This window comes from Panicum virgatum, chromosome 4K (genome assembly GCF_016808335.1).
Source record: "Panicum virgatum strain AP13 chromosome 4K, P.virgatum_v5, whole genome shotgun sequence".
Lineage (NCBI taxonomy): Eukaryota > Viridiplantae > Streptophyta > Magnoliopsida > Poales > Poaceae > Panicum > Panicum virgatum.
This window is the reverse complement of record NC_053139.1, coordinates 34,557,172-34,627,788: the sequence shown is the minus strand read 5'-3', so window position 1 is coordinate 34,627,788 and position 70,617 is coordinate 34,557,172. Positions and strand designations below refer to the sequence as shown.

General features: G+C 45.8%; 4 protein-coding genes and 2 long non-coding RNA genes across 8 annotated transcripts in view; 1 reads left to right on the top strand and 5 right to left on the bottom strand.

Moving 5' to 3' along the window:
- Window positions 1-17,178: 17,178 nt before the first annotated feature.
- LOC120704866 (abscisic acid receptor PYL9-like) lies at window positions 17,179-18,222 on the bottom strand. Its single transcript, XM_039989401.1, has one exon. It carries the CDS (start codon window positions 18,180-18,182, stop codon window positions 17,589-17,591), a length of 594 nt encoding a protein of 197 aa, XP_039845335.1. The 5' UTR covers window positions 18,183-18,222; the 3' UTR covers window positions 17,179-17,588.
- A 16,778-nt stretch (window positions 18,223-35,000) lies between these two features.
- LOC120704865 lies at window positions 35,001-37,028 on the top strand. 2 transcript variants are annotated; one of them, XR_005687715.1, is made up of 5 exons: window positions 35,001-35,233; window positions 35,386-35,491; window positions 35,809-35,919; window positions 36,037-36,636; window positions 36,709-37,028. It is a non-coding gene; the product is annotated as an uncharacterized LOC120704865 (long non-coding RNA). The 2 variants fall into 2 exon arrangements; XR_005687714.1 differs by having other exon boundaries at window positions 35,006-35,233; window positions 35,809-36,636.
- Window positions 37,029-38,889: 1,861 nt separating this feature from the next.
- Window positions 38,890-45,450, bottom strand: LOC120704864 (ABC transporter C family member 8-like). The gene is made up of 12 exons (XM_039989399.1): window positions 45,112-45,450; window positions 42,972-44,956; window positions 42,568-42,888; window positions 42,395-42,481; window positions 41,687-42,310; window positions 41,410-41,574; window positions 41,021-41,315; window positions 40,721-40,935; window positions 40,337-40,642; window positions 40,035-40,098; window positions 39,698-39,937; window positions 38,890-39,519 (listed from the first exon to the last, which is right to left on the bottom strand). The coding sequence occupies exons 1-12, from the start codon at window positions 45,146-45,148 to the stop codon at window positions 39,410-39,412; spliced, it is 4,449 nt and encodes a 1,482-aa protein (XP_039845333.1). The 5' UTR covers window positions 45,149-45,450; the 3' UTR covers window positions 38,890-39,409.
- A 10,515-nt stretch (window positions 45,451-55,965) lies between these two features.
- Window positions 55,966-56,652, bottom strand: LOC120704863. Its single transcript, XR_005687713.1, has 2 exons — window positions 56,333-56,652; window positions 55,966-56,255 (listed from the first exon to the last, which is right to left on the bottom strand). It is a non-coding gene; the product is annotated as an uncharacterized LOC120704863 (long non-coding RNA).
- Window positions 56,653-60,061: 3,409 nt separating this feature from the next.
- LOC120702163 (spidroin-1-like) lies at window positions 60,062-60,664 on the bottom strand. Its single transcript, XM_039985911.1, has one exon. It carries the CDS (start codon window positions 60,662-60,664, stop codon window positions 60,062-60,064), a length of 603 nt encoding a protein of 200 aa, XP_039841845.1.
- Window positions 60,665-67,029: 6,365 nt separating this feature from the next.
- LOC120704860 (K(+) efflux antiporter 4-like) overlaps window positions 67,030-70,617 on the bottom strand; it is an 8,044-nt gene continuing 4,456 nt past the window's right edge. Inside the window, exons 12-20 of one of the 2 annotated variants that reach the window (XM_039989396.1) lie at window positions 70,437-70,525; window positions 70,070-70,166; window positions 69,890-69,943; window positions 69,343-69,438; window positions 68,973-69,161; window positions 68,818-68,895; window positions 68,360-68,404; window positions 67,638-67,730; window positions 67,030-67,550 (exon numbers count right to left, since the gene is read on the bottom strand). In XM_039989396.1, coding sequence (XP_039845330.1) covers window positions 67,470-67,550; window positions 67,638-67,730; window positions 68,360-68,404; window positions 68,818-68,895; window positions 68,973-69,161; window positions 69,343-69,438; window positions 69,890-69,943; window positions 70,070-70,166; window positions 70,437-70,525 — 822 coding nt within the window. In that variant the 3' untranslated portion in view covers window positions 67,030-67,469. The remainder of the gene's footprint in view (window positions 67,551-67,637; window positions 67,731-68,359; window positions 68,405-68,817; window positions 68,896-68,972; window positions 69,162-69,342; window positions 69,439-69,889; window positions 69,944-70,069; window positions 70,167-70,436; window positions 70,526-70,617) is intronic. The other variant, XM_039989397.1, reaches the window with a different exon arrangement.

Genomic DNA, 70,617 nt, shown 5'->3' with positions numbered 1-70,617 from the left:
GTTCCCGTGGCCGTGGGAACTTAGTAGAGGTGTAGTTATGGAGGAGATACCTATAATGGGTATCGATTGCAGACAGTGTTGACGGGATTCTAACTTTGGACGAAGACGCTCGCCTCAGCTGGATGAAGGACTTGACTTTGTGGCCCTAGTGATGGAACTATGTCAAACGTGCACACCACTTATCCTTTATGAGGGGGGACCCAGCCCGAGCTAGCTATGTGCGGCACCATTACTGCAGGAGGATAGTGTTTCAGTGTCAGGGGGAGAGGGCAGGACCCTATAGCCCTCGATCGCAGGATCCATGGAGATTCCATTCTAGATAGCTTCACAGCCCCGGGCGACCTTCTGCGGGAGGACGCGCCCCAGACCGGGAGTAGGATGGTGCCGTAGCCGTTAGTTTCGTTGACTGGTGCCTCGGAGAAGGTCGGGTGGCTCCTGGCCGGATTCGTGGTGAGTGGGTACAGGTGTACAACCCCTGCAGGATAAAAACTATACGTATAGCCGCGTACTCGGTCATGTACAACTCTGGATCTGACCCCATAAATGTAGTTAGAACCACATATACTTTTCTACCTCCCTCTAGTACCACTTTTTCCTGCTCGAATAGGAGCTGAGGTGCGGGGAGAGGGAGTTCCCGCACCGAAATAGAGTTGAGATACTTGGTAGAGGAAGATAGGAGACCGGGAGTCCGGGAAGCCGGAGCTGCCCGTGTTGAAAGGTGTTTTGGATGACTTATATTGCTTGCATAGGAAACCATAGCCTATCATTGGCATTATCTTTATACTGTTTGCATCCACCAAAAGCTTGCATACAGGTAGTGACGTGAACCTATCCCGTCCTTGGGGATAGCCTGATAGATGCAAGATCCGAGTGGAGGAGTCGACATGATGATAACGGAAGACGACGTGAAGAAAGGCTCGAGCTACTCACCGAGCTACCTGTGGAGAGGATTTGTGAAGATGAAGTCTGCCTAGAAGACTAGATATCGTTTCCGCTTTCTGTTTGTTTTCTTTTAGCCCAAGGGGCTTATACCCTAATATTCGTAATAAAATCCTTCGGATTATGTAATAATTAAAACCATGTGATGTTGTAAATGTGAGTTATGTCTGTGATATTCGATTGAAATGGGTTCTGTATATGATAGCTACTAATCCAGGGACTATCACGACAATACAGCGAGTCGGGTTCGCCTTTCAGGAACCAAGTCTGTTTCAATAAGGACTTACTCTTTGTGGCTTTTCAGCAAAAATAAACCCCCTCAAGCCAAAAGCCTTGCATGTCTAGTTAGAGGACTAAGTATATCCTAGTCGGGTAAGCCTTTCTGAGTATTAGTATACTCAGCCTTGCTTGTGGCTCAATTTGTTTTAGGAGATACTTTTGAGGACATGATTGCCAGTCTGACCTGGCCTTGCACTCTTCCTCCTGGTTGGTCCATGGAGTGGGATACGTCCCCGGCCGGCGATGACAAGAACGAGTGATGTCACGAATTGGGCTTCATCGTGACACACATACCGTCGTTAGATATCGTGTATTGTATCCGCTGCAATAAAGAACTCTGGTGAATTCCTTTTATGTTGGCGCTACAAAAAGTACTTTGTTAAGTGTGGAACTTGGTTTGTAATTCTAATATTATGTTAAGACTCGCCTAAACATTTGGCAGTTAAGAACGGTTAGAATTCGGGTAAACATATATAGGGAGAGACTTAATTTGTGCTATGCCACCGGCGCTAACCCCATAAGTCCAAATCTATTTGGCAGTTGTTTGTTTTGTGAGGACGAATAGGTCGTGCATGTATCATGATCATAAACTGAAAATCAATAAATGTACATGTGGGTAGTGGGGAATATTGAGGTTTGCACCTGAGCACGTGTTATTTTTCACGATTAAGGTCTATCTAGACTCTGTTTTGTCTGCCATGTCTGGATATAGGAAGTTACCGAACTCAGCAAAGGACTTTATCTGCCGAAGTGCTTGAGTAGAATACAAAAGTTGTAGAATGTTAAAATACCCCTCTGCTGTCAAAAGTTGCGAGGATTTGGTTGAATAGAACGTGAGTTGTGATTTTTCTTGTAATGAACAACCTTCTGTCCATGTTGTTATATAATTCATGCGAGTTCTATTTTTCTGCACTTACTCTTTTGTACTTTGGGGAATTGTATACCACTTGCTCACAAAAGAGTTTTTGCATGTTCCAGATGGTGGGATCGACGCGTGGTACTCCGGATGGTTTTGCGAATTCGAGTGGTAGCGGATCGCAGCAGCCGCCACCCCCACCACCAGGCTTCGCGGAAGTCCTGGCCGCCCAAACTGAGTTGCTCCGCCAACTTGTCCAAGGGCATCAGCGAGGTGGACACCACGCCCATCAATCTCAAGCTACTGGTTACCAGGAGTTCTTCGCAACCCAGCCTCCTCTGTTCAACAGGACAGAAGAACCACTGGATGCAGATGCTTGGATTCGCACAATCGAGTTCAAGTTTGCACTACTTCCGGTACCATGCTCGGAGGAAAATAAGGCTCGTTTTGCCGCGCAACAGCTTCGCGGTTCTGCGCGTCTTTGGTGGGATAATTACCATGGCATGCTCCCGGCCGATCACATTATTACTTGGAATGAATTCAAGAATGCATTTAGGGGTCACCATATTCCAGAGGGTCTTATGGAAAGGAAACTGAATGAGTTCCTGGCTCTTACTCAAGGAACTCATACGGTTATCCAATATGCCCAAGCTTTTAATGGTCTCTGTCAGTACGCGGGCTATCATGCTGACACAGATGCTAAGAAGCGTGACCGCTTTCACAGAGGACTTAATACCAAGCTCAAGGAACGTCTGAACCCCACTAAGGTCAGCACATATAATGAGCTGGTTAATCTGGCAATTACACAAGAGGATTGCATTGTGGCTCATCGTGCCGAGAAAAAGCGAAAGGCTCCACCTGGGCCCTTGAGTGTTCAGCCACCGAGGTATCATTTCGTGCAGAATGTTTCTTCTACAATCCCTCAGAAGGTCCTTCCGCCAGGGTGTTGGGTTTTTAGGCCACCATAGTAGCAGGGTGTAATGCGACCCCCTGTTTCTCAGCTAGCAGGCCCCAGGGCAAATGCCCAGCAACCATTTCGTCCCGACAATAATAATCGTTGCTTCAACTGTGGGAGTTCAGCTCATTTCACCCGAAATTGTCCACAGCCCAGGAGACAAAACCAGGGTCAAGGTTCTACTCAAAACTACCAGAGCAAGGGAAGAAGGCAGACTATTCAGGTCAGGCAAGGTCGGGTCAACTTCACTACTCTTGCAGAACTGCCGGAGGGAGCGCCAGTAATGACGGGTACATTTTCTATCCATCACAAGCCTGCAGTGATATTATTTGATTCTGGTGCATCACATAGTTTCATTAGTGCAAAATTTGGTGCAAAAATGGGATTTGATTTCTATCATACAAAGGGGTCATGCATGATATCAACACCCGGTGGTAAAGTTACTTCTAATCAAATGATACGGCTTGTGCCAATCAAGCTAGGTAGTAAAATCATCAACAGTGATCTTATCATCTTAGGACTGGAAGGCCTGGATGTTATTTTGGGAATGGATTGGATGACTCGACATGGAGTAACCCTAGACATTCCTTCCCGAGCCGTTGAAATAAACTCTCCAACCCAAGGAGCCACTACTCTTTATTTACCCTCCCAAGAGTGCACCAATTCTTGTGCATATGCCATGAGCGAATCCAGATTAGAAGAAATCCCAGTGGTATGCGAGTTTGCCAATGTTTTTTCAGATGACTTGCCAGGAATGCCACCGGATAGGGACATAGAGTTTGTTATTGAGTTGCAGCCAGGCACTGCACCTATTTCAAAGAGGCCCTATAGAATGCCATCTAAGGAATTGGCCGAATTAAAAATTCAACTTCAAGAACTTCTTGACAAAGGTTTCATTCGCCCTAGTGCATCACCTTGGGGTTGTCCGGCCCTATTTGTGAAGAAAAAGGATGATAGTTTGAGGTTGTGTGTGGACTACCGGCCTCTCAATGCGGTGACAATCAAAAATAAATATCCCCTTCCAGGCATTGATGTTTTATTTGATCAGCTAGCTGGAGCTAGGGTGTTTTCCAAGTTGGATCTTCGCTCTGGATATCATCAGATCAAAATCTGACCCTGTGATATTCCTAAAACTGCCTTCTCCACACGATATGGACTATATGAATACTTAGTCATGTCCTTTGGCCTCACAAACGCACCTGCCTATTTCATGTATCTCATGAATTCGGTGTTCATGCCTGAGGTTGACAAGTTTGTCGTGGTTTTCATTGACGACATCCTTGTTTATTCCAAGAATAAGGAGGACCATGCCAAACACTTGCACATCGTTCTTCAATGTCTTAGAGATCATCAGTTATATGCTAAGTTTTCCAAATGTGAATTCTGGTTGGATAGGGTGAAATTTTTGGGCCATATTATATCCAGTGAAGGCAAAGCCGTTGATACTAGTAAGGTGCAAGAAGTGATGGACTAGAAACCTCCTGCTTCCGTTCATCAAATTCGTAGTTTTCTTGATTTAGCCGGATACTATCGTCGATTCATTCCAGACTTTTCAAAAATTGCTAAGCCTATGACCGAACTGTTGAAGAAAGGAGTAAAATTTGTGTGGGATGAAAAATGTGAAAAGGCTTTCCATATTCTAAGGGAACTGTTGACTAAGGCCCCCGTCTTAGCTCAACCTGATAATGCCAAGCCATTTGACGTGTATTGTGACGCGTCAGGTACGGGTCTTGGTTGTATGCTCATGCAAGACAATAGAGTCATTACCTATGCTTCACGAGCTCTTCGGCCCCATGAGCAAAATTATCCTACTCATGACCTCGAGTTAGCAGCCGTCATTCATGCCTTAAAGATTTAGAGACACTATCTTATGGGCGCTCATTGCAATATCTACACAAACCATAAGAGTCTCAAATATATCTTCACCCAAGCCGATCTAAATATGAGGCAAAGGAGATGGTTGGAATTAATCAAAGATTACGATCTCGAGGTGTACTATCATCCGGGCAAGGCCAATGTAGTCGCGAATGCACTAAGCCGCAAAACTCATTGTAATTGCCTAGCTGTGGAATCCTATAACCAGACACTGTGTTCTGAAATGAGAAGACTCAATTTGGAAATGATTCCCCAAGGCACTTTAAACCACATTTCCATTGAACCAACCCTCCACGATCAAATTATCATGGCGCAATTACATGATGAAGGTATTAAAATCATCAAGCAAAAGCTCTCCCAAGGAGAAGAAAAATATAAATGTTTCTGCCAAGATCATAAAGGAATTCTGTGGTTCAAAAGCCGTATAGTTGTTCCGAAGAATCATGAACTTCGAAAGCAAATCCTTGATGAGGCACACCTTTCCAAGTTCTCTATTCACCCAGGCAGTAACAAAATGTATCAAGATCTTAGACAAAACTTCTGGTGGACTAGGATGAAAAGGGAAATTGCTAAATATGTTTCTGAATGTGATACCTGTCGGCGAGTAAAAGCCAGCCACTTGAAGGTAGCCGGCCCTCTTCAACCTTTGTCTATCCCATCATGGAAATGGGAAGACATAACTATGGATTTCATTGTTGGATTGCCAAACACATTCCAGAACCACGACTCTATTTGTGTTATCGTGGATAGGCTCACAAAGACGGCGCATTTTATTCCAGTACACAATACCTACACTGCCAAGAAATATGCCGAGATTTATCTCGATCGCATTGTTTGCCTACATGGCGTACCCAAAACGATCATTTCTGATCGTGGTACTCAATTCATAGCACATTTTTGGGAACAATTGCAAGCTTCTCTTGGTACCAAACTGATTCGAAGCTCAGCTTATCATCCTCAAACCGATGGACAAACAGAGAGAATAAACCAAATCCTAGAAGACATGTTGAGGGCTTGTGTCATTCACTTTGACAAGAATTGGGATAAGTGCCTATCACTAGCAGAATTCTCGTACAACAATAGCTATCAAGAGAGTTTGAAAATGGCACCATTTGAGGCCTTGTATGGTCGAAGGTGTCGTACTCCTTTGAGCTGGTCGCAAGTCGGAGAACGAGTGGTATTCGGACCTGATCTTGTAACCGAGGCAAAGAAAAAAGTGAGGGTAATCCAAGCAAATCTTAAAGCGGCACAATCTAGGCAAAAGAGCTATTTCGACAAAAGAAGAGAGCCCTTGCAATTCGAAGTTGGAGATCATGTATACCTTCGGGTTTCCCCAACCAAGGGTGTACAAAGATTTGGAGTGAAAGGAAAACTAGCTCCCCGGTATGTTGGTCCCTATGAAATCATCGAAACTTGTGGACCCGTGGCCTGAGTGAGACTTCCTCCGCAACTATCCAACATACACGACATCTTCCATGTTTCTCAGCTTAAGAAATGTGTCCGAGTTCCCACGGAGATTGTCGAACAAGAGGATATACGGGTAGAACCGGACCTTTCCTATGTGGAATATTCTATCAAATTTCTTGATCGGAAAGAAAGGGTAACAAGAAGAAAAGTAGTTAAAATGTACAAAATCCAGTGGAGTCATCACACTGAAGAAGAAGCCACTTGGGAGACTGAAACCTATCTAAATGAACGTTACCGTGGTTTTCTAGCTTCCCTCCAAGGTACACACACCTTCCACACTTAGCCTAATTACTCGAATCTCGGGTCGAGATTCTTTTTAAGGGGGGTAGGCTGTGACACCCTAGGTGATTAAATTGCTAAATCAACGTCATGCATATAACATTATGCATAATTGTCAGTAAGTTCGAAATAATGCATTCTTGCATATGTATAAGTGTATGTGTATGTGTAGGCATACAACCTTTAAATTTTATGTTTGGTTTTTTAAAATGCTCAACTTGTCGTGAGGTATATAGGATCAAAATGTACCCATAATTAGTGCTAAAATGGTGCACTAAGAATCATGTGTATAATTCAACTTTCAAACAAATGAGAGGTTTGAATTTCAAACACTAGTGAAATAGGTTTGAAAACACTTTTCAAAATACAGTTCAAATGAATATTTTTCTAAAACCAAAGTTGTAGGGAATTAAATTTTGCACAACTTTTAGTTTTGGAGATTTTTAAGTTTCTGTAAGAAATTTTGAGAAAAATTTCAAATTTGAGTCTCTCTCTCTCTTCCCTCTCTCCCCCCCTGCTCTGCGCCGGCCGAGCCGAGGCCGCTGGCCATGCGCCTTCCTCCTCGGCCAAACCCGCCTCCACGCCACCGGGTTCTCCCAAACGGGGGCCCCCCAAACCACTCAGTCTCGCCACGCGGCACTACCTCCTGGGCACACACCAAGGTTGGCCGCCGAAGCGCCACGACGACACTGTGCCGAGACGGCCGACTGCGCCTCGCCCCTTCTCTCGCCCTTGACCGCCTAGAGTCTTCCCTCGAGCTCAGAGACGTCCTCAACCTTCCCTTCATCCCTCCTGAGCTCGAGAGCCAAGCCGCGCGTGCCCCCTTTGCCGGGAGTTCTGCTCAGTATCTATGGGTGATTTTCGGCTGGTAGCTACTTCATGCCATGCTTAGTTTTGTGTAAAAATTTGAGCACCAGTTAACACATGTAACTAGATGAAACCCTAGTCTTGGCTAGATCTAGTAGAATAATATACTTTTTATTTCTGAATGTTCTGTTATAGACATGTGTATGAAAATTTTTCTGTGTACTTAAAATACTAGATGAACACCACTGTCCAAGTTTCGTTATATTTAGATTTGTCTATCTAGCTCTGTGAATTAATCATTAAAAATGGTGCTATATTGTGATAAATAGTTGTTGCATCTAGAAAAATCTAAAAATTTTACCATTGCTTAGTCTTCAGAAGATAAGCTAGCATACAAACTTTTAGAGCCAAAAATACTTTGTAACTCTCTGTACTAATTAGTCTTGTTATATGTGAGTTAAATTTGTCAATTTTATTACTCCTATTCTATGTCTAGAAAAATTCTGATAAATTTAAAGTGTGTTTAGAATCGTATGTAGACTCCTCTGTAAAAATTTGAGATTCAGAAATGTTGTAGTTTAATCTGTGTAAATTCATCTTGATCCTAGCATGTGTTGTTTTTGAGTATGTTTCATGCATCCATGCTTTACTGTTTTTGCCTGAATTTTTCTTTACTGCAAGTTTCTGATCTGATGTACTACCTTGTGTAAATTTTATAGTTGCTGAAACTATTTCTAACTTATGAAGTATTGAACTCAACCCTAGATTCTTTTATGAACTAAAACATATTAGATTTTACTCTATAAACGATTGTCCAGTAAAATATGAATGAAAGTGTTTCACTCTTTAACTTCGGTTCTATTGGGTTACAACTTTTTAGTGAAGAAAATAATAAATTGTTATCATCACACCACTCATGCATTGTGCACAAAAATTACGAGTTGGTGCCCGAGTCCGAGAGTGAACTCAGGAAGCTCAAGTAAATCTAACTGAAGCAACTGAAGACCCGAACCTGATTTCGGAAGAGCCCAGAACTAGCTACGCCCAGGAAGGCAAGCCCCGAAGCATGTCCTTCTATTTTAAATTTATGCAACCTATTATTGTTCCTATCTACTTGTGCATTTAAGCTTACAGGAGTTGATTGGAACCTTAGTTGCATGATCCTAGGTACCGATGCTTGAACACTAGTATGTGTAGGTCGCTAGTTAGCTATGCTAATGGTTCGGTAGAAGTCGAATGATTTCCTGTCACTTGCGAGAAATTATAGGAGTTGGTTGCTTACTAGTTACTACTTGCTACAACTATAAGGTCTACGGGCGGGGTCGTGATACTCGGGATGCCCCGTCTGTTTAGTGAAAAGTGATGAGGCCGCAGTGTGTGGTAGTGGTGGTTAAGCATTTGAACGTACTAATCACATGCCGGGAATATGGTAATCGGTAAGCTTAAGTACTGGATTGAACCGCGGCTGGAATATACTCCCCACCGTCTTGACGTCGTTCTCATCTAGCTAATGACGGGTGCAGAGCCGGGCTCTGTAGTCGAGGGCGGTGGGCCTGTTCCGTGAAGCGGGAATTAAAGGGAAAATTTGCACGTGTGACTCTGGGAGTAATCACATGACGTGTGTTTAGGTCTGCCTAGTCAGGTTAACAAATTCGATTCGAATCATCCGTTTATCACCGGTTATTGAGACTGCTTGATCCTTTTACCACATAGAGTAATAAGTGGAATATATGATGATGAATATTGTTGGATGATGAAAGATAATTGTTTTCCACCATGTATGCTATTGGATAGATGCTAATGTAGAATGGTTAATTGAACTAGAACTTGAAAGTAAAAATCTGAAAATAAGGACTTACTCTTTGTGGCTTTTCAGCAAAAACAAACCCCCTCAAGCCAAAAGTCTTGCATGTCTAGTTAGATAACTAAGTATATCCTAGTCGGGTAAGCCTTGCTGAGTATTAGTATACTCAGCCATGCTTGTGGCTCAATTTGTTTCAGGAGATACTTTTGAGGACATGATTGCCAGTCTAACCTGGCCTTGCACTCTCCCGCCTGGTTGGTCCGTGGAGTGGGATACGTCCCCGGCCGGCGATGACAAGAACGAGTGATGTCACGAATCGGGCTTCATCGTGACACCCATACCGTCGTTAGATATCGTTTATTGTATCCGCTGCAATAAAGAACTATGGTGAATTCCTTTTATGTTGGCGCTACGAAAAGTACTTTGTTAAGTGTGGAACTTGGTTTGTAATTCTAATATTATGTTAAACTCTATGATGTAATATATTGTGAGGTGTTGTAATCTCTAGACTCGCCTTCGCGTGAGTTATGCTGCTTTATTCGATCCAGGTTTAAGTGGTTTCATCGGGATTTTACCCGACGGGCTACCTATGTGCTCTGTCTGCTGTGCGAGTTAAACCTAATTGCCTTTACAACGATGGTTAGCGCACTTAATCCGGTTTATGTCGGGCGGTTCTGCCACAATACAGTAGTCCCTATGTCCTCGAATAGATGGTAGATGAGGAAATCAGTTCGTTCTTGAACTAACTTGTCTTAAACATTATATATTTAAGAACAGAGGTAGTACTAAAAGCAACACTAAGCCAAAAATACATATGAGAGTGCATGTAGCGTGCTTATGTTTATGTTTGTTTTCGTCCAAGCAATACCGGTCCCTGATGCAGAAGATGAATGAGTGGTTGCAGCAGCACCAAGAATCCAACGAACAGGCGGAAAAGACACAGGTGAATCGTGTGCGCTCCCCATTGCTGCTACTGCTTTGTTGTTAGACCTCATCAATTACTTCCTCACAGGATCCAACCCAAGGATACAAATATACTTTTCTGCCTAGGCCGTGTTTGGTTGCGCTCTGTAAATTTTTTGAAAATGCATCATTCTACATTTGAAGTACTAAACATAGACTATTCATAAAAATAATTACAGAACTCGTCTGTAAATCGCGAGCCGAATCTAATAAGCCTAATTAATCCATCATTAGAGGTTGTTTACTGTAGCAATTTAGCATCTAATTACAGTCTAATTAGGTTCATTAGATTCGTCTCGCCATTTACAGACAGCAGTCGCAATGTGTTTTTTATTTCGTCTAGATTTAAGTCTCCATGCAGGTGCCGGAAAAAAAAAATTGGAATTTGGAAGTTTGCAACCAAACACGGGCCTAACTGAACATTCAGAAAAACACCTGCTACATACTAGTATCCTGCAATTAAGCATCTATCACTGAAGCAACATTTCACGCTCTATTTCTATTGTTGTACGTGCAGGCTGCCCGTGGTGGGGAGGAAAGTGCCTCAGTCCTGCTAGCAAGGGCAGCAGAGCTTTCCGACACAATCTGGAGGTTCCAACTAGAGCTAGACGATGATGACTGCGACTGCGAGGCCAGCACCAGTGGGAGTGGCCTGGCCGCTGAGCCGGAGGAGCCCCTTGTGGAACCGAAGCCTGAGGTTCCCTCCGCCGATCCCAAGCCTGAACCTTCGTCCCCTTGAGAAATCATGCATGTGATGCGAGAGCAGCAGGTGTGGAACATGTGGAATAAGCTTGGCAGCGTTCGTCGTCATGTGCTGTCAAACTCTTTCAGCTTCATGTGGAGCTGGTATCGATGATTTTTCTTTTATCTGAACATAAAAATGGATGGGATGTTGCCACCATCAAGTTAATGTTCTACTGTCTGAATAAGTAGTATGTGCCAACAATGTGTGCGGTATCATTTTGTTTCCTAACTTTCTTCAAGCAGGGAGCCGGAGAAGCAGCCGAAAGTGTCTCAATTAAGCGATGCTGCTACTGCAGATCTTATGATGAAGGCACTTTCATTATTGGAGGAGAATCATTACCTTTGATACAACACATCCTCTTATTAGTTAACATTAACCTAATATTAATCTTGCATGACTTAATTCCTTCCTTGTCCTCCTCCTCCATATGAGGTTATCTCCCTTCTGTGAGACTGGCACCGCATTCGGAGTTGCATGCTCTCTCATGCACCGTCTTCCTCCTATATTTCTAGGCAATCCCTACCACCCACCACCAAGACATCTTTATGTGATACTCCCACTTCATCCACCGACCCACCGGCAATCCTCCATATCTATATCCTATTTATTGGTATTTTTACTGCCGGCCTATCTAGGGATACCTTAAGGTAGGAGATTATTTGGGAACAGATCGCCGGATCTGGAACTTGAAGGTAAACGCAAGGACGCAAAACAGAAATTTGGACAGGTTCGGGCCGCCAGAGTAGCGTAATACCCTACATCATGTGTGGTGGTTTGGTATATTGCGCCCTGCGCTCGGTGTTGTGCTCTATTGAGCTTATGTCGATGTAGGTACCCGGTCCTCCTTTATTTACTCCAGGAGTTGGGATACTAGTCGGTTATAAGGTAGGAGTCCTAGTAGGATTACAAGGTAGAGTTTTAGTAGGATTACAGATGAATCCTAGCATTAACTGAGGTGGTTGAAACTTTTGCCCGCCTCTGTGGTGTTTAAAAAAGGTCACGGTAAATTATTTTTTGTAGTAATGAGTTGACAGTCGGATTTTTTATTTAAGGACCATCAACAAATTCTTGTCAAAACACCACCAATATAGGTCAAGTTAGAGGATAAGGATCGACACCTCCAATGGCTTCAAGTTAGAGAGAGTTTGTTAGCTTTACTAGGTCAGTTTGTTACCCCCCCCCCCCCCCCACACACCCACCTGTGGCTATGTTTCAGAGGACCCTACACTTCAGAGACGAAAAATGAAGCTTCCCACCTCGGGTAGGAAGGAACAGGGGCGGAACCAATATGGAGGCAGGGGGCTAGAGCCCCCCCTACCCCCATGAATCCCATGGAGCACCCCAAAGCCCCCCCCCCCCACCCCCACCCCACCCCCACTACCACCAACAACATTTTTCACCTATGAATGATGAAGAGAAAGAAAAAGAAAAGGAGAGGAGGAAGGAAGAAGAAAGGGGAAATAAGCCCCCCCTAAGTTAAACTCTTGGATCCACCACCGGGAAGGAAAGCCGGCCTTTAGACTGGAAAAGAAGGGAGTCTGATCCCACCTATGAAGCCCAAGACAATATATATGAGGGTGCAAAATGTTGTGTTAGTATAGGTGTCTATCTAAACCACGCCTTTAAAAATTAAAAGTCTGGAGACCTAAGCTGGAAGTAAAAAGATCAAAGAGACGATGGTAGAATAGTAAAAAGAATGGTTCCCCTTAGGTCTATCACTATTGCGGAATCCCTCTTCCATTTTTGCCTTTATTAGTCCTGATTGAGGTTGGACCCAGGACTAATGAAGGCATTAGTCACGGATCCAACGGCTAGGTGGCGGGAGAGCTCTTTAGTCCTGGTTGGGGTTACCAACCTGGACTAAAAGGTCCCCCGTATGGCCGTATTTTAGTTTAAATGGAAACCATCCTGTGTAGAGTCACATATGCTATACAGGTGGGATGGTAAGAAAACTATGCGCGAGGCAAGGCCAACTAATTTTTTGGATTGGCAGGCCATTTAGTCGTAGTTGCTGGACCTGGGACTAAAAACTCATAGTCCAGGTTGAGGAACCGGGACTAAAGGCTTTTAAAAACTAGGATTAAAGAACATTTCTGTAGTAGTATATGGAAATATCAGTGTTCGGCTACACAATCTATAAAGGTTACACGGCAGCCGGCTGTGCAGTTTATCCAAAAATGGTGATTACATGTGTAGCCTGTTTAACGGTCAAATTCGATAATACATGGCCTGCACGGTTGACATGACACGGACTCAATATGATTTTCCATGGCAAGTTGAGCAATTACAGGCGGTTTTGCACCTTTGGAGCCAGACACCCTGTCAATCCCCATTGTATCTCCGGTCACCAGATTGAGATCCAACCTCCAATGGGCAGCAAGCAAGAACACAACAAATCAGCAGCACGCTACGAGTTCCAGCAATTAATAAGGTAATACCTCCCCCTCCATTTCTCCTCTGATGTATGCCTACTCTTGAATGTCTTTTCTTTTTAAATTAAATTATTCTGATTGTTTGATATATATGCTCTAGTAATGTCTTTATCCTGTAAATACCAAGTGGAGATTAGAGATTAATCTGAATCTCAGATTACAAGATAGACTTTTGAGAACAAGAGATGACCATGTTCGCTTTGTCCAACACTTTAATTAATACACTTGTGAATCTAATTTTAAAGATTCATAAGAAAAGAAACAAGCTCAATTGTGACTTGTGAGAGAGTCGAGCAAATTGTCTGTGTACGATTCAACAGCCTTCATACAAAGAAAAAAATCTAAAGCCAAGAAGAACAACAAAGTTGATCCCCTTGGTCGCAACAGAAGCAACTTGTGCTCAAAGTTGGATGGTGAGATGATGACAACTCTAATGTTGAGGCTGTTAGGGCCGACATGGCAACAGATTGCAGAGACAAGTGGGGATGAGCATGTCACAAATTGTTGGATATGAGTTCAAGATTGACTCAGCCAAGAGGGATTGAAGAGAATGCCCAATCCGAACTAGAAGAAGTGATAAATGAGGAGGAAGTAATTGAATTTGAGTCTGATCAAGAGAATATATATGGTGACAACTTGTTATGAGCAAGAGGTGGAAGGAGAAGAGAATGATGACTGAGCTTGGTGCATTGACATATTCTTGATGGAACTGCTTATGACTTTATCATTTATCATCATATCATGCATGTTTAAGAACTTTTAGATGTTTATCATTTGTGAGAACTATTATGTATGTTTGTGGTTGTGAGAACTGAGAACTATGTGCTGGTGTGACTTGTGATTGATATAGCATCATTCATTTAATAATTTATTTTGAGAACTATCAAGTGCAGACATGTCCCCTCGTTCCAAATCGAAAGGTTTTGATAATACTCAACGCTGATGTATTCCACAAGTGTACATAAAAATGGTATTAAAGACTTTTCTGGAGATCTCCTCCAAATCACCGATATGACTATCGAAATCGTGAGCATCAACAAAATCGTGAGCATCAACATGTAGGTTCCAGATCCAAGTGGTAGTATCAGGACCCTTCAAAATATCTGACATAATTTTTTTGTTTTCTAGATCAAAAATACATAAAAAGAAATGAGGTATATTTTTTTTGATTTATGGTTAAAGAAGAAAAACAAGAAAATAGGGGTTTCATTGAATTTCAAGTATTCAATTGCATCAATAAGACATGGATACTTGTTTCACATTTGGAATTACACAAAAAAGATTTTTCATCCTAAAGAGGTCTATGAAGACTTTTGGGAAAACATCTAAGTTTGCTGGCTTATTTGGCTAAGAAAAATAGAGTATGATACAAGAAATCAATCAGTTAGTTGGATATTCGGAAGAAGTAATTTAGTTGTTCAAGTTTTTTCTTATTTTATTAGTAGTTTTATAGTATTCTTAGATTTTGCATTTTCATGAGCCTCATTTTGAGTAATTCATGAAGAAAAAAAATAAGAATAAGGATATATATAAGTCTACCGCTTACAAGAAAAGATCTCCTATTTGATCAAATACCTAACGGAAAACTACTATTTTCCTTTCATTAAGGTACGAGGGCTTCTTATTCCACAAGAACCAAAGCACATTTTCATTCTTTCATATACTAAGAGGTTTTTACTTGGAAAAGACAATGTTCAATACTTAAGGCGCAAGAAGAAGGGGCAACCCATATCATCTTGACTTCAATTATATTGCGGCTTGTTAGTGTTAGATAATAATGTTCACCTTCTTATGTTTTTGAGTTGTTATTATAGTTTTTAGATATATATATATACATGTCATTGTAGCTATTTTTATTAATATAGTACAAAAATGTGTAACCGTTTAATTCTGTGCACATGCCGTGTACATAGTCTGCACACTACACGACACTTTGCCAACCGTTTACCATTCAGGCTAACATTGGTAAATGTAAGATCCCAAGGATCTTGTAAGTTGAATCTTTGAATGAAATTTGAGCAACAATTCATTCTCCAATTTGGGCTCTAACTCCACCGCCCCAAACCCATCAAAACACTCTACCTACCTATAAGGGATAGTTTGGAAACTCAAAACCACTTAGGATCCCTGACTTTTCCTAGGATGAGCAATCTATGGGGGATGTTATTTGAATAAGACATTTAGTTTTGGATGGGAGGTTTTCCTTCCCTGGGTTCAGCTTCCCCTTTCTTCCAAATTAGGCCTAAAGGTGGACCAAATATACTTTACTCACATGCATGTATCTAGTACCTACGTATATACCAAACCCACTTTCGTCAGACCATGTAAGTGTGCATCCATGGCTTCTGTTGTGGCACAGCAAGGCAGTTGGCGATTGACTTTTGTGCGTGTGGAAGGGGAACGTTCCATTGGCCACGGACACCGCATGCAGCCGCAGTGTCAACAAACTTTCTTACACCAGGGGATAGATGTGGGGTGCGCCAATCTTCTTATGGAAATGGATGGCAGACATCGTGCGTGCAAAATAATGTCAATGTTTTGACGAATACTCCCTCTGTCTCAAATTATTAGTCGTTTTGAATTTTCTAGATACATATGCATCTAGACATAATGCATAACAAAAATTATGCACCTAGAAAAACTAAAATGACTAATAATTTGGAACGGACGGAGTATATTTTATGGAAAATCAACTTTATAAATTATCTTCACATGGAGAAAGTTTGTCTTGCCTATTGGGTACGAAGCTGCAAAAGGTAGAAAACGGATAAGAATGTATGGTTCTCATCTAATAACCCAAGCAACAATCTGGCATAAGAGCATATTGTATAGAACCCGAACTCATTGACAGTTCAGTTAGTAACCGAGAACCACCAGAGGCATTCCATGCCATCGCATTCTTGTGTTGCCATTGGAAATGGATGCCATTTTTCCTTTCTGCAAAAAAGTGCGAGACCCATGAAGATGAAGGGCCACACAGTGATCCTACCGAGCAGCTGAGCCACCCAATTCAACAATAATTTGTCAGCAAGTCAGCTGCTAACTATTATCTGCTTTTCTTTGTACAGGCTACAGAGTAGCTGCTCACAATATCTGCTCTTTTATAGCAGGATTTGCTTAAAAGAACTGACATGTCCTAACGTCTGCCGCTGGATCATGTTGCCTTTGAAAAAGAAGCAAGTGCTCTGCTTTGGTTGCCGAGCGATGGTGGCCATTGCTTTTGCAATAACTCTTTTTATCAGTTTCATTAGTCAGAGTTCGCTCACCTAAAAAAGATAGAAAAACTTGTCCATACGGTATTTTGGGAATCACCTGAAGAACTTGCAAAGGCGTAACAAATGGCTTTCACATCTCTTTCAACTATAAAGGCAAAGATAAATAAAACTAAGAATACAGAAGGTCCCAAAAAGTTCTTGCTCCTTGGGCTCTACAAGTGAGCTTCTGAAGAAGTTGAGAAGTTTAGGAGCCCCAAAATAGGAGCTTATGTTTTTTTTATTGCTTGAGCAAAAAAAGAGGCCAAGCTAAGCCACACTTCATCAATAATGTAAAAAAAATTGAGTACCTCCATAGTTCCATTCCATCGACCTTATGTCAGACTACAGAATGTTTTCTCTATGTACTATTTCACTTGAAATTTTAATTATGCCCACATACCCGGCCCATTAGGTTACAGAAATTTGGGACAAAATACTACTAATAAGGGACTAAATGATCCATAGATTGTCTGCGATGATAGACATTTGTGATACAAATGTAATGCAAAAAAAGAGAGGCCAGGAGTAAAATGGAACACAACATTCGAAAAACTGGGCTTGTTTTTACAAATTTCAAGCCTATTTATACACGAGAAATCTGTATTTTTTTTCATTCCCAAACAAGACCTTGTGCAGCCTAGATTCGCTGTCAGTGTTAGCAGTCAGTATTCAGGAACTCCGGATTTCAACTTCAGCTGCGAAGAGATTTGAGAGAGATAGCTAGAGGGAGAGAGAAAGGACAAAGATATCTGTTACAGAAGTAGGCTTTCTTGCGCCGCGGCAAAGGCCTTTTTATACACGAGAACGAAGGGCGAGAAAAAGAAGAAGACAAAAACGGAAAAGAGAAAGAAAAAGAACAAAAAAAAAGGACAAACAGAGCAACAACGACGGCGCCGCTCTGGCACGCCGCGCCCACCACGAGCGGAAGAGCGATCAGGATCTGCCGGCGGCGGCGGCCGCGGACTCCTCGGCGACGGCGGCGAGCTTCTGGAGGTTGAGCCTGACGACGGTGTCGGTGAACATGCGCGTGTCCTCCTCGGTGTTGCCCTCGGGCACGTCGACGACGTAGGACTCGACGACGACGCAGTAGGGCGGGCCGGCGGGCTGGCGCTGGAACTCGGTGACGGAGGTGACGGAGCGGTAGTTGCGGAGGCGATGGTCGCCGCCGACGACGCGGAAGCTGAGGATGTGGCGGTCGTCGTCCAGCACCTCGAGGCGCTCGGTGCTGGAGGTGGCCGGGAGGCCCGACACCACGGTGACCTCGCGCACGCTGCCGACGCTGGCGCCGTCGCCGGCGGCGAGCGCGCAGGTGCGCACGAAGTGCTTGTACCGCTGCGGGTTGCCGAAGCTGCGCACGATGGGCCACACCGCGCGCACGGGCGCCAACACGCGCTGCGCCACCAGCGACGTGCACGTCGCGCCGCCGGAGCTCGGGAACGTGTGGTGCTCGCGCACCGTGCCCTCCAGCGCCCGCGCCTCCGCCTCCGTCAGCGTCGCGCGCAGCGCCCGCTCCACGTGCGCCTCCATGCTCGACACCTCGCTGGCTCGCTCGCTCTCTTCTTCCTCTCGCGCGCTTGTGTTCGTTCGATGATGGGTTTGCGTTGGTTATATATATGCTAGCGCCCAGGGCAGAGTGGGGTGGGTGCGGAATAATCATATCACGATTCACGGCTTGCAAGCAAGCCGACGAACATCGCCCTTTTCACCATCGAGCATCAGTACATTGAGTGATTCAAGCTGCAGTAATCCAATTCGTGCTTGGACGTGTCTTCTCCGGCGGCGGGCTTCTTTGGCACAGGGATGATGCTTCTTTGATGTGCAATCCAAGTTAGCTTTGGGTTTTGGGGTTGGGGTTGGGGCTCCGGCAGGCTCCTAAAATCTAGGGATGAAAAACGGTCGGAACCAATCGAAATGATATTCTAAAAATTATGAATATATCAAACCATAGAGCACAACACTAACCATATTAGTTGACACATTTCATACACAAGTATTAATGCACCTCAAATCATACTACTAAAAATTTATATATTAATCTCGCCGTCCATGCATGAAACTATGCATAGTCCTATGAATTTAGATCCCTAGGTTGTGGTTTAGGGTTAGGATAAATGAGTCATGACTCATGACTCTCTAAAAAGTATAGATATTGCATCGTAAAAACATAGATAGTAGGGTGTGTTCGCATTGTACGTGAATATGGTTCTTCTGTCAGTAACATACATAACATACAGTACAATACCGCAAAAATATGATATTTCTTGAAAACAATCGGAAGACGCTCAAATATTTTCTTTTTCACTTTCATTTTTTTTACCATTTTTGCTATTTTCTATAATTTTTTCATTTTTGTTTAGCTTTAAAAGTCGATAAAATCTCGAAATTGGTTCTCAAAATTGGAAACTAACCGTTTTTGTTTTCATCCCTACTACAATCTCAGGCTTAAGGAGAAGTGTAAGGAAAAAAAATACACCCATCTAGATGGATATGCGATTTTGATGATTAATGATAACAAATAGATTGATTGGTCGAACATTTTCTTTTCCTGTTTTAGTAATTTCCTAGTAAGAATGTGAAAGATTAGGTCTCGTGAGTGTCATTAATTTTGATGTGGTCAGATGTTATGGATCTATCTACAATCTTTTTTTTTTTTGCGAGGGATCTATGTACAATCTTGTAAAGTTCCATAGATACCAAGGATCATTAAATACAAAATGTTGAAAAATAAACCCGCACGATAGAGTAGAACACAATACGGATGATTAGGATGAAGGAAGTATATAGGGAGGCCAGCCAGCCATTTAATGAGGAAGGTAGTTGAAACGAACCGGGTTTCCGAACGGAGATTCATATGAAAATAATAATGTATTTGTATTTTGTAAAACTTCTATTTTAAGGAAAACAGGATGTTTTCCTCAAAATGATTTGTCTAATTTTTTGCAACCTTTACAAAGCTTATGAACTTTAACTTCCTCAAATTCTTGCTATCTTTTCAGAGCTCATGAACTAGGCGTCTAGGCCATGCAAGGTTCAAGCTCCCGTTATTACATTTGCTTGCAACCAAACAATGCAAATTAATCTCGCATTCCCTTGGTTTGTAACCCAGCTTTTAACCACACAAAGTTCCATTACTACAGTGCGTTCCATTACCATTACCGTTTACTATGTTTCCATTGTTACTAAACCACAAACATGTTGGCACTCCTCCTGTCGCCGCCGCGCCGCGAAACAGAGGACCGCCGAGGGGGTCAATGGTGAAGTCGGCGATCTCCAGGCAAGAACTTGGCGCGCAGCACACGCACTACTTCACCCTCAAGCTCACCGACCCGCTCGCTTCACGAATTCACAAACACAGAGGACGAATTTGGGCTGGCGAGAGGAAGAAGATGAACAGTAACTCGGGGGAATTTCGCGCACAAACGCATGGCGCCGAACGCCGCTCTCCAATTCCACTCGCAAGGATCATCATCGGAGTACAACGGAGCTTTATAGCCCCAGGGACGCACCCACGACCCACACTACTCACCACGACGCCGCCACCTCCGCCACGGGCGTGCGCGACGCGCTCCAACGCATTCCCGCCGTGCCCGGAGATGCTGCGCCCAATGCGCCCGCTTCCAACGGTCTTCAACGGCCGCCATCATCCGCGCGATCAACACAGATCAAGTCTCCTTCAGTTGCCGCCCGATCGCTCGCACGATCACCTCCACCACGGTTCACACGCGCTCACCCGCGATCACACGCACGCCACGGACTGGCTCGTGCACAGCCATCCGTGCATGACGCATGCACACGCAGCGCACACACGCTGAACAACACATGACACCCGCGCGCACAGCCCACGCGCTTGGCGCGCGCACACACACGAGCTCGCCGCCCGTGCACGCACGTACGCGCACGGCCAGCTCGCCACCACCGCCAGCTGCGACTACCTCGTGCTGGGTTTATTGCTCACAAAACACTTCTACCCAAGGCCAAAGTCTATTTCCAAATCCCAACGCCGGCACGTCGCGGCTGGCCGGGGCCGCGACGACGGCCGCCGATCGCCCGGCCGGTCTCATTACCAGAGCCTCCTCCTTCCCCCGCGCCCGCCGCCAGCTCCAGGTGTGACGCCATCACAAGCTAGCTAAGGCGCCCACGACCACGAGCGATGGCTCCCGGCTGGCGTAGCGCTTGCATCCACGCGCGGAGCGGATAGGCCGCATGCTCTGGCTCCTTGGACGGTCTCCGGGAATGGGGTGCAGCAGGCGCGAGCGCGGCCGGCCGGGGCGGCGAATGGGGGAAGGACAAGGGTGCCGCGCTGATCTGGTCGATCGCCGGCGGTTGCCTGGATGGAGATAGAGATATCCATCACCGCCGCGGCACCGCCACGATAGGGCGGGCGCGCGTGGGTCTGCGCTGAGCGTCCTCTCTTGGTGCGTCGTGCCGCTCGTGCGCCGTCGCAGTGTCTAGCTAGCTCTGGGCCTCTGGCCGCGGGGTCCAGCTTGGCTAGCGGACGAGCGGAGCCAGCTCCGATCCCCGTCACCACCACCTGGCGTTTCTCTTCCCGGCGCGCCGCCGCGGGGTTTGGCGTCGTCCGCTGCTGACTAGTTGAGCAGGCGCCGTAGCTAGACGACAAGACAGCGAAATGAAGTGGCCCGTCAGGTCGACGCTGCGTTGTTCGTCTCCCGAGCGTCAATCGGCGCCGCGCCTGTGCGTTCAGGCTCAATCGCCAGTTCCCCACCTGCCGGCGCCGGGACGCGGCCGCTGCCGCGCGCGCGTGCAGTCTCAGGGTGGGCATTCGATTCTTCAATTCGATTTCTCGGTTTTTGAAGACGGTTTCCAAAAAATATGAACCGATCGGTTTCTAAAAATTTTGGAAACCGAGTATTTCGGTTCTAACTGAACTTTTTTACAGAAAGCTAAGATGACAAAAAAACACACATGTTCTTCAAGTGCATTAGTCTTCATATTCATCCTCACTGACATGGCTATGGTAGTGTGGTATTGTAAGGAACATGGCCCCATTTAGACCATTGTTTGTGATTTAAGTGATTAAGTGACAACTTAATTAATGGGACTAACAGGTTTGTGAGATCATATTTGTAGGAGTTTTTTAGTCCCATAGATATAATTCAAGATGTCCAAACTATCGTCAAGACGCAATGTTCAATCCATCGTCGAGACGCCAAGTCCAATCCACCGTCAAGATGACAAGTCCAATTAGTCATAAAGATACCAAAGTACAGTGAAAATCTAGATATAAAAGATATTTGAAGTATCCAAAAGATCGCTGTGACAAATTGGACGAGAAGATGCAGATTCAGCTGCACCGGTTAAACCGATGGCTCCACCATCGGTGCATCTGATGGTTGCCGGGTTGCCGGATACACCAACGCCCTAAGCATCGGTGCAATTGGGTGAGCACACTGAGCCAAGTGAGGAAAACTCAGTAGCACCGGTTTAACCGACGGGTCAGAAACAGGCATCGATGCATAAAACATACTATTGTCCAAAGACGATGTCAAGTGCGTAGCAGCCAAGCCTTCAGCACCGGAAGAACCGATGCCCCATTGGAGCAAGCGTCGGTGCAATGACGACAGCAAGGAATTATCAAGTGCAACGGGTACGAGAAGATCTTGTATCATCGAAAGAACCGACGCCCAAGCATCAGTTTAACCGATGGTCCCAGAAGTTGCTGCAGTTGTGTCAGATGAACCAACGACTAGAATCAGTCTGTGTGTGACCGGACGAACCGATGTCCTAGCACCGGAAGTTCCGATGCCTACGCAGAAAACTGGCCAACGACTCTAAACTGCTAGTTCAAGTTTGAGGCCTATATATATGTATTTCCCCGGCCATTTGATGCTTGCTGGAGTTCCAAGACATCACATACACATCCAAGAACACCTCCAAGCCATCCAAGAGTTTAGAGATCAAATCCTTAGTCCTTAGCACAAGCTTTGTGAGTGTGAGTGCTAGGTTAGCTCCTAAGTGAGTGAGAGAGAGCAAGGTGTTGCAGCCTTGTGCATTGGTTCTAGAGTGAACCACTCTTGTATCTCAGCGTACCGGCCTCTTGGAGCATTGGTGGCTCGCCGGCACGTCAACGACCCTCCGGCTTGGTGTGGAGCGGCGTCGACAACATTGTGCAGGGGACGGAGACCCCTCCTTCGTGGGCAAGCTCCCTTAGTGGAAAGTGGGATCAAGGTGACCGTGATTGGGTTCACGGAAGAGACTTGATTGCCAGGAAGCGATACTCTTCGTGAGTGCTTCAACAACGTGAATGTAGAGGCGCTTTTGTGGCAATCGGAACCACAGGATAAATCTTCATGTCGAGAGTTTTCTTCCTTTCATCCCTTCTCTTTAAGCTTCCGCATTTCATATTGCAACTTGTGTGCATTTACTTTCTTGGTGTAGTATCTTGCTAGGATTGGCATAGATTGCAAAACTCTTTATGGGATGAGGGTTTCACACTAGAAGAACCATAGTTACATATCTAGATAGATTGTTTTAGTTTAAATTTTTGTGCAAATTAGTTGGAGTCATAGGTTAAGGTTTTATAGGGCCTAATTCACCCCCTTCCCCTCTTAGACTAGAGCACCCGATCACTTTCAGGTATGCTGCTCCATGGGCTCTCATCCAGCATGAGGAATGTGAGTACTCTACCCTGCCTGTGATGAGTGAATTGTCAACCGTGCGGTGTGATCGTGCGCTTGGTCTTTGGATTGCAGGTACACGGGCGTCAAGTGTCGGCGGGGAGCTTCCGTGGAGGTGCTGTGGCCGATGGACCGTGCTGTGGACGGCGGTGAAGGGCAGCCAGGACCGGAGCTCGGACCGGGCGGCAGCTGTGGCGTCCACTCCTGGATCGAGGGCGCAAGCGGCGACGGAAGGCGGGTTTCTTGGTTTGCGCCACAAAACCAAGGAGGCGGATGGCGGTTGAAGACGCCAAGTCGTGGAGGCACGGGCGTCGGTCTCGGGACTGACGGAGGTGACGGGAGTCGGGCGGTGTCTAGGGCCGTCAGGAGGCCGAGGCGGGAACGGCGTCTAGGGCCACGGCGTGGAGGCGGGAATCTTCCCGCACGTGAGGTTTTGGCGGTTTTCTCAAAACCGGCCACCTACCCGGGTTTCGCGGACCCTCCAAAACCGCGGATCGGATCTTCGTCGACATGGCGGCATCGCAGCAAAGACTTCGAGTCAAAGAAAGAAGCTCCGTCGTCGATCGAAGCTGTACAGCAGGGTGCTGCTGACCCGACCGGTCTGACCGGTCCCCTGGACCAGTCTGACCGGTCTGGCCGCAGCAGCCGGGTATAAATACCCCCACTAGCCCGTGACTGGTTGAGTCTTTTGTTTTCTCTGGGTTTTTCCTTCTTCCTGCCCCTGTTCTAGGTTAGGGCCAAGGACTCCAACGCAAAGAGAGTTTAGATTATAGCTATTCTCTTCAATCTAGTGGGTGGATGATGGGCGGATGGCTCTAGCTATTGTATAGGTGAATTCCTTTGAAAATTAATGGATAAAATTTGTTTGTGATTCACTTGTGTGTGCTGAGCATCTCGTCCTCCCCTTCTCTCTTGCGTTTTGGGTTCAATTCTCCTCTTTTGGTGTGTTTCTTGTTTGGAGGAGACCAACCCTTGAATTCATGGTTTGATGGACTCTTTGTGACGATTCTAGTCCTTCTAGACAAGTGCTAAACCTACTGGAATCGAGAGTTCTCACGAATTGGCGATTTTGTGTTCTTGAGAAAACCCCAATCCTCTTTGATCATTCCTCGATTTCTCTTGATCCGTGAATGTTTTGGGTGAGATCTTTTGGGGGTATGTTCACGGAGTAGTAACGAAGCTTTCCACCAAGTTTGGTTGGATTTGGACTTTGTTTGCTCGAGATTCGTGGTTTGAAGGTTTGTTTGCGGGTTTTCTAGACGAAACCGGTCAGACCGGTGGGAGAGAACGGTCAGACCAGTCAGTCTGAATTTGAACTGCCCGACCGGTCAGACCGGTCCAGTACACCGGTCAGACCGGTCTGTGTGTGCTGGGCTGCGATTTGTGAAGTTTCTCTCACCTTTGCTTCCGCGCTGCGACCTAGGTCTTTTGCTTCGAGATAGCTTGTCTATAGCTATTCTCGCTAATCTAGGTTCGAGGGCTTGCGGTGATTTTGGGACATAGGCCGACGTTTCAGATTTCGGAAGAAATTTTGATCGACTCCCATTCACCCCCCCCCCCCTCTGGTCGCCAGTTTCGGTCCCTCAATTGGTATCAGAGCTTGGTTGAGGTTTTCAATACCTTAACCGGTTCGAAAACCACTTGGCGACCATGGCGAGTCTTGGTAAGATCCTGGTGTTTTCCGGCGAGGACTATGCCTACTGGAAGGTTCGCATGAGAGCCTTCTTGCAGAGCATTGGAGCCGAGGTCTGGGAAATTACCACGAACCAGCTTTACGAGGTGCTGGCTGTTCGGACCACGCCTCTCCAGGTGACCCAGCACGAGGCTAACGCCAAGGCTGTCAATGCCTTGTTCGCTGGCGTTTCTCGTGCGGAGTTCTCACACGTCCAGGGTTTTTAGGAAGCCCACAAGATTTGGACGTGCCTTGAGAACTACCACGACAGTACACCTCAGGTGAAGGCCAGACTGTTCGAGACTCACCGGCGTGAGTACGAGAACTTCACACAGGAGCCGGGTGAGAACATTGACCTGATGTTCAGTCGTTTTCAGTCGATTGTGAACAAGGTCAATGCGAACAGATCTGCTGGTGCCCTTGAGTACACAGAGCACGAGAAGGCTCTCAAGTTGCTCTACGCACTTGACCGCTCTGTGTGGGATCTCAAGGTGAACACGATCATTGAGTCTACAGGCTATGAGACTCTGACCGTGAACGAGCTTTTCAGCAAGCTCAAGGCCACGGAGGTGGATAACCAGACACGAGCCAAGCTCAATGGTGCCCCTCCTTCCAAGAGCGTCGCTCTTGTGACTGGCCCAGATGGATCGAGCTCTAACACTAACTCTGCTCTTGGCTTTTCTCTTGCCTCTTTCCCTTCTGTTTCAGATGAGCAGCTAGAGACGCTGGGCGACGATGACTTATGCCTCCTCATCAGCAAGTTCCAGCGCATCTACCACAATAGGCAGAGGAAGAAGAACCCCGGGTGCTACAACTGCGGCGATCTGAACCACTTCATCGCTGATTGCCCCAAGAAGTCCGGCGGTGGCCAGAACAACTCCTTCGACTACTACCGCCACCGCGGCCGCGACGAGGGAGGCTCCAACAAGGAGCGTCGGCGCCACAAGCACCGCAGTCATGACCGGGGAGGACGCTTCGACAAGGAGTCGCTCAAGAAGCGCTTTCAGTACAAGGCCAAGAAGCGGGAGAAGGCCTTCCTGGCACAGCTCAGCGACCTCGACAAGAGCTCCGACACCGACCGCTCTTCTTCACCGACCTCCGACGATGACGACAAGAAGAAGAAGAAGCGGGACAAGGAAGCCACTGGCTTCATCGGCCTTTGCTTGGCGGCCGGTCGGCGCAAGAGCTTCTGCACCATGGCGGGCGAAGCCGATGGTGCTCGTGCGTCTTTGGGTGGACATGCTACACCGACGCAATCCGTCTCTTCTCCTGGATCCGAGAGCGATTCAGAGGTAAACTCCACGATCGACCTGCTAGATACAGAGGTTAGGGAGTTGTACGCCGCTCTCGACAATCAGAAGAGGCTGCTTAAGGAAGCAGCTAGAGAGCGTAGAAAGCTTAGGGCTGAGCTGGCTTGTGCTAGGGAGAAATCTAGTGAGGATGAGTGCGCTGGCTACATATCTCACATGAATGATCTTGTTGCTCTCCGTGCCAAGCATGATGAGAACGTCGCGAACTTAGATTTTGCTAAGACTTCGCTTTCTGACGTGTCTCACGAGCTAGCCAAGGCCAAGCATGAGCTTGAACTTGTCAAGGACGCTCCCATTGTTAGTGATGTGCTTGAATGCGATGAGTGTCCTATCTTCAAGTCTGATCTAACTTCTTTGCAGTCCAAGTTTGCTACTGTTGTTTGTGAACTAGAGGAGCTTAGATCTAGGCCTGCTTTGCTTGGCGCTTGTAAGCTTTGTCCCACGCTTACGTTGGAGCTAGAGGAGAAGAACGCTTTGATCAAGTCTTTTGGAAAGACTAAGGTCGTAGAGTCTAGCCCACCTATTGACTGCTCTGTTTGCCCTGGTTTGATTGCTGATTTAGATAGTCTTACGGTAGAGAAAGCCAACTTAGAGAATGAGAATACATATCTTAGGGCGATTCTGAGTTGGGTTTCTAGCAGTGAGCCGCAGTTGGGCATGATGATTAAGCAGTTCAAGCGTGGTGATGGGTTTGGGTTGGTTACACATACACGAAGTCAGACTTTGACAGGTTGTATGGTAAGATTGGCAAGGCTGCTGGGAACACTGCTAGCACGAGCACGCAGCCTTCACTTGTTGACCCCGTGGATGGTGTGCTGAAAGAACCACAAAAAGCACCTCCACAGAAGCAGGTTTGGGTTCCAAAGCCCAATGAGCTGAGGAATCCCCTCGACACGCTCCCTGCTGCCATAGCCCAGGTTGCCCAGAAGAAGAGGGCTGCTCCTCCCCATCCGCAGGCTAGGCCTCCACCTCCCAAGCGTGAGGTGAGGTACCACGGCGAGTTCTGTGACAGGGAAGGTCACCTGGTGGAGTTTTGCTTCAGGAGGAAGCGGGCTGTGAGGAGAGAGCAGGAGAGACGGAACGCGGACATGTACTCTGCTCGGGTGCATGGTCCTTCTCAGCGTGGTGATAGGCGAGATGCTAGGGCGCGCCGTGTAGGTGGAGGTCAGGGAGACGGTGGTGGTTACCGTGCTCCACCGGGTGGTCGCTTTGCCGGTCGTGCTCCTGGTCGTTTTCAGTACGGCTATGGACCACGAGACCAAGGCTTTGGAAGAGGTTTTGAGGCTCCACGCTTTCCTCGCGGTGGTGTTCGTCAGTCACGCGGTAGACGGGATGGGGGATACGCTTTGTCTGGTTTTGCTAACCCTTCTGTAGAGTAAATGGCTCGACACTGGTTTGCTTCTCACTTTGCTAACCCTAGTGTTGAGACATTTGCTCACCCTTTGTCTCACTACTGATGTGCAGGTCGGAGGCTTGGAGAACAGGTGGATCATGGACTCCGGTTGTTCGCGCCACATGACCGGAAATGACAAATGGTTCTCTAGCCTCACCCCGATGCGCTCAAAGGAGTACATTGTGTTCGGGGATAATGGAAGAGGAAAGGTACGTGGACTTGGCGCTGTTCGAGTTTCTGATCGCTTTACCCTGAGAGAAGTTGCTTTGGTTTCGAATCTTGGCTTTAATTTACTCTCTGTTTCGCAACTTCTTGATGAGGGGTTTGAGGTTCGCTTCAAGGAGGGTTGCTCGCGTGTTTTGGATTCCAAAGGAGATTTGGTTTGTCGGATTACACCTCGCGATCGAGTTTTCTTGGTTGACTTCTCTGGAACTCCTCTTGGCCCTTCTCGTTGCTTGTTGGCTGGTCCTTCTTCTGATTTGTGGAAGTGGCATAGGAGACTTGGACATTTGAGCTTTGACTTGTTGTCGAGACTGAGCTCACTTGGCCTGATCCGAGGATTGCCCAAATTGAAGTTTGAAAAGGACCTTGTTTGCCATCCGTGTCGCCACGGGAAGATGATTGCCACTTCACATCCACCTGTTAATCAAGTGATGACCTCTCACCCTGGAGAGTTGCTACACATGGACACTGTCGGTCCTTCTCGGGTGATGTCTGTTGGTGGGAAGTGGTACGTTCTTGTGATTGTGGACGACTTTTCTCGCTATTCTTGGGTCTTTTTCATGAGAACCAAGGATGAGGCCTTCTAGTTTGTTCGAGACTTGATCTTGAGGTTGAAAAATGAGTTACCCCAGGCCATGAGAGAGATCCGTAGTGACAATGGCACAGAATTCAAAAATGCTCGTTTTGACGCCTTTTGCAGTGATCAAGGGCTCGAACACCAGTATTCTTCTCCCTACACTCCACAGCAGAATGGAGTTGTAGAGCGGAAGAATCGGACGCTGGTTGAGATGGCGAGGACGATGCTCGATGAGCATAGGACTCCTCGCAAATACTGGGCTGAGGCGGTTAACACCGCTTGTTACGTGTCCAACCGCATTTTCTTGTGTGCTTTCATGCACAGGACTTCTTATGAGTTGCGGTTTGGACGCCAGCCTCGTGTTGACCATCTCAGAGTTTTCGGTTGCCAGTGTTTTGTGCTGAAAGAAGGAAATCTTGATAAGTTTGAGACTCGCTCGTCTGACGGTGTCTTTCTCGGTTATGCTTCTCACTCTAGAGCGTACGTGTGTTGATTATTGATACTAACATCGTCAGAGAGACTTGTGAAGTCACTTTCGACGAGAGTGCACCGTGCAATTCTTCTGTCTTTGAAGTTGCAGGAGATGATGAGCTCGGCACCTCCATCTTTGAAGATGAGGAGGAAGAAGCTGCGGAGGGCGCGGCTGAGGCTACCACGCGTGCTGTGGACCCAGTTGCTTCCGCCACGAGCTCGGACGATGATGACGGCCCCGATCCGACTACGTCTACTTCACGGGGGCTGTTCGAGGAGGTGACTCAGGCTTCACCAGCTGCACCTGAGGAGACACCAGCTTTGGTTGAGGAGGAGGCGACTTCGACACGGGAAGCAGCGCGACACATTCAGCGTCGCCATCCACCTCAACAGATGCTAGGCGATCTCAACGAGCGAGTCACCAGGTCCAAGGTAACAAGTATCGCTGGCTTTGCTCATTCAGCGTTTGTTGCCTCTTTTGAGCCCAAACATATTGGACACGCTCTTTCTGATTCTAATTGGGTCAATGCCATGCATGAGGAACTTGAAAATTTTGAGAGAAACCAAGTTTGGGTTTTAGTCGAGCCTCCACCTGCTTGTAATCCCATCGGAACGAAGTTGGTTTTCAAAAACAAGCAGGGTGAGGATGGTTTGGTTGTTCGGAACAAGGCTCGTCATGTTGCCCAGGGGTTTTGCCAAAAAGAGGGTATTGATTTTGAGGAAACTTTTACCCCTGTTGCTCGTTTGGAAGCTATTCGAATCTTTCTTGCATTTGCTGCTTCCAAGGGTTTTAAGGTTTTCCAAATGGATATGAAATCTGCCTTCTTGAATAGTTTTATCGAAGAAGAAGTTTATGTGAAGCAACCCCCTGGTTTCGAAAATCCCAAGTTTCCAAACCGTTTTTATAAACTTCAGAAAGCTCTTTACGGTTTGAAACAGACACCTAGAGCTTGGTATGATAGATTGAAAACCTTTTTGCTGGCTCAGGGCTTTAAAATGGGATGTGTTGATAAAACTTTGTTCCTCATGCGGTCTGGCAATGACTTTCTATTAGTTCAGATATACGTGGATGATATTATCTTTGGTGGCTCTTCTCACACTCTTGTCTCCAAGTTTTCTGAGCAGATGTCCAGGGAGTTCGAGATGAGAATGATGGGTGAGCTGCAGTTCTTCCTCGGGCTGCAGATCAAGCAAACTCCTCAGGGCACCTTCGTCCATCAAGCCAAGTACACCAGGGACTTGATGCGGAAGTTCGACATGAGCGACTTGTCTCCTCAGCCGACTCCGATCAGCAATTCGACGGCACTTGATGAGGACTTGGACGGCGAGGCGGTGGACCAGAAGGAGTACAGGAGCATGATCGGTTCTCTCCTGTACCTGACGGTGACGCGGTATCAGGCTTCGCAGCGCACCTCCCACAGGCAGGTGGTGAAACGCATCTTCAGGTATCTGAAATTCACCCCTGAATTTGGTCTTTGGTATTCTACGGATTCTTCTCTGGTTTTGGTGGGATTTTCTGATGCCGACTTCGGTGGGTGTCGGTTGGATCGCAAGTCGACATCCGGCACTTGTCAATTTCTCGGTACATCTTTGGTGTCTTGGTCCTCTCGCAAGCAGGCTAGCATAGCGCTTTCTTCCACAGAAGCTGAGTATGTTGCCACTGCTAGCTGCTGCTCCCAGATACTTTGGATGAAACAAATCTTGCAGGATTATGGCTTGAGTTTCGGTAGTGTTCCCATCTTTGTAGACAACATGTCAGCCATTAGCATTGCAAAGAACCCTGTCCTACACTCCAGAACCAAATACATAGATATCCGGTTCCATTTCCTGCGAGATAACCATGAGAGAGGCCACATAGACTTGGTCCATGTCCCTTTAGAGAGGCAAACCGCAGATATTCTCACCAAACCGCTTGAGCAGGACACCTTTGCTCGCTTGCGAGGGGAGCTTGGGGTTTGTTACCCCTTTTGATTGCTGACTTTTCTTTGGTTAGCTTTGTAGATTTTATTTGCTTATCTTTGTTTTCTAGGTTTGGTAGTTGCATTGTGCATATGCATTGTACATGTTTGCATTTTGCATTGTCTCACTTGCACTAGCATTCTTGTATACATTGCTATGATCTTCTAGTGCCTGCTAGTGTGAGTTGATAAATTTGATCATGTATAGCTGGCTCCATTGTGTATATGACATCATCTGAGTTAAGCTATTTTGATTTGAAAATCTGAAAACATGATCACCCTGTCTTGGCTACTAGCATGTTAGGGCGTGTTGATGTGCTTTGCTATCTTATTCATGCTAGTGTAGCCTTTCGTTCAGCAATTCATATTTGAAATGATCTAAATCTGATAAAATTGCTTGAACTGTTCTGGAAATGGATTGAAAAGACCCAGGTGGGATTGCTTGTCGCACTGATCGAGCTTTCGGGACGGCTCACTTTGCACTTGTGAGAACCCGAGTAAGGCTGTGCATGACTGAAACGAGTGTCTTAAGCTTCTGATTGTCTTTGGCGTAGGCTTGGCCTCGTTACTAAGTAAAGCATGACAAGCTTTCAACCCCTGGTATTAAGAATTGCTTGCTATAAATTTGATTGAAAAATGAATGTTGGCAACTTGTTTTGGCTGGTTTGGCTCACCTGTATGAGTTTGAGTAGCACTGCTTTCCATTCCCTACTTGTTAGTGCTAGATCATGGGTGATGCTTTTACTTCTCCTAAACTGAACTTGCCTAGCTCTAGACTGATTTGATATACCCTGTTGAGCTAGATGCATGTCTTGTTTATGGATGCACACGTGCTTGTGACTAGATGTTGTTCATATCATTGTATCCCTGAATGCTTTCACTTACACCTCCTGCATTGCATTCATGGCATAGCATCTGTTCAGGGGGAGTTTCAGCTTCAGGGGGAGCTTTAAGTCTTTTTAGGCTTGATGTGTGCATGTGCCAACAAGGGGGAGAATTTTGGGAGAAATGGTCGAACAAGGGGGAGACTTGTTTGATTTTTGAAAAACTTATTGTGCACAGGGCTTTGAGAGTGCATCATTTTGGGAGAGTTGCACTTGTGAGAGGGAAAAGCTTTGCTTGGGGAGTTTCTGCTTTGGTTTTGGCTCCTGGTTTCCTCGTTTTCCCTCTGCTTCTTGCATGACTGCGTCGAGCGTTACCTCTGTCTTTGAGGAGTCATGTTTTGGCTTTTGATCGATTGCGTCGAGCCTTTGCCCTTGTCTTAGGGGATCGATCTTTGCTTGAGTAAGTGACTGTTCTTGTCTTTCTGAGCTTTTCTTCACTTGCTTGAGTTCTTCTCTTTCGTGCTTCTTTGTTCTTCTCTGGTTTCACTTCTCCTGGTTAGTTTGTGGTGTGTTGACAATGCACTCATTAGGGGGGAGATTGAGGAATGTGAGTACTCTACCCTGCCTGTGATGAGTGAATTGTCAACCGTACGGTGTGATCGTGCGCTTGGTCTTTGGATTGCAGGTACACGGGCGTCGAGTGTCGGCGGGGAGCTTCCGTGGAGGTGCTGTGGCCGATGGACCGTGTGGTGGACAGCGGTGAAGGGCAGCCGGGACAGGAGCTTGGACCGGGCAGCAGCTGTGGCGTCCACTCCTGGATCGAGGGCGCAAGCGGCGACGGAAGGCGAGTTTCTTGGTTTGCGCCACAAAACCAAGGAGGCGGACGGTGGTTAAAGACGCCAAGTCGTGGAGGCACGGGCGTCGGTCTCGGGACTGACGGAGGCGACGGGAGTCGGGCGGCGTCTAGGGCCGTCAGGAGGCCGAGGCGGGAACGGCGTCTAGGGCCACGGCGTGGAGGCGGGAATCTTCCCGCGCGTGAGGTTTTGGCGGTTTTCACAAAACCGGCCACCTACCCGGGTTTCGCGGACCCTCCAAAACCGCGGACCGAATCTTCGTTGACATGGCGGCATCGCAGCAAAGACTTCGAGTCGAAGAAAGAAGCTCCGCCGTCGATCGAAGCTGTACAGCAGGGTGCTGCTGACCCGACCGGTCTGACCGGTCCCCTGGACTGGTCTGACCGGTCTGGCCGCAGCAGCCGAGTATAAATACCCCCACCAGCCCGTGGCTGGTTGAGTCTTTTGTTTTCTCTGGGTTTTTCCTTCTTCCTGCCCCTGTTCTAGGTTAGGGCCAAGGACTCCAATGCAAAGAGAGTTTAGATTATAGCTATTCTCTTCAATCTAGTGGGTGGATGATGGGCGGATGGCTCTAGCTGTTGTATAGGTGAATTCCTCTGAAAATTAATGGATAAAATTTGTTTGTGATTCACTTGTGTGTGCTGAGCATCTCGTCCTCCTCTTCTCTCTTGCGTTTTGGGTTCAATTCTTCTCTTTTGGTGTGTTTCTTGTTTGGAGGAGACCAACCCTTGAATTCATGGTTTGATGGACTCTTTGTGACGATTCTAATCCTTCTAACCAAGTGCTAAACCTACTGGAATCAGAGAGTTCTCACGAATTGGCGATTTTGTGTTCTTGAGAAAACCCCAATCCTCTTTGATCTTTCCTCGATTTCTCTTGATCCGTGAATCTTTTGGGTGAGATCTTTTGGGGGTATGTTCACGGAGTAGTAACGAAGCTTTCCACCAAGTTTGGTTGGATTTGGACTTTGTTTACTCGAGATTCGTGGTTTGAAGGTTTGTTTGCGGGTTTTCTGGACGAGACCGGTCAGACCGGTGGGAGAGACCGGTCAGTCTGAATTTGAACTGTCCGACCGGTCAGACCGGTCTGTGTGTGCTGGGCTGCGATTTGTGAAGTTTCTCTCGCCTTTGCTTCCGCGCTGCGAACTATGTCTTTTGCTTCGAGATAGCTTGTCTATAGCTATTCTCGCTAACCTAGGTTCGAGGGCTTGCGGTGATTTTGGGACATAGGCTGACGTTTCAGATTTCGAAAGAAATTTTGATCGGCTCCCATTCACCCCCCTCTGGTCGCCAGTTTCGGTCCCTCACAGCACGCTGCGGAATCGGCTGCGCAAGAAGCTGACGGCTTTGCTTGCTACCGCCTGCTGCGCCTCCTGCAGTGATCTGCCGCTCTGGGTGAAGGACCAGCGCTGGTCGTAGACAGTCACGTCCACGAACATAGCACGGATGTCAGGTTGTTCCTGCGACAACGATCTTTTCAGGTAGCACGGCGCCCGGCTCGCTCCGAGGCTGCTCATCACTTCCCACAGCAGCAGCGTCTCTCCCCACTCCGTTGCCGGTGGCGGCGGCAGGGCCTCTCTGTGCAGAAGGCGCTGCACCGTGACGCATCGCCACGGCCCCATCGGACGCTGGGGCTGGTACCTACGGAAGCAGTCGGTGCGCACGTCGTAGGATTGGAGCAGCGGCGGCGGGCTTGGTCCCCCATCGCCAAGGACGATGACCCTTGTGTTAGTCTCGTCGTCGACGTAGCAGATCTGGCCCTCCCTGATCTTGCTGACTCCATCCGTGATGGCGAAAGCTCCGCAGCATGCGGCGCCGACGAAGAGTGCGTGCCCGTCGAAACTCTTGACCGGCGCCGGCGGCGGAGGGGTGGTCCTCCCGTAGCTGTGCTCGGACAGTTGAGAGACTTTGAATCCAACTGTGTGGTACCCGCCACCGGGGACACGGTTCGTCCCGAAGCTCCTGCAAACCATGAGTAGCCTCCCATGGCAGGCAACCAGGTAATACTTGTTATGAACGGAGAACCGAGCGACCTGATCGCGGTGAAACAGCGCCCAGGCACGCATCTTGTCGAGCTCCTCGTCCTCGAAGACGTAGGCTTGCTCTTGTCCGTCGACGGCATGCAGCTTCCCCTGGAAGATGGCAATGTCCTCGAGGTAGAAAGTCTTGGTGATGCGCCACCAGGGGCGGGAGATCTCTCTCCGCCTGAGGCGGCAGACGCAGACACTGCCGCGCCGAAGATCGTTGCAGAACTCGAAATCTGCAACGGCGGCGACGGTGCAATCCTCCGAGTCAGGCGCCGCCGACAGGACGATCTTGCTGATCGCCCCCTCGGTCCACGCCGGCAGCGGGATCCTCGTCCCCTTGCCGCTGGGTAACCATACCCGCTACTAACGGTTAGGATATGGATGTACCCATTTCAAGCGGGTAGGGGATGGATATACCCATTGATTAAGAGGGTACGGGTAGGGTAGTATCGCAGTTACCCGTTCCTCCCCGTGAACAAATCCAGATTCGCAACCCCTGCCGCCGCCGTCGCCGTCGCCATGGGCGAGTCGTGAGGGATCTCCTGCTGCTGTCGAGGGCGGAGCCGAGTCGTGAGGCTTCTCCCGCTGCTGTCGAGGTCGGAGCCGACGCTGGCGCCGAATCCTAAATTGCGGACAGTACAGACTTCTCCTCATCTTCTTTCTCTTGTTTTGTTTGCTTTCGCTTCCTTTCCCCAATGAATCCTGGTTCGATTCTTCATCTTCCACTTCCTTTCCCTAATGAATCCTGGTTCGATTCTTCATCTTATGGTTTGATTTTGCCATTTTAGTCATCGATCTGTGCGGCGACACAGGGCCGCAACCCATCCAACTCCGCCTAGAGGTCAGTCAACGGACTCTGCAGAGCGGCTCTTGTGCTTCTTGTCCCGTTACTAGGTATGAGAAAATTCCTCCCCCCCTTCCGATTCTCTTGCTACTTAGCTTTTACACTTTTCTTGCATAATACCGGCAGGGAGTAGACCAGCAAATGCTAATATGCTTGGATATCTGTTTGTTTAATTAGATGGTTCTCTCAGATATGATGTTTTTGTTTAGAGTAAAATATTTAGACATAATCTTATATTCTACCTTATTTGTTTGTTGAATATGATTATTAGACATAATCTCAGATATGATTATTTTCCTGCACATACAAACTGAAGATTTGGTTGTCGGACACATAAGTAATGGACCTTGTGATTTCTTTCCAATAGCTTAATGGAAACTCATGGGATGGGCTCTCATGGGGCTGTTGGAAGCTCTGATGGAACACTAGAGAGGGAAAATAGCTCACTTAACATATACTCTGAAGGGATCTGTCCGAAGTAAGACTTCTTTTTCACACAAAACTGCCTTTTTTATGCAATCACTTATATATCAGTTCCTAGCATATAGTGGTTTTCCTATACACCACTGATTAAGTCTTTGTATTACTTGTTTAGTTTGATACAACCAAATTTAGAGGAAGCTGTTAGTGCAGAAAGTTTGCATGCTAATAGAAAACTGAGGTCGAGTGTTTGGAAAGAGTTTGAGCTAACTATGCTAGATGATGGTACTTATAAAGCAATATGCAAGCACTGTAAGAAAGATTTTGTTGCTAGTAATAGAGCTGGGACAAGCCACTTGAAGTACCACATTGGAGTCTGTCCTAAGATTCAGTTATCAAAGAGAAGAAAGTATGGTAGTCCAAAGTTGGATATTCCTACCACACGGGTGAGCATATTGGGAAAGAAATCATCAGCAGGCTATATCCTTGCAATCTAGATAGAAAAATATTTTCGTTTACACTAGACAATTGTAGTGTGAACAATGTTGTGGTTCGAGATGTGAAGAAATTTCTGTTGTCAAAGAAAGCATTGCATTTGCATGGAAATCTCTTTCATATTCGGTGCGCTGCTCATGTGCTGAATTTAATTGTCCAAGATGGTTTGAGTGTCATTTCTTCAGCTATAGGGAATATTCGAGAAACTGTCAAGTATGTAAATGGATCCACATCAAGAAAAGGAAAAAAAATTATGATTGGCTTAAGGGTTGCAAACCAGGTGCATATTTGTACTAAAAACTATTCTTGTTACTTATATATAAGTTTCCTAATACTTTTTTATTTCAAACAGCCGAGCCTAGGGGTGTTGAAGTTGACATACCTACTTGCTGATGGTGTGGAGCAGAGTACAAACGTTATTTTTTCTGTTATCATGTACTCTACTAATGGGATCAAAGGATTGGCCAATGCTCATATAAAGATTGTTGTACATCTCCAGATGTCCGGTTTTACATCTACCAGTGTTCCCAGCGATCTTAGTCTGTTGTTATCGATCCCTATGAAGGTGTATATTGACATGAGTGTCTTTGTAATATTTCCTGATTATTTTATTATATAAGATCATTGTATTATCAGAATTTGTTAGTAATCAGTCTCTAGTGTTAGTGATAATGGCTCCAGTAATCTAGACAAGTGACTTAGGTAGTTATGTTCTAAATTCACAATGTGATCTATACATATAACTTAGATTGTCTCTAATATTTTCTGGTTATTTAATTATCTGAGATTACTATTATACTGCAATATAAGAATGAAGCAATCAATCTCTAGTGTTAGGGATCAGAATTTGTTAACTGCACTGATCAACTTCACTTCACGGCTTGAATGTAGCTGACTAGTCTAGTTTGTTTACTCATATCATGTGCTGCTGCTGCCTATGCTGCTGCTGCGACGCATGACATACATGTGGTCTGTGCCATTGGGGAAATAACGTATTATAAATCTCATTTACCCGTTACCCATAAATCGTTTGTTCCATGAATGGGGTCATCTTCTTCCCCAACCTCCGGCACTCTCTCTCTTTCTCTGTGTAGCGGCCAAATCCGGCGGCCGCGGCTCCTCCTCTCTCTTCGGAGGCTGCGGCTCATCCTCTCCCTCTCTAGCGGCCGCGCGGGCTGTCCAGAGGCGCGCTCCGGCGGCCGTTGTGGCCCGCCAGCGGCGAGCTCCAGCAGCGCAGCACCACCCTAAATAGTGCTTTAACAGATGTGCGGGCCTCTGTCTGGACAGGCCGCGCAGCCGCTGGAGCAGTAGGAGGCACGAACGGGTGGGCGGGCGGAGGTGACGGCAAGGGAGCAACGAGCGATGGGGAAGGAGCAGGAGGAGGCACGGGCGGGTGGCCGGGCGGCGATGACGGCAAGGGAGCGATGAGCAGCAGGGAAGGAGCAGGAGGAGGCGTGGGCGGGTGGCCGAGCGGTGGTGACAGCAAGGGAGCCGTACGAGGCTGCTGCGGGCCTGCGGCTGCGCGAGTGGGGATGAGAGGGTGGCACAGCTGAACGGAGGACCTTTATACGAAGCGATTGAGTGGTGTTGTTAGGGTTTGAAGGTATCGGACAGGTATCCCACGAGTATCCGATTTATTTTTATTATTTGAAAATATCTAAATAGTCTGATACTTACGGGATACGTATCCGGGAGTATCCGTGGAGTACGGGTATCCGATACCGGTACGTGAGTTTTGCGAAGTATCCGCATATCATAGCCGACATTCTCACCAAGTCACTAGGGAAGAGCAGGTTCCTGGAGATGAGGAAGAGGATTGGGCTGGAGCAAATCACTCAGCACTAGGCTCAGGAGGAGATTGATGGCATATAAGCCTAGTGTTTGTATCTTAAACTTCAAAGGTTACTGGTCTTGTTAATGGTCTAGTGTAAGAGTAGCTAACCTGTTCTTAGGGTGGGTTACAGACCCTTCATATCTGTAACACTCCAGGGATCTCTCCCCTTTTTCTTCTTAATATATTGATGTGCAGTTCTCCTGCGCATTCGAGAAAAAGGAGAGTTCAAAGGTCATCTCCAAGACCTAAACAATGCAGGCAGTAATGGAACATTTCAAGTTACCCTTCTTTGTGTGAGCTGAAGTCTAGCTTAGGTTATTTCCATCAGAGACAGCCACAAATACATTGGATGAAGTCGGTTCACTATCTTCACCTGTGTGGTGTTAACTATTAAGTATTCCAAGAAAGTTTAGCTGACAACAGTCAATAATACTTTGATTGGACCAAGCAGTAACTATTTCCACAATCTAGCAGTTTGGTAGCTTACGGTACTCAAAATGTGGCCTGAATTCGAATAACCTGCACAGTCTTATACATTAAGTTGGGTAGAGCCTGTGAATTAGGACCTCATTTTTAAGTCTTAGTTTTCCTTCATCTTGGAGCTTGATTTGTGTAACTTCAATTTATTTGGAATCATCTTACTAGCACTGTTATGCAAAAAAGTGGAGATGTAGTTTTTCTCAGCACTGCCCTTACTCATTTCTGTCATTTGTGAAACATTTCCTTCTCACTCTATATAGTCATCATCATCTTTACGTTTATCAATACCGAGTACACGAGCAACATGACAATAAATGTTGTTTTTTTATTTTGGGCACAAACTTTACTGGTACACACGTCTTTGTACATCCTATCCCTTTTCTTCTTATTCAAAAAATCTTATATCTGAAGAATGTCATTCGTCGTGCTAGAAGTGGATCCTCCACTTCATTTTGCCATGAATACCACAGGTGACTCTCACTATATTGAACTGCTTACTGAGAGTAGCTCAATCATCCAGCTGGAGTTAGCTCCGTTCATTAAACCTAACTCCCTGCCAAAATTAAATTGGTGTTGATTTCGCATTTATTTCCAGAACTCCACGAATGAAATAATGAAGAGGACATCCCTTGTCTTCTTATAGATTCAATTTGAGAACCCTGGGAGGCTGGAACTGTTTATTTCAGTATCTTCATTGGATTGATGATATCTTTTATCATGTCCTGCCACAATGGTAGGTTCATGTTGAATTCCGTTTGGTATTAGCCCAATACTCAGCCACTAGTTTTGAAAAGGCTGATTGCTTGTCTTCTAACAGCTTTGCTGGTGTTTCATATTCTAGAAGCTTTCCTGCACAATTGAAAAAAAATCACAGTTATGAGTCGTCCATATAGAATAAGCTTTGCAGTGTACTTATAATTGTATCGTATGGGGCATTGATAGTTTACTATCTACTGGTAGTCTGAAGAATTAATTGGAGTTTTGTGCAGATGCTACATGACTGATGTCATCTGTAACATACACATACCGTAGGATAGTACCAGGACCCTGTCGCTGTCTGTCACGGTTGGAACCCTGTGAGCTATTGTTATCACCGTGCAACTTGAGAACTGCTGCCTGATTACTTTCTGAAGGATTGCATCTGTTGCTGAGTCAATGGATGCTGTTGCCTCATCAAGAACTAGAATTTTGTTCCTGCGGAGCAGAACTCTACCGAGACAGAAGAGCTGACGTTGTCCAGAGCTCCAGTTATCACCATCATCACTCACTGTGCAATTATCCAACAAGAATAAACGCAATGAGTTCAATCTCTCCTTGATGAGGTATATACTGCTTTCTGGTGGTATAGTTTTAACTTCACGTACCTTCTGTATCAAGAAGAGCAGGGGTGCTGCTAATTGCTGCCTTCAGTTGACACTTATCTAAGGCCTGATATGTTCATGGTAAGTAGTGTAAATCAAAATACATGAATCTGTTATTGTTTATGCAGGCATATAGCAACATAATTTAGGTTAGCATGATCAAATCCGTAGAAAAGATATGCTTCTAATGCACATGGTAACAGAAGGTTAATTTAACATGGTTTTATTAGGACTGTATTGTGCATGGATTTTATTGTCATTCGTACACACACTACAATTTTGCAGGCATGAAAAGTTTTACTGACCTCCCATATCTCTTGGTCGGAATGCAAGCCAAGGGGATCCAAATTGTTGCGCACAGTTCCTCTGAAAAGTGTTGGTTCTTGAGGGATAATACTCAATTTAGTTCTCAGATCCTTTAGGCCTATGGAGCAGATATCCAACTTGTCAATAAGTATCCTCCCACCTGCCGGATCAACGAGACGGAACAATGAGCTGATAAGTGTTGATTTCCCACTTCCTGTCCTCCCTACAACCCCAATCTTGTTCCCCGCAGCAAAAGTACAAGTAATTCCTTTGAGGACAAGTGGTGCATTTGGACGGTATCTTATCTGCTCATGAAGTACAAGTCAGTGAGTCAATTTCTCAAACTTGAAGGACTGTGGAAAAGAAATTTACAACTATTTTACCTTCAAATCTTGAAGGTCTATCCTTCCCTCCTGTGGCCATGAAGCTGGAGGCCTATTTTGTGGTATAATGGCAGGTGGCTCCTCTGGCAGGTGCATATACTGCTTGATTCGCTCAACTGAGATGATGTAGTTTTCCAAGTACGAATAAAACCTTGTCAAGAAAACCTGTGCTGCAGTCAGCGTCAAAGCGTAGGAGAGGCAAAGTCCGGCAAAACCTGAAATAAGTTCATATTGGGAACATTTAATCAACCCAGAGATACCATTTAGAAGAAGATCTAATCATAACAGTTATGTAGCTACCCGGTGAAATTACTCCTGGAGGAACGAGAACAAGGAACAATGCTGCTGTAATTATTGTCAAGGACTGCAGTGCCTCCACTCTTATAAGCACCCACTCTTGTGCAGCAACAGTGTGGAAGAACAGAGTCGCATCAGTATCAATTAGCTCCATGTTGCTGTGGATGAACCTCTCTGTTGCTGCAAATGCCCTGATGGTCACCACACCAAGGATCGACTCTGATGCATAGTTCATGACAGGTGCCTTTGTCGTTCCATTTATTCTTACTAGCTCTCTAGCTGAGGATACGTAGTACCTCTTCATATTTTAAAACAATGTGTCAGCTCAAAAGCTCTCAAGATACATTCATTTTAACTAATTAGAGTTATTTATTACAGCGTTGTATACTGACCTGAACATATACCATGGTGATTGTAACTGGAATTGCCACAATCAAGACTTCCCAAGTTACGGTACCCATGACCAGTACTGTTGTAACAACCTCAATACTACCAGTAGTAACAAAAGCCATGGAGTAAGGTATGTCAAAGTCCAGAATGCTTAAATCTGAAGATGCCTGCACAGACCAGAACTTGCATTTCAACTTGTATTTTTTTTAAAAAAAAACATAGTGATAGAATCATGATCATGTTTGCATAGACCAAGATAAAATCAAATAAAATCCGTACCCTTGTTAAAATTCTTCCCACTGGTGTTGAGTCAAAAAATGACATGGGAGCCTTGAATACGGAATCCATTAGCCCGCTGAAGAATGCCTTGGAGGCCTTAAGCCCAAGATTAGCTGCAAACAAGCTTCGAAAATAGGCAAAGCAGCAACTGAAGATAGAGAGACCAGAATAGGCACCCACAAGAAGTGCAGCACTGATGTTATCCATCTGAACAGCCACGGCCAACCAATATGTGGATGCAATCTGAAAGCATGTGAAGAGCACCTGAGAAGTACACATGCCAGAGAATTGGAAAGCTCCCTGGGAAACATTTATGTAGTCTTTGTATGGCTTCCATCCCAGGTCACCGACCCCCTTCTCCTCCTCTTCTGTAAGCTGGATTGTTGCTGAAGGACCTTTCGCAGCGACTTCGATGTCGCTAGCCTGCCTTGTAGCCTGCAGTGCACTTGGCACTATGTTTTCATCAGGCACCAGTTGCCCTTGAACATGGTTCTGTTGGCTAGCACTAGTATCCAATGCTGTGATCGAAGACTGGTGAGCTGAAACCAGCTTCTCAAATGCTGTCCCGGATTCCAGTAGTTCTGAATATTTTCCTTGCTGACTAACTTGACCACCTTCCATTACCTGTAGAATAAATGACAGTTTATGACACAAAGGATCTTTGATATAAAAAAGTCCTGAACAATTATGTTCAGAATATCTACTTACCAGGATTCTACTAGCTTCAGTTAGAAATTCAACTTGGTGGGTCACAAGAACAACGGTCTTCTCAGCAAGCGCTGCCATCACACAGTCCTGCATGAAAGTTTGTCTTAGAATTGTCTGAAGGAGAAAGCAAATCATTTTACGGATACAGATGTAGGTGGATCTCTGCAACTTACATAGAAAAGAATGGCAGCGGTATGTGCATCAACTGCACTGAAAGGGTCATCCAGCAGATAAACATCTGCATCATTGTAGACGGCTCTTGCCAGCTGAATCCTTTGTTTCTGACCTCCACTCATGTTCAGTCCTCTCTGACCAATCTCTGTCAGGTCTCCGTGGTCGAAATTTTCGATATCCTTGTCCAGGGCACAAGATTTGATTGCCTTCTCATACAGTTCCTTGTTGAAAGGCTTCCCGAAGAGTATATTATCGCGAACAGTCCCGCTCTGTATCCAGGAGTTCTGTGAAACATATGCCACCGAGCCAAATACCTCAACCTGCAAAAAAAACATTATTCTTAGTTATAAAATTATTGCAATCTTTTGCCTGCATTAAAGAGTTTCATTTCTGTGTTACTTACTGATCCTGATATTCTAGGTATCTCCCCAAGCAATGCATACAGCAATGAAGATTTCCCTGAGCCAACTGGACCGCAGACAGCCACCTTCTCTCCTCTGCTGATGCTAAGGTTAACATTCCTCAGTGCCAGATCAGCTCTGTTTGCGTTCCAGCTGAAATTACCATCTTGGACCTGGACTCTGATATCAGAGTTATCTGAAGGCACCCTCTTCACATCCTCCTCTCTGATCTCATCTTCAAGAAGAAACCTCTCGATACGGTCTAACGACACCTTGTACTGGATCATCATTGTGAGGATCTCAGGAAGGAACCTCACTGGCTCAGACATTACCCTCAGGGTGGCCAAGACCGTGAAGAGAGTGCTGGCATTCAGGGGCGCGCTCCCCATGATTGCCGTCGCCGTGTACATCACCGCGGAGACGACTGTCGGGGACATCCAGTACATGACCGCACCGTAGGCCTTCTTCATCTGGGTCTCCCTCAGCCATTTGAACTCCCTGTCCCTGAGTGACCCGATCATGTTCCGGAACTTCTCCTCCCATGACTGCAGCTTGATGATCTTCATGCTGTTCAGTATCTCGGACGTCGACCGGAGCCTCTCGTCCTGTGCGACCATGAACTTGGACTGGTACCCTTGCAAGATCTTGGCGAATGGCACGTTGAGGAAGCCGAAGATGACCAGGGGGACCAGACCTGGAAGAGCCCCAAGCTTCAGTGCCCAGAAGAGCGTGGCGACTGCGAACACCAGCTGCAGTGGCGAGCTCCACCCCATGTGCAGCCAGCTGATGGCGTCGCCGAGCCGGTACGCGTCGACCGCAATGTAGTTGACGATCTCGCCGGTGGAGTGGTTCTTCCTCCCCTGGCTGGACAGCCTGAGCTGCTTCTGGAAGATGACCGCCATCAGCGCCGACCGGATGCGCATCCCGGTCCGCCTCGAGTCGAAGAACCAGTGCCGCTGCGACAGCGACTCGACGAGCTTCATGAGCAGCAGGCAGCCGACGAGGGCCAGGCCGACCCGGAGGTCTCTCTCCTCCTGGTTGCTGTACCACACGAACGCGAAGAGCATCAGGGGTGCCACCGCGATGGCCAGCGTCCTCAGGAAGGCGTAGAAGCCGGTGAGCAGGATCTCGCCGAGGAAGCACTTGGCCAGGACGAGGGCGAGGCTGTTACTGCCCACGCTCCGGCGGCCCCCGGCCTTGTCGTTCACGTGGCGGCTCCAGGCCTCGGCGAACTTGTGCGAGGCGTGCTGCGCGGTGTCCTCGCCGGCGATGAGCGGGATGTCGGCGAGGTCCAGCGGCTTGGAGCGGCCGAGGCGGAGCAGCGGGTTCAGCCACGAGAAGGCGAGCTGGCGGAACAGGCCAGCGCGGTACAGCTCCGAGGTGGGCACGGCGGCCTTGTCGCCGTCCTGGCCGATCAGAGGCTCCGACAAGCCGCCGGCGGCGGCGTCGGAGGCGCCGTCGCGCCGGCGCGGCACCGAGCCGAGCGCGCAGAGCAGCAGGAGGAGGTTCACCGGCCACGCGAGCACCTCCACGGCGTCGAGCGCGCCGCCGCCGATGAGGATCTCCGCATTGTACGCGGTGACGAGCAGCGAGGGGAGCGCCCACCAGAGCGCGGCCACGGCCGCCGCCGCCCTGTTGGGCTGGACGTGCAGCGAGGCCGCCAGCGCGATCCAGAACAGGGCCCTGGCGAAGTACGGAGCCACCGCCGCCGCCGCGACGTCGCCCGAAGAGGCGTCCCGGAACCCGGCGACGCCGTACCCGACAGCGGCCGCGGCGCAGCACGCGGAGACGGCAACGGCCAGCCCCCGCCGCCACCACCCGCGAGCGCCGCCGCTCCTCCGGCCGGCGCCGCTGGCCCGCCGCCGCCTGACGCAGGCGGTGGCCAGCGCGGAGACGTACGCGACGAGGAGCGCCGCATTGACGCAGTCGATGAGCGCCCTCTGCACGCACGGCGACGCGACGGTGAGCCGCCGGCAAGCCGACGAGCCTGCGACCGCCACGCGCGAAAGCAAAGCAAGCAAGCAAGCAAGCGACGATCAGCTCATTAGATCATTGGCAAGAAAGCGACAAACAGAAAAGGGTTTGCACCAAGGATCGACAAATGCTGATGACAAAAAAAAAGGCTCCTTCTCCTGTTCTTACCAAGAACGGCCATGGCCGAATCTCTGTTATCTGCCATTGCCGCCGCTCACATGCAGCGCCCGGCGACGGGAGGCGGCGTCACCTATTATTGGTCGGACCCGGACGGCCGGACGGGACCGGACTGGAGGGGAGAGGAGCTAGCCGCTCGAGCCACCACCAGTCGCTCTGGCTCCGTCTCGTCTATCCTCCTCTCAAGTCTCATTCACCGCGCGGTGTGTTATTATGCATGGAGGATTGGAGAGGAGAGGCGAGGAGAGGAGAGGCCGTTTCGCCGCAGCTGCCTCCTCGCCGTGCGGCCCCCGCCGGCGGAGAACTCGGACTTGTCCGCCGTCACTTTCAGAACGGGATTTCCGTTCCACCGAATCGATCGATCGATCGATCGAATTGAAGGAGGCGGCGCGGATCCGATTTGTTGTGGCCTCGTCGTCATGCTGCCGCTGGTGGTGTAACCATTGGCGTATGGCATGACGTGGCAGGGGTCTTGCCGGGAGAGGCTCCTCTCGGAGAGGGTAGAGGCGTCCGTCTTTGTGCTGCTGGAACAGGCCATTCTGTGCGTACGGCGGTCACGCCCATCAAATTGTTTGGGAGCAATGGGGGCGACCTATGTTGTCTTTCCCTACGTCGGATTTCTGCTAGAGATCGACTAGATTTTTGTCCCGGCACGTGGGATACAACAACAGTTTCTGGAGGCACGCACCACGCGCTGTCCACGCATGATCCATTTTCATGCCATCGCGATCTACCCTGTCCGGATCCAGCACAGCTAAACTTTAGTTTTATCGCATCCAATGTTTAGTTACTAATTAATTAAGAGTATTAAATGTAGACTAATAATAAAATTAACTGCATAACATTTAGGCTAATTCATAATCCATAATTGATCCATATGATGCTATAGTAAACATGTGCTAATCATGGATTAATAAGATTTAAGAGCAATTCCAGAAATAGTCCTCAATTTTAACCTCTATTATAATAGAGGGCTCCTTAGATACCCCTAGGATTGGAGGATGGAGGAGGAGATTTGGAGGCTTCCCCAAAATATAGGGTCTAGTAGATGGTATGTTGAAGTCTATTTTTTTAACCCTCTAAACAGCCATTTAGGGCAAGTACATTGGTGTCATCTAATATGTATTCTCATGCATGATACGTAATTTTAAGACGACTTATTAGACAACTTATACAATATGCTGTCTTATAGGTTGTCTCATAGAAACTCTTTAGTTCCTTAATTTGTATAAATAAAAAAAAGGAATGTTGTATGTTGCAGACAACTAAAACTTGTACAATAGTGGTCTAATTATCTTATAGTCCTAAAATTTAGCTTATGAGGTGGTTGTCTCGCGAAACAACAATCTCTTTCTCTCACCTTGCTCTTTCTCCTCCACATCACCAAAAATCCTATATGGCATTGCATGAGACGAGATATCTGACGTGTAGCAATGTACTTGCCTTTATCTTAAGTTTAGAAGGTCCTGTTGAAATTGCTCTAAAAGATTCATCTCGTGAATTAGAAATTAGTTTTATAATTAACCTATATTTTGTTCTTCTAATTGGTATTGAAACATCCGATATGCCAGGGCTAAACTTTAGATCTTGGGTTCCAAACACCCCTGTCGTGTCGGCGTACAGAAAATGAGAGCCCGCTGCATGCGCAGATGATTTGTGGAGGCGCTCGAACGCCATGACACACGAAGGGAGTGGCCTGCAAGATGGGCTCACCTAACCCTGTCTCGAGGTGCAGCTCGGCACTCCGGGAGGCAATAGATTCTTTTGCTACTAAGGAAAAGTTATGACAGTTATAGGAGCAGGCATTATCAAATAACCTCAAACTGATGGTTAACGAAGTGGTGCGTCGCAGTATGGAAGGGCATGCAAGTCTACCACCTGCTATCTTATCATAACACCCATGCACTTATATGTCCCAAGACATAAACCATCAAAATTAATGAAGCAAACATGCATGCAGCCCGGGTTGCACGGGATAAAAGAGGACAAAAAATTCTCTCCGGGACAAGACATGATATAAGGGCAACCACAATGTTGGGGAAACGTAGTTTATAGTGAATTAAATAATCTGTGCTAGGTGACTGATACATTGTGAGGGTAGTCAATAGAGAAGAAATAGCAAAAACCAACTATAGTGCTATGACTTGGCCAGATGACAATAAAAAATGTTACTTTTACTGTACATTCGTCCGTCTGCACGCCTCGCGAGTGGCCGCGCTGGATAGATTGAGGGACCCACTGCTATGGACTGGATGACCGGATACATTGTGGCTTATAACTTAACTATTGTCATCTGCTGTGGAACCCGCCCCTAACTGTGGTTGCTCTAAAGTAGGGAGAGAGATGCATGCATATGCGTGCAATGAACAAAGAGGAAATAGGGTGCATGCGCCTCGCATTGAATTACCCCAACAGAAGTCAGCACAGGTTGCCGGCGTGCAAGAAAGGCGCGTCAGCTGTAAAGCAACGCCTCACTTATTTTTGGTGTACATGCACCACGATGTGGGAATTCCTCTTGGATGTAAAAGAGGAGACTCAAGGCAGGAAAGCGGGGTTTTTACTCCGGAGATTCTAGAGATGAAGCATGAGCTCTCTCCCGATGTATTCTCTAATTCATACATAACTATAAAATATACAAACAAGCATGATGTAGACTAGGACTGCTATTCTCGGACAGGTCTGAACTTGAGTAAAATTTATGCGTGCTCACCACTCGTGCAATATTGGAGATCAGCGTATTTAGCTCCTGACCAAATCTCTAATCGGAGTTCCACTCATCTCTACTTGCCGTATTCAGCCACCGACAACCCAGACGCTCATCCTACGCACGTTTTCCACACCTACGGATCGGAGATGGAAGACATGATTGGAGATAATGGTACCGGAATTCAATGCCTCGACCTGATACTAATGCCGAACTCGAACACGCCGTGTGCAGTACCGAAGAGGGACTTGAGCTACTGCTACTGCGATGCAATAATGCTTCAGTTCATCAACGACAAGAGAAACGTCGACAGGTCCGACAACCGTAGTAGGGCCGTGTTTGGATGAAGGGTGGAAAAGTTTTGATGAGAGAGAAACGATGTTTTGACTATTAATTAGTGGTATTAAATAAAGTCTAATTATAAAATTACCTCCACAACTGTGGTACTGTAGCAGTTGCTCTAGCTAATGAGGTCTTTGACCGCATGATTAGAGGATGATTGAGCGCGGTTACTGTAGCATCACTGTAGCCAATAATGATGAAACTTGGCTCATTAGATTCGTCTCGAAAAATTACACCCATTCCTAAAAGGGTTTTGCAAATAAACTTCGTTTAGTACTTCATGCATGTATTCGTCTTTTTGTGCAAAAGTTTTAATGGTTTTATCAAACATGGCCTAGATTTGACTGGTGCTGGCGCCATGCATGGCATGTGCGGTGCGGACCAACCAATGCCCTCCCTGACGCAGGCATATCTTGTTCCCTTGCCGCTGCCTCGATTGGTCATGTTGCTGGCCGCCCATTTAATACCTGCACTGCACCAGCTAGGAGATGTCCACCTCATGAGCAAAATAGCCAGCAGTCTTTAATAACCTATCTAGATCGCTAGCTATTTGTATTGTTAATTGTTCCATACACAGAAAGAGAAAGTAGATACATTATGCATTATCTTTGTGGCTGGACGATCTCGTCTCGCAGCAGAATTGCTATAGTAGTATAGTGCCATCTCGGCCAAGCTTACAAGCCGCCAAGACCCAACTGCCGCAGACTCCAAGTCCAGAGCCACGCGGTTGGTGGTTGGCATGAGGGTCGAGGGAGAGCGCAGTGAGGAAGGGCGGACCAGGAGCCCAGCCGCGGGTAGACGACGGCGGCTTACACTTGCCCCGCGGCCGTGGGCGGCAACGACGAAGGTAAGACAAGGTGGCGAACAGGTAAGCTCGCCGGTTTTTGCAGATTCAGATGAGGATTCAGAGCTCTGTCAAAGCTGGGGCGAGGCAAGGTCGAGCATTGGCTCGTCGGCGGACCCTCTGGCTGGGCTGAGAAAGGGCGGGTATGGATCACGCTTCTGGCCGTTGGCTGGAGACGCGAGTTCCATGGCGACCTCTGACGCGAGCTCGGGTGGAGAGGCGAAGGATGAGAGCAGTTCAGTTAAGAAAATCTCTCGGTTGAGCATGGCGGCGCAGGTTCCACCCATACGGGATGGTGCTGCATCGACGCATGCAGAATGGGAGGTGCATAGCACCACAGTCGAGCTTGACGTGTCGTCGAGGACGAATCGTGATGCATCAACACACAATCGGAAAAGTAAATCATGGAAAGGCCCTCTGCCGCCGGCGAGATCTTCCCCACCGTTATCACTAGGTGATATCGTGGTGAGAGACTCCCGTTCACATGGTGCAAAGGGAACAAGAAAATGTCTGTAGGAGTTTTGCGACGCCCAGCGAACACCGGTGGCCGTGGAGTCACCGTCGCCGGGGAAGAAGAAGTCTGCTTCAGATCTAGATGCAGAATTTGAATTTCGAAATTGCATAATGGTTCAACTTGCTGGGCCTAAGTGTTGGGCCGACCAGGGACAATTGAGGGCCCAAAGGACTTTCAAGTGTGCAAGGGCATTAGGGCTGCTCTTTATGAGAGCAGGGAGACCCGTCGGCTTCCCAAAGCCACATTCTTCCACTCTCACATCTCCTGGGTCCCCGTGCGCGTTGAGCGACTCATTGAATGCGGCGATGGCTGGTAGGCAGAAGGGCGTGGAGAGGTCTCATGGCTTCGGCGACCATGCCGAGCGCGATGGGCGTCAACATGGGGGGAGGGAGTGGCCTGAGCTACATAGGCCAAGGTTTGAAGGGCAAGGCAGGTACCAGGGAGGAAGAAGTTTCGAGGAGGCGCGAGGTTTTCCGAGGGAGTCTGGGAGGATCGGAAACAACGGGCGAGGGGGTGGCCGGTTCATGGCGCGCGGCCGCGGCCACTTTCAGTTTGGTGGTGCTGGGGGCTTCAGGGACCGGAGTTGGCAAGAGAAGAATTCTGGCCGGACCCATGGAGGGAGGGGTTCCAGTGAAGGGATGCAGAGCTCCCAGGAACAGCACAAGAACAGGATCTCTGGGGCTTGTTCGTCATCCATGGAAGGGGGCACTAAGAGCAAAGATAAGATGGATGAGATGGGGAAATATCAGCAAGGCAAGCAAGACATGGAGATGACAGATGCAGCACGAAACGATGAAGCTGAAGGTGGTGACGTGAGGGCAGGAATCAAGTGTGCAAGATGCACCAAGAAAGGGCACTTAGCAGCGAACTGCACAACAGAAATTTATTGTGTTATTTGTGATCGGAAAGACCATGTAAATTTTAGATGTCCAGTGTTGAAGATGCCTAGGCCGGTGGCGCATGCGGTTGGCTATGCGGTTCACGGTCTAGGTTTCTATCATATTCCTCACCCTCCCTTGCCGAGGGCTAGAAAGGATACAAAGATGGCGCTGATTTCAGTAGAGGGCGGGCAGCTTGATAAGGAGGAGGTGCAAAGGCAACTTGCGAGAATCTTCCCAGGAAAGTGGCAGTGGGAGCTTAGTGAGCATGAAGATAACTCTTTCATCACTAAATTCCCATCCAAAATCGAACTGCAAAGGGCAACTGCATTTGGAGGGGCAGATGCTAAAGGTGTTGATATCCCTGCGGGGGTAAGGATTCGGTTTGATATGTGGCATGAAAAGGAGACTGGATATTTGCTACCAAAGGTATGGGTAAGGGTCTATGGCATTAGAAAGGAATTAAGGGAATTTTAGGAGCTATGGGCGGTAGGCTCGATGCTTGGTTCTACGCAGATAGTGGATATGGAGACAACTAGAAAGAGTGATTTTGGACGCATCTTTGTGGCTGTCCTTAATCCGAAGCTTATCCCAGCAAGCCTTGATGTGGTTGTTGGGGATCACTACTTTGAATTGGGCTTTGAGGTGGAAAAAATTGGAGTGGATGAGAACGGGGAAGAGGTAGTTTTTGAGTGGAGTGGGGAAGAGGCTGGTGAAGGAAAGGGAGAGAAGGGTGACAGGGAGTTTTCTCCCAGAAAAGAAGAGCTCGAGAGAGAGGCCAAGAGACACAAATACTCTAGTACTATTGATGGATCGGAGGGGAAGGCTGCAGGTTCAGAGACTTGCTTCAATGCAAATGACCTGAGTACCTTTAAAGAGAAAGTGTCGAACATGAATGAGGAGGAATTCATAATGTTCCTGAAAGAGAAAGCGGAGGAAATTATGGATTTAGCTGCTGATCGAGTCTTGGAGGAGATCGCAGATAAAGTGATGGGGGAAGAGGTGTTTCCAACAGCAGTTTTAGGGGGGTTTAGTGGCTTTGGTGAGGAAGGGGAAGGGGGTGCTACAGCTGATGGGATGCATTTGACAGAAAACCATGCGGAGAACTCAATGGAGAGCAACAAGAGGATGGAAAGGGCAGCAATGATACCGGAGGCGACAATGCCGCATGTCCGCTCCAGTCCAAGGTTGTCAAAGTCTAAAGATGAACACACCTTGATCAGAGCTGAGGAGAGGGCAGCAAAGAAAAATCTCGAGCTCCCGGGAGGTATGCCTCGTACAGAACCTTGCTCTTCTTTGCTTTTTGATGTTGCATCTAGCAATTTACAGCAGTTAGGAATCAATTTTGGTTCGGGTGAGAACGATAGAATTAGAAATCTACAACAACTTTTCGATTTAGATGCTGAGAGGGTAGGGGCCGAACTTGGTGAGGGTGAGCTTTTTGGGACAGTTAGTGATAGTGAAGAGGAAGATTTGGAGACTTTGGAGGTTGATGCGCTGAAGTGTTTATGTAGTGATCTGATGGAGGAAGTGTTTGAGGTGGATAGTTTCTACCTAAGTAGTGCAGAAAAAACTATCTCTAGAAAGTACAAGTCCCGCGCTAAGTCGCGTTTGAAAAAGACTTGTAAGATTGTGATGTCTAACTATTCTAAGAGTAGTATTAAATGAAGGGAATATTTTGGAATAGCAGAGGTCTTAGTGACTTGGCTAAATCTAGGTTCTTAGCGGATACATCCAAGGAGCAAAATTTAGATTTTATTGCTCTTTTGGAAACAAGCAAAAAGGATTTCTCACAGTCGACACTAGATAAATTTAGTGCTGGGAGAAATTTTTTATGGCATTGGACTGCACCTCATGGGAGATCTGGTGGAATTCTGTTGGGGGTAAATCTTGATGTTTTTTATCTTGGTAGCATAGAGGAAGGAGAGTTTTATGTAAAGTTTAAACTTAGAAATAAGAAAGATGATTTTAAATGGGTGCTTGTGGCTGTCTATGGGGCAGATCAACCAGAATATAAAGAGATCTTCCTAACTGAATTAGTACATACGTGCAGCAAAGAAAATCTCCCTTTGTGCATTGGTGGTGATTTTAATATCATCCGAAATGCGAGTGAGAAAAATAATGAGAGATATGACGATAAGTGGCATTTCTTGTTCAATGCCATTATTGATGGTCTTGATCTGAGAGAGATTGAAATGTCAGGAAGAAAATTCACTTGGGCTAATTCTTTGCCAACACCAACTTATGAAAAGTTGGACAGGGTGCTTATCAGCACTGAATGGGAGCAAAAATATCCTCTAGCAACAGTGAACGCTTTGAGTAGGGAGATTTCCGATCACACTCCACTGTTGTTAAATTCGGGAGAGGAAAATAAGAGTAAAAGTCAAACCCAGCCTCAATTTAAATTCGAGCTTGGTTGGCTGCTACGTGATGATTTTTTTGAGTTAGTCTCGGAAGTGTGGAAAAAGGAGAATAAAGGGAGTACACCCTTACAGCGGTGGCAAAATAAAATTAGAAGATTGAGGCAATATTTAAGGGGATGGGATAAGAACATGAAAGGAGCTTACAGAAAGGAGAAACAAGAACTACTTCGAAGGGCTGATGAGCTTGATAAAAAGGCTGAGGTCCAGCTGCTAAGCCAGCATGAAATCGACCTAAAGCAAAGCATAAAGGAACGTTTGGCCCACTTCCTTAGACAGGAAGAGCTTAAATGGTTCCAAAGAGCTAAAACGACGTAGATATTACAAGGAGATGATAATACAAAGTACTTTCAGCTTGTGGCTAATGGCAAGCGAAGAAAAACTAGAATTTTTCGGCTAGAGCAAGATGAAGGAATAATTGAAGGAGATGAAAACCTTAAGAAGTATATAACAAAATACTATAAGGGTCTCTTCGGACAACATCAAGAAAATAAATTTTCTTTGGTAGAGTCAATTACGGAAGATATCCCTCAGGTAACTGAGCAGGAGAATGACATCTTGACTGCAGATTTCATTGAAAAAGAAGTTCGCAACGCCATCTTTCAAATGAAGCATAACAAAGCTCTGGGGCCAGATGAGTTTCCTGCTGAATTTTACCAGGTGTTCTGGAGTCTCATAAAGGATGATCTAATGGCCATGTTCCGAGATTTTCACTCTGGGGATCTCCCTCTTTTTAGCCTTAACTTTGGGATAATAACTTTGATCCCAAAACAAAAGGAGGTAAAGAAAATCCAGCAGTATCGACCTATTTGCGTGCTAAATGTGAGCTTCAAGATCTTTACTAAAGTGATGGCTAATAGATTAACCTTGGTAGCGAGTAAATTAATTCGGCAATCTCAGTCGGCTTTTTGCCGGGTCGCTACATTTTAGAAGGAGTGGTCGTCCTGCACGAAACGATCCATGAACTCCAAAGGAAAAAGCAGAGTGGCATTATCCTTAAAATTGACTTTGAGAAGGCTTATGATAAGGTTAATTGGTCTTTCTTGCAGCAAGTGCTGCGAATGAAAGGTTTCTCGGAGAGGTGGTGTGCATGGGTAGATAAAATTGTCACTGGAGGGAGTGTGAGCATTAAGGTGAATGATGACATGGGGCACTTTTTTCAAACTAAAAAAGGTTTGAGACAAGGAGACCCTCTTTCTCCTGTACTCTTCAATTTGGTGGCAGATATACTGGCTGTCCTAATTGAAAGGTCTACAAAGCTTGATCACTTCAGAGGCTTAATACCTAACCTTGTGGAAGGAGGGCTCTCAATCCTCCAATATGCGGATGACACAATCCTCTTTATGGAAGATAATTTACATAAAGCTGAGAATCTGAAAACAGTACTATATGCTTTTGAAAAATTATCTGGGCTAAAAATCAACTTCCATAAAAGTGAGTTGTTTTGTTTCGGGGAGGCAAAAAAAAGGTCGATGCGTATGTAGCTTTGTTTGGGTGCAAGGAAGGAGTGGTACCTTTTAGGTACTTGGGCATTCCTATGAGCCACCGCAAGCTTTCAAATAAGGATTGGGGAATCATCAAAGAAAGATTTCAGAAAAAACTTAGCAGCTGGAAGGGTAAGATGTTGTCGACAGGAGGAAGATTAGTGCTAATCAATTCAGTGCTTTCTAGCTTACCAATGTTTTTGCTGTCTTTCTTTAGAATACCTAAAGGTGTTCTAAGGAAAATAGATTATTACAGGTCTAGATTTTTTTGGCAATGTGACGAACATAAGAAAAAATATAGATTGGCCAAATGGTGCATTCTCTGTAAGCCAAAGAGTGTTGGTGGGCTGGGGATTATAAACTTGGACACGCAAAACAAATGCTTGTTGAGCAAGTGGCTGTTTAAACTCTTAAATGAGGAAGGCCTGTGGCAAGATTTGCTGAGGAAGAAATACCTCAAAAATAAAACTTTGTCCCAAGTGGAAAAGAGGAAGGGCGACTCGCAATTTTGGAGTGGGCTGATGGAAGTTAAAAAGGATTTTTTGGAAAGGGGGCGGTTTGTTGTACATAAGGGCAACCGGGTTAGGTTTTGGGAGGACTTGTGGATTGGAAATAAGCCTTTGATGAAACAATTTCCATCCCTGTATAACATCGTAAGGAAAAAGCATGTCACTGTGGCCAAAGTACTAAGTACAACTCCTATAGGGATTTCTTTTAGAAGAGCTTTAACTGGGAGTAACTTGGATTTGTGGCATAAACTGGTAGGAGAGGTAACATGTATACAGCTTGATAAACACAAGGATGCTTTCTCCTGGTGCTTGAGCAAAACGTTTACAGTAAGCTCTATGTGCAAGGAACTAATGAAAGGGGCTGGGTTGCCAGCCGAGTGCTTTGCTTGGAAAGTGAAGCTTCCACTCAAGATAAAAGTCTTTCTTTGGTATCTACAACAAGGAGTCATTCTAACTAAAGATAACCTTCTTAAGAGGAAATGGAAAGGAAGTGTGCAATGCTGTTTTTGTAGTAATAATGAAACTATTCAGCACTTATTTTTTGGTTGCCATCTGGCACGCTTGATGTGGAATATAGTTAGTATGTCTTTTGGCATTCAACCACCTTGTAGTATTGCAAATCTCTTTGGTTCTTGGCTCAAGAGTTTCCCCTTTAAGTTGAGAAATCAAGTGTTAATTGGTACTGCAGCCTTGTGTTGGGCATTGTGGTTGTGTCGTAATGACGTGGTATTTCATAAATCAAATACTAATTCTTGTATGCAGGTGATCTTCAGAGGGACACACTGGATACGGTGTTGGGCGCTCCTTTCTAAAGAGGAAGAGAAACTCCGACTGCTAAGAGGCTGCAAGACTTTGGAGATAACAGCTATGGACGTTTTGAGCAAAGCTGGGTGGAATATCTTCAAGAGAATTGATAACTAGAATCTTTTTAGACCTTTTGTTGTCTCTTTGGGGTGATCTAAATCTCTTGTATCGTGTCACTTTATGTGGTGTGCGGCTTATATGCTGCAGGGTAGAATCTCGTTGGTTGTATGCGATCAAAGCCTTGATTGCAGAGACCGGTTTATTATCTTTCATCTAAAAAATCTTTGTGGCTCATCGTGTGGAGGCTTCATAACCAACTAAACATAACCAACTGGTTGCATACATCTTGATCCAAGCCATTTCATTTCATGAATCATGACCAACTAAAGATAAGTAACGGGTACAACCCAAACATTTTAAACATAGAAATAAAATAAAATAAATGTCCATCCGTTACTACATAATGCACTGATTGATAACCATAACTCAAGTCATACATCATTATTTTAGGGCACAAAAGAAAATTGAACAGCTAACTGCATCGTTGAGGAAGAGTCGCCAAAAGCCATCGCTCGCTTTGTCCGGCCGCTCATCACCACAAGAGACAAATGGATTTCAGATCTTTGAATCACGTACCTGGCTATGAATCATACGGACATGAATAGAGCGGGGGAAGAGAGATGGGAAGAGGAAGGATGAGAAGAGGAACAGACCTTGGTTTCGCGGGCTCTAGAAATAAATCGGAAGAGTCGAGGGCGGGAGCAGCTAGATTGGGAAAGGATTTCCGCGCGCAGTGGACGCGGGAGAAAGGGGAGGATTTGCACACCGCGGGATGGGGGGAGAGAGCTCTGCGCGCGCAGCGGATCCGAATCCGAGCGAAATCGCCGGAAGAATAGCTGGTAGAAGGCGAGGAGGCCGGCGATTTAGCGCATCGTGGTGTGTGTGAGACGAGCGACGAAAGAGTCGCTGGCTCGATTTTTTATGCACGTTCTCTTTCCTCCATGTAGGATACCTGCCGCCGTGTAGACTCAAATAGCTAGTTGACTCAGCCTTGTTGCGGACGCCCTTATTGTGAGGGCGAGAGGTGCTGATCGAATTTCAGGGCGTGATTGCAGGAGTAATTGTCAAGAGGCTCGTGGATCATGCGCTGAATATACAAAACTTGAGTACGTGATCGCTGCGTGCTCTTTCCAACTAATATTTAGCTTTTTACTTGTAGGGTTGAGTCACACACCTGCTACATTGTTTTGCTAGTCAGGCGGTTGTTGCTTCCTACTTACTCTTCTACTACTTGCCGATCGATCGCCTTGCCACATTGGTTCGGGCTGCTACGATTGTGATTAGGCAAAAGTTTCTAGCTAGATTCATGTATACGGTGAAAAATACCAAGCAATGCTTAACATGGAGTAACATCTTTTTGACAGTTAAGAAGCCTGAAACACATAATATTATGAATTTCAGGGTGTGTTTGACAGTGTTTAGAAACGCTCAAAATCCTGCCGAAAATTTAGCAGTTCATTCATGAAGCCAAGGCCGTCTTGTCTTTGTCCAGATGAGCCGTGGAAAAAAGCAGATCTTGCTTGATCTGTGATTAAGCCGGCCGCTTTTTGTTTCTTTCTCGCAGGATAGATACGACCTGCAGCCCTGCAGGTGCCATGCATACTGGGATACTGTCATGCATGTGCAGAGATCTTCCTCATCTTGTTTCCCGTTAGAGATTCGGTGCAACCAGTCATCTGACGCACGCGTTTCTTTATTTTTTCCTTGTCGGTATATGCCAACAGTATTACATTTCTTGCATGGTTTGTTTTTTTATTGTTTTTGAAGGAATGTGAGGTTCTCATGGTGTCCTTTTTGTTGATTTTATTCCTTTTGAATTCAAAGTTGGATTTGTATCTCTTTTTTTAATATACAAAAACCCCAGCCTTCAACATTTACATGGGAATGTCTACAGCCAAATAAACATTACAGAGTTATTAGACTCAAAACCTCAAATGAGAGATTTCATACAAATTTATACTATAAAAGTTGAAAGAACTGAAACTCTTTCTTACCAAAATTAAACCAAACATTACTCCTCACCGGTCCCACTTGTTAGGTCCAGAGGTCTGACGAAAAGGGGTGGAGACTCATTTTTCTACCAAAATTCTAATATTTTTTTACACCAAACACTTTCATCTACCGACCCATGTACCCCCTCATGACTTTCTATTTATTTGTACACGAGGCGTACATGATTTTTTGGTAACACTATGCCACCGTGGGAAACACCAGACTTATTACTTTTTTCACACACTTTACTTTCCTTTGCATATGCATTTATCCATAATCGTGTCATTTTTTGTTCTAGAAAAATAATAATTGACACCATTGTTTTATGGAAGAAAAGAAAGAAGTGTATTATTTTTGAAAAGAAAATAAATGATATCATTGCTTGATGAAAGAAAAATTAAATATGTGTCTGTGGTTCATACATCTCCACTGGTAAGAAAGAAATATATAAAATAAAAAATACCTAGAAGACTAAGCTTCGATCTTCTTCTTTGTTCCCGTTTAAATCTTATAATATATTCACACAGCACTAATCCATCACATCTCTCGTCTACTTAAAAAATTGAGTTCGGATAATCAGCTGCCCGCTTAAATCTTTGCGCGTGGGTGTGAGGATATGTTTACCTCACCCTCAGGAAGAGAGTGGCACCTCGATGTGTCACCACCAATGTAATGCTGGGCAAGAACTCCCTCAAATTGTTTCCCATATTTACCTAATGACACCATGGGAGGAGGAACCGACACAAGAAGCGTCGCAATGCCAGTCGGTGTGAAGCCGGGCTAGCATTTCTCCCTACCCTCTCCTGAGCTGCCTCTGGGGCGTGGCTACACCCATCAGGAGTGCTACCCCAATGGCCTGCCTCCAAGGCCTAGTCCCCACTAGCGAGCTGAAGTTGCCAACCCCCATCCCGCCATCATGCCGACCTTAGACGTCCCCTCTAGCCGGAACACCATTGTTGCCTATCGGGCCACGTGGCCACCCTGGCAGGGGTTGGGAGGGAGTGGCGATGGCCGTTCAACATCAGGAAGGGCCACAAGCTGGTTTGGTTAACCAGCCCCCAACACTGCACACAGCTGGGAACAGCAGATCCGGCTACCAGAAGCGCGGATCCGACCGTCCCCACGCAAATCAAGGCAACGGCCATGGCCTCCTGCCAAGCAAGAAAAGCGGATGGGAAAGAAGGGAGGGAAATGAGGAGACAAAAAAGGAATGAGTGGGATGGCCCCGTCCCCATCCTCCTTGCTGCTCGCCGGGCTTTTAAAAAGACTTTGATGTCGCCTAGAGGGAGGTGAATAGATATTTCTGGAAATTCAAAACTTAAAGTAGCTGTCAGCAAGCTAACCGGTCTGACTAGTCAAGTAAACCGGTCAGACCGGTCCATCAATTAGAATCGGCAGACAAACTTACTAACTGGTCAGACCAGTTAGAGTGACTGGTCGGACCGGCCCATAGAAGTACGAGTTGTTACCCTCCTTGTGTTCTAGCACAAACAAGATTTGTGTAGTGCCTCTCTGGATGATTTCAAGTGTATTTAAATGATCTCTATACACAAAAAAGGTACACCTGAATAGATCGAAGCGGAAGCACAAATAAAAGCTAGAGCAACAAGTAGTGAGGAAAACCACAAGGAGACACGTGGATTTGTTCAATCGAAGTTCAGATTTATCAACGTGAATCCTAGTCTCCATTGACGAACTCTTTACGTACGTGAGTCTATTCCACCTCACTTCCACCGAGTTGGGTCTTCTTCCAACCACTTCCTCACTTCACTATGTTTATCCTTTCTATCAAGAGGGCAAGATTATAGCCCGTACAAACTTGTCGCTGCTCACCACACGTTGATATATGGTCCAACGTGTTATCTGTTAATCACTAATGTTAGACTGTCTAGCCTAGCAATCATCTGAGGCCGATCGCTCGATTACTCCATCTGCCGCTCCCTCTTTCCCTCTTTGTTGCAGCACAATCTCTAGCTAGAGCTTTGTCGTTGCCCTGCATAACCATGTCCACCTGAGGCCCACCTTTCAGCAACTAAGAGGGAGCCGAGGAGTTTGAAGGAGGCGGGCCGGGAGTGTTTTAAAAATTCCTATTGGTTGCAGCCTTGAACTTGGCGCGCTCTGAGCCCTGGTAGCTGCGTTGGACGATACGTGTTGCGTGAAGTCACCCTGGGCACGAAAAACCGAAAACCGAACCGAAAAAAACCGAGAACCGGAGCCGAGTCGAACCGAAATCGAGAATTTCGGTTCCATTTCGGTTCTTGGTTCTCAGGAACCGAAGTGATCGGTTCGGTTTTGGTTTTTTTGGCTGTTAACTGAGGAACCGGACATTCAGCCCATGAAGGCTAACCTGACCCAAGGCCCACCCAACCAAATATCCAAATTCCAAAACCCTAAGTCCCGAGACCACCACCCCACCCCAGCCGCCGCCCCCAGTCGGACTCGACGCCCACCCGCCCAGCGCCAACCCCTCCCCCCATAGACCCAGACTCGGCGGGCAACGGCGACCCCCAAAGCGGAGACGGCGAGACCCTGATGCGGCGGTGGCGACCCTCCCCGCCCTCCCCGGCCACCGCCTTGCCCTCCTCGGCTGCCGCCGGGGTCCCTCCCCGGCCCCAGCCGCGGCCCCTCCGCGTCCCCGGCCTCCTCTTCACCCACCCCAGCCGGTGGCCGCCGTCGCAGCCCCTCCCCGTCCCCGGCAGGCGGCAGCCGCTACAGCCGCTCCGGCGCTCCCCAACCCCCGCCGCGGCCCCGCCTTCCCCGGCGGCCTCAAGCGGCATTCCAGCGGCGGCGGTCCTCGACAAGCCAGCACACGGCTGCGGCAGTCCTCGGCAGTCGACCGGCAGCGGCGCGGCCGTCCCCGCGCCCGCAGGCACGCCACTGCTGGCGGCGCGGCCGTCCTCGTGCCTGCAGGCAAGCCGCCGCCGGCGCGCGGCAGCGCCGGTCCCTGGCATGCCAAAGATTTTTTTTCCCTTCTCAACGAAGTTCGGTTCCATCGGTTATAACTAGAACCGAACCCGAAATTTCTCGGTTCTTAGTTCTGAAAAGAACCGAACGGTTCCTGTTTTTGAGGAACCGAATTTCTTCAAGAACCGAAGGACCGAACTTATCGGTTCAGTTAGAACCGAACGCCCAGCCCGAGCGTAAAGCACGGGAGAGCTCCAAAGAGCCTTTAAGAAACCTGATATAGTAGCTACAAAATGGTCATTTTCCTACAAGAACAAAATAAAATGAAGCACGGCAAATATACTGCACCAACAAGGAAGGCGCCATTAATGAAGACTGGCATTGAGACCGAGCGGTAGCTAGGATGGCAAAGGCTCGCGCTGCGCAGCCAGCCCACCCATGCTCGAACCCAAGTTCAGCATGCTGGTGCTCGTCTAAAGCATGTGTACGGGCGAGACGGGAGTTTATGGGTTTTTTCGACATGTGTGAGAATATATTTTTTAGTACAATGACGTAGGGGCGGTCTTGTCCCGCTTAGAGTTTTTTTAATGAAGACTAGCATTTGAAGCTTTCTCTTCTGGGCGATCTGCAGTAATCTTTTTTCTTATTCTCTCTCGTCCCAAACGGGACCATATATAAACGGTTGGTTGGTATATCATGATTTTTTTTTCTTTCACTTCCTCTACCTGGCTGACAAGTAGAAGAACTTGGCAAGTTACTCTTGTTCTACCGCATTTGTTTTCCGTAAAAAAGACAACACGATAAGAACAAGGTACCAAAAGGCAACACGGTTAAATCATTGATTAGTAGTAAGATGACTTGCTAGATCTGAAAGTAGATTGGAAGGGGACAAGCTCTGATAAGGACAGTCTGAGACTGGAGTTCCAGTTCGACATCAAAATGATGTTTGTTTTCCCAGACCAGATTCGATCGACACAAGTGGGGAGTCACTGAAGCTCTTTGAGAAATACTTTCTTCGTCCATAAAAGAATGCAATTTTTGCTTTTCCTTAAGTCAAATGGTTTGAGGTTTGACTAAAGTTACATAAGAAATAATAACATTCATGATAGCAAATAAGTACCATTAGATTAGTTAGATTAGTTATAAAATATATTTTTATAATAAATTTATTTGAAGACATAAGCGCTAATACCATTTGCTATAAATTTGGTCAATTTAGAACTGCAGGGATCCCATATGTATTTTTTTATGGACGGAGGAAGTACTAGCAAAGCCGCAAAGGTAGAACAGTTTGATTGCTTGAGTTAAAAAAGAGTAAAAAAATAAAGGTACATTAAGGAGCCATGTAACACATAAACACCAAATTATTCATACATTACAACTTGTATAAACCAATAGTGTTACCCAATCAACAATTTTTTTTACGCGACAAGCAACTGTAACATCTGAAAAGGTATAGCAGATTTGTTCTGGTCTCGGTGATAACTAAGAGTGGTAACAGATCATTATTGCCTTTGTGGTCTTTGACAATCCAATTTGGTACGTATTATTAGCTTAAAATTTAATAAAATTAGAGTCTCAATCTTTTAGGATCCGGCATTTAGATTATCTAAATCAAATGTTAAGCTTCTTTAAAACACCAAACTATAACTGTTCACAACTTGGAATTCAATCCTATCATGCTCATGCAAGTGTTGACATTGCAGATCGAATCTCCAACAAAACATATTAAAACCACGAAGACACGTCGATCTAACCTCATCAGAGATCAAGTCAGGCGACTGGCGGAGCGCTTGCTGCTCCCTCAGTCCCTCCTTGGCCTAGCGGCGGTCGGTCTTTCATGTTGGCGGCCGGTTCAGTGCTTCGTCGTTTCCGTTGGCAGCGGGTGTTGTGGTGTTGCCAGCCTGCGACGTGTTAGTTTTTTTTTTTTTGTTTTTTTTCGGTTGCATGTAATCTTTTTCTTCTGCTATATTAATATGTTTTGCTTTTTTGTTTTTTTCGGTTGCCTGTTCGTTCGGAAAAAGGTGATGGTTGCAATGTCGTTGGCATGGTGTCACAACCAAGGCCGGCTCTATAATTTTAAGGGCTCCTTGGCGACAAAAAAGATAAGGACTCCTTTAATAAATTTCTAGTGTCAAAATCACAGTATATAGTATGAATTTGCGTGTCAAATGTTGAGAAAGTACTAATAAAACAGTATATAAAGGCCGGCTCTATATAGTATGGTAACATTTAATTAGAAATTTATAATCCTATAATTGTTGAGTGTTGAGAAAATAAGAAAAACATTGCGAAAGTATTAATCGTCAATCGATCATGGTTGTTGATGTGTTGCTTACTATGATGGCATTGCTGCCTTGCCCGTCGCCGCTCGCTGAGACTATGCTGTGAAGAAGAATCAGATGAGATCGCAGCATTGTCTCTCTAGTCCTCTCCTCTTGACAATTTGCTTGTTGCAGTCCGTAGGGATGCACACGCAGGGCAGGGTCTCGGCATCTCGCACTTGCATCTTGTGGCGGCCGGCACCCGGCGGCAGAAAACCAAGCGACGGTACCCTGCAAAATCTGGGAGCAGCCTCCCTCACCCTCACGTCACGTTATGGCCTATATGGGCTTATGGCCTCATGTACTCATGTTCATGGGCTGCTCAGGAAGGCTGGTTATTTGAACGTTTGGTATAATGGGCTTTCAATTAATTACTTATACTAATACTACTAGTTACATGTATAATCTTAGGCCCCCCTAGCTCGGTGGGCCCCCGATGGGTCGCCCCCCCCCCCCCCCCCCCCCGAGCCGGCCCTGTTCACAACCACTGCGCCCATCCGAATTCTGAACCCTACGCTTACTTGATGCCTGCAACTTAAGCAAGAAAGTGAAGTGTCAAAGAAATCAAGATGAAATAAAACACCTGTGACGTAACAACGCATGTAGCTAGCAGGTGCTGATATAGAAGTTAATGACACAATACTTGTGTTTATCCGTCTAGCTCTTCTAAGAGCAAGCATTATATGGTGGGCGTTTCGCCTGCCTTGTCAGCCAAGAAGCTGAAGTGGAGGAGAGAGGGAGGGAATGATTCCCTCAGCCGATGTCTCGCGAGCCGCAAACAAAATGCAGGCGAATACATGCTTGTGGGGCCGCCATCGCCTCTTTCGGGTCTCCCATTCGCTGCTGCTCGCTGCTGAGCTACGCAGCTCATTAATAACTGTGGGGCCCGCTGCAACCAGCTCGTCCGCACTGGTGAGCTGGACCGTGAGACGCCAGCGTATGGACGAAACCATTATCCTTGCTCTCATGGGTGCACCGCACTCAACCCCACCTAAAACTAGTATATTTATATACCCAACCTACTCTACCCAAATAATTAGTTTCTCATCAACTCTAACCAGTAACCAACCCGCAACACCCAGGTGGGTAACCCGTACAAAATCCAACGGGGGGAAGTGTTCCTGTTCGGCATTTTATTTCAATGCTGAAAAAAATCATCCAACAGTGTAGGTGGCAGACATTATTAGCCTCTCGAAACAGCGCGAGTTCATTGTCCTACTCACTTGAAAGCAATCATCTCGACAGTGCAGGTCACTTGATTCAAAAATCATGCCACGCATACAATGCTATCTAATCCATGGAGCAATTCTTATGTACTACAAGCATTTGGTACATGTATAATTAGTACACCAACAAATCAGTTTCTGGATCAGGGAATGTAGAAGCCTTTCTTAATGATAATTCATCAACTGGCGTAAGTTACGGAACTGAATGCTGTGTCCACATACAAAATTCGTGATCTGATGGATATTTGTCTTGTCGTTGCACACTTTCTCGTGTTGTGATGATACACACTTTTGCTGAATGAATACAATGGGCATAAAGATCAGGCCTACATCCTATCATGCTAATCTAATCAATTAATCACCATACATTCTTATGTTACACGAAACCCTCATTTGGGGTCGACAGCCACTCACTACACCAATCATTCACAGACACTGCACTCTCAAAAATGGCAAACCGAATTAAGTGCAAGATCGCGGTGGGGAAAGGAAGGCTGTGTGGCTTGCGGTTCGTGAGATTGTTGCGACGAGTTTATAGCCGGGAAGCGAGGGGAAGAGGGGAGGAGGGGTCTGAGCGCTGTTGGATCTAGGGTTGGGGACTTGGGAGTGATGGACCGCTAGGACCGAGAGAGCGGGGTCGGTTTCTAGATAAGCGAGGGAAGTGGTGGACACACAGAGTCGTGGTAAAGGAAAAGAGTTTGTGTTCAATACGGAATTGTCCTTGAAATTTTGCTTGTACTTCCAATTACACGCATGAGGACACCTCGAGTTATTAAAAGAGAAAAAAAATACTTTACCTCTCTTAACTATTACGAAAGTCTAATTTTTATCATACAATTATAAAATCAGGTATCTAGTCTCCCCAAATATTAAAACCATTTATTTTACCTCCTAGGGAGTTTCACAAGTGGTTTTTGCATTTTTTTCTAGATTTTTCTTTCTTATCCCTTTTTCACTCAATTGAGGTAGCAAATGTGGATAAAAAATCATGAAATTGGCATAGTGGTAGAGGAGAGTACAGATAACCTAATTTCATAATTTTTTAAAGTTGCAACTAAACAAGTTTGAAATTTAAATTTTAAAAAAAGAAAGATTTTAAACTTAATGAATTTTAAAAGAATCAAGATGAGCTCCACTTTTGAACTGTGTGATACATATTAGAGGTGCATTATTAGAAAAAAAATTGTACAGCAAATTTTTTATGTTTCTTAAGAAGGGTTAAATTTGAGCCAAATTTGATCCTTTTTATTTATTTTTATAGAATTTAAAATCTACTCAAGAATTTGCATATTTGATGTATACATATGCAAATTCTTGAGTAGATTTTAAATTATGTGAAAATAAATAAAAAGATAAAATTTATCTCAAATTTGACCTTAATAATAAACTAAATTCTAATACAGAACCAATACTGCCCCAATGATGTACCTATAATATGTGACACAGTTCAAATTTGGTCTAAGATGGAGCTCATCTCGATGTCTTAAAAATTCAATGAAGTTTGAATTCTTTCTTTTTTTAAAAAATTAATTTTCAAACTTTTTTGGGTTTAAACTTCAAAAATTTGCAAAATTGATTTTTTTTTGAATTATCCTCTACCATGACTATTTAAATTTTCATGATTTGTGGACCATGTTTGCTACCTAAATTGAGCGAAAAATGTGAGAAGGTATAAAAAATCTTTGAAAAAATAATGTAAAACTATTGAGGGAGGTAAAACAAACAGTTTTAATAGTTGCAGGAGACTCCATACCAGCTTCATAGTTGAGGGATGAAAATCGAACTTTTGCACTAGTTGAGTGAGAGAAAATAGACTTTTCCCTTAAAAGAACCAGTAGTCTAAAGCCATGTAGTTGCAGTCCTTGTGCATGCTCGGGGCACAAAGCGTGACTGACTCTGAGGAAGCATTAAAATTGAGAAAAAAAATTGAAGACCTCGATCAACATTGACTAGGCAAAAACCAACAGAACATGTGGATTATAATATGTATATTAGTGAATAAATTCATATGAACTTATATGTAGCAATGCACGACTATATTACTAATAACAAAAATATGAGGATGTGAGTATGACCTGTAAATCTTTATATCCGAATTTAATAATTTACAAGCTCTTGATAAGAGACCAGTGGTCAAGAACTAGGAATTCTCGTCCTTTCCTCTTGGACCCTCATATTTTAGAAACATAAATCTAGTATAGTTACTTTGCAATAATTTCTATATTTTTAAAGTAAGTACTTCCTAGATGAGGAATCTCTTTATTCTTTTGACGCATTGCTCAAAGACTGATGAGGATGTCAATACCAACGATACATCCACACCACCGCCTTACACCGGCAGCTGCGACATCCTCACCACTTGGTCCTATTACTCGCGCTCGTGCCCATCAACTCAATCATCAAGCAAGTTCATTTTTAAGCTCTTGTCCATTATATTTAGACAATGGAAACATGTGCACTTTTGTTGTGCGTAGGAATGATGGAGAGGATAAGAAAGAGAACGGATTTACATGGGTAAAGTTGGTAAATGGCCTTAAAATTTGACCTAAAGAATCTAAGGGCCGAGCTCTAATTCTATAAAATTTTGAGCTAAAAAACTTAAAAACTGTATTGGACTGTGAAGAGACCACTAGGACCATAGCCTATTACCACCCCTACGCATGGGCTGGATTCAGGCAGCAAGACATCAGCCACGAAAACAATATTTGCAGGGTGGCTATGCGGGCTCGTTTAAGAGCAAGCCCGCCTGCAAACTGAGTCCGGAGTATAAGATGCTATCTAATCCAAGGAGCAATTCTTATGTACAAGCATTTGGTACATGTATATAATTAGTACACCAACAAATGAGTTTCAGGATCAGGGAATGTAGATGCCTTTCTTAATGAGAATATGAGCCGACGTAAGTTACGGAACTGAATGCTGTGTCCACATAACAAAAATCGTGATCTGATGGCTATTTGACGTTACACACTTTTCGTGTTGTGATGATACACAGTTTTGCTGAATGAATACAATGGGCATAAAGATCAGGCCTACATTCTATCATGCTAATCCAATCAATTAATCACCATACATTCTTATGTTACACGAAACCCTCAATTGGGGTCGACAACCACTCACTTCAACTCACAGGCACTGCGCTCTCAAAAACGGCAAACCCAATTGCCCTTGCAGCCGCCATGATGGGGGGAGGATAGACCTTGAGCTGGGCGCAAAGATCAGAGTCGAGTCTCTTGCCACCACCCTTGTATATCTGCTACAAACTCTTCAGAACGGCGAAAATACTTTACAGAGCTTGTAAACTTAAGCCATACAAAAAAAAACAGCTTGCAGTGTGCCAAATGTCATGAATCATGTGATCCTTGGACTATCAAATTGATGCGCTTGCCACTATCGATGCGGAGGACATCATTTTTCAGGCCCAACTGAAAAGGAAGAACCGATGAATTGATTGGCAAACATTTCCGTAGTAAAACAATCAATAGATGAACTCAATTGATATGAACGTGTACCTCCACCTGATTGATATCAACAGAAAACCATCTCAAAAGAACCCCGAGGTGGACCACTGCTGGGATCATTTTGAACAGCAGAGGTGTCGTCACCTGCAGAGGTACACGAGTCAGTAACCCATTTATGTTTCATGAAACACAGGGTCATCATATGTTTAGGATGAATCAAATGACAAAAGGGCAGGCGTGATGTTCTCAAGATTTTTTAGGCAATGCCAGTTAAAATGGTGCTGTTCACAAACTGTCATTTAGAAATGTGAAACTATCTCAAAAAGCCCCTTAATTTCTTCTTAGTTTTCTTTAATGGCCTTATTAGTGTGCATTGACCCAGGTTGGCGTGCTCTTGCAACCCATCTATCTGGGTTCGTACCAGTTGGGCTTCTAGTAAGTATAGATCCTGAAGTTAACAGAAGCACAGAACTGTGTCCTTTCATAAAGTAAAAATAGGAGAAAATTTGCAAAAGAAATGAAGTGTGGCATATCTCAAGTAGTTTCACTGTTGTTAGTGGCATTAGATGAAATCAACTAACTCTCAAGAGTCGAATAACAAAGAAACTATTCTCTTGCATGAAATTTCCCTACAAAATGTGCTAGTCTCATTTGCACTGAAAGTTTGAATGTTAATGTTTATCGAGATACAATGCATGGCTTAAAAGGAATGGAGACATAATGCAAATACCAAGCTAAGTGGCTTAAAAGGAATGGAGAGATAATGCAAATACCAAGCTAAGTGCTGTGGTTCCAAGAAGAAGCAGGTATAGCTTGCCCTGTAGAAAAACCAATTCAGCTATCAGATACCATCAACACCAACTAAAATCTAATAATTGAAAAACAGTAGTGCTGCCTCGTTGGGGGTGGGCAACCAAATAGGGACTAGTACCAACAGACTTACTAGGAAGCAAAATAAGTAGTTAATATTGACAGAATCAAAATATTTATGCCCTTTATTAGGCATGTTGAAGTTAAGCTTAGCCATCACAAGCTAATTCATGGTGCATCAATGCTTACAAGAGCAAGCTACCACTGGCTTTAAGTTCTCAGCACAAAACATGTTAGGCTACAAGATAAGATAGAGACAGGAGCAGCCAGAAACCAAGAGGTTCTGCTGCACTACGAGTGGATAACCATGGCGCTTGCCTATGGTATAACACAAAAATGGAACATAATATCAAGAAATAACCTCAATCAGATGGATGCTTGAAGCACGGCTAAGGAGAACAAAAGCGAACTCTCCTATTTGTGCAAGAGACATGCCAACCTATAAAAGAAACAAGAGTTAACTGACTGTATGAACAATGGCAGATGCGAGTGCATTCAGACAGATGGAAGACTTACAAGAAGAGATGTTTTGTTGCTATAGCCAAACCCTTTTACGACAATAGCAACAATAAATGTCTTTACTGTGATCACCAAAATTACAGCTGCAAGGAGTATATCCACATGGTTCCACAGGAAATGGACATTAATTAGCATCCCAATGCTGGCAAGGAAAAGAGCAGCGAAAAAGTTGCGGATAGGTTCAATCTGCAGAAAGAACAAACCTGAAATAAGAGAACATATAATGAATTACTAACTACAAGAGTCTAGCTATGAATTTGGCACAAGCAGTAAACGAAAGATCAAACTTACTAGTAGCTCCACTTTTAAGTTTGAAAAAAAAACTGGGATAAGCAAAACAAAATGCAAGGAATATGTAATAAATTACTTGTTCCAGAGTATGTTGTGCAAGGTCTGTCGTTGATATCATCACTCCAGCTGCGAATGAACCCAACTCAAGACTCAGGCCCAATTTATCACTACACTGCATCATAGAAGGTTGGTCCCATGTGAACAAACAATTTGAGAATACATACCCTTAAAATTATACAGTTTCTGACTACAAGTAAAGAAATGACAAAGATGCATCATGTATGCGAGAAAACCAACAATGCAACAAAAAAAAGAAGGAATGGCCTGTCAGTTGAAAAAAGTTAACTGTGAAAAAATAGTATTACAATCTGAATGGAACAGAAAAGGTACTGGATGAACAGTTGGATATGAATTACATATTCACTAAAATTGATAAGCTAAATCAAAATTTACAAAAGTGAAGTTAGCATTTGCAGCACACCTATACTGGTCCATCTAAACATGACTTTAATACAGATTTTATCACATGTAAGCGCATACTCACAATTTATAAGAATTAAGAAAAGATCTTTTTCTATGTTACTGCACAGGTTTGGGCAAGTTCATGAGTAGCAGAAACTCACCCAAGCAAATAACAAGCAGAATGCAACTGCTGCCAGCTGGTATAGTTCATTTGTCTGTGTGAAATGCAGAGTAACCAGATCATTACAATTACAGCAAAGAATGTTCTAAAAGAAATAAATTCAATACAATTTGTCGGTGAAAAAAACATGTACTGCTTTGGCCCCCGGATTAAACTTTACCTGAGATGAAAGACTTATCATCAGTTTAAGAAACCAAGGAACGCCAGTACGGGAGAGGATAGAGAGAGTGGCCAGGAACGTTATCAATATCACCAGCCTGAGAAGAAGTTTTGTATCATAAAAAATTGATTCAACAGCTGACTATATCCTATAATACTTTTACTGGCTCACAGAAAAAAATATGCAATGGGCAATACAGGTCCAAATTTCAAGTGTAAGATGCAAGACCGATCATAAACTATTAAGGTAAGCACTGTTGTCAAGTGCACAAACCAAGAAAACATCCAGTTCATTGTGAAAGAAAATAAAAATATAAAGGCAAGTAAAGTATTTCAGGGCAAAGGGGGAATGGAAATGCTGCACTTACGACTTTGTCATTGATGCAACTCCATGAAGAAGCCCAGATGTACCACTCAAAATTGGAAGAAGCGCAAACAGAAGACCAACAGCACAATCCTGAGGGAAGGGAATAAGGAATCTTGTCACAAAACTGAGATATCAGATTTTATATTTTTTTTAAAAATGAAGAGCCTTGAAAGTCAATTAAT

What these genes read in the sequence shown, in the direction of transcription:
- LOC120704866 (XM_039989401.1), bottom strand. Translation starts at nt 18,182, where the DNA reads ATGGAGGCGCACGTGGAGCGGGCGCTGCGCGCGACGCTGACGGAGGCG.
- LOC120704864 (XM_039989399.1), bottom strand. Translation starts at nt 45,148, where the DNA reads ATGGCAGATAACAGAGATTCGGCCATGGCCGTTCTTG. An exon ending in CCGACCAAGAGATATGGGAG is followed by an intron (nt 40,099 to 40,336) that starts GTCAGTAAAACT and finishes TGAACATATCAG; the next exon opens with GCCTTAGATAAGTGTCAACT. An exon ending in GGTCCTGGTACTATCCTACG is followed by an intron (nt 39,520 to 39,697) that starts GTATGTGTATGT and finishes TCAATTGTGCAG; the next exon opens with GAAAGCTTCTAGAATATGAA.
- LOC120702163 (XM_039985911.1), bottom strand. Translation starts at nt 60,664, where the DNA reads ATGGAACCGAACTTCGTTGAGAAGGGAAAAAAAATCTTTGGCATGCCA.